The sequence below is a fragment of the Gadus morhua genome, chromosome 12 (genome assembly GCF_902167405.1).
Source record: "Gadus morhua chromosome 12, gadMor3.0, whole genome shotgun sequence".
In the NCBI taxonomy this organism is placed as follows: domain Eukaryota; kingdom Metazoa; phylum Chordata; class Actinopteri; order Gadiformes; family Gadidae; genus Gadus; species Gadus morhua.
Window position 1 is genome coordinate 54,943 of NC_044059.1, and position 69,538 is coordinate 124,480.

A 69,538-nucleotide genomic window follows, 5' to 3' on the forward strand; every position below is an offset into this window, starting at 1 on the left:
CTAGAGTTTTAACAAAGACCAAAAAATTTGAACATATTACACCAATTCTTAAATCGTTACATTGGCTTCCTGTAGGTCAGAGAATTGATTTTAAAATCATGTTGCTAACCTATAAATCCCTACATGGTTTAGGCCCAAAATATTTAACTGATATGCTTCCACTACATAAGCCTTCTAGAACACTAAGATCTTCTGAGACCAATCTGTTAATTATCCCCAGAGTAAACACGAAACATGGGAAAGCAGGATTTAGTTACTATGCAACAAATAGCTGGAATAAACTAAGACTTGCCCCAACTCTGAGCACCTTTAAAACAAGATTGAAGACTTTTATGTTTGCTTTAGCTTTCTGCTAAATCTTAAATACTTTACCTTTATTTTACTAAAATGCCTTTTTCACTTTCCCTTTATTTTCTATTTTTACCAGAAAAATACATGATCTGATACCAGAGAGAAAGGTTGTATAAGGGTTAGAGTCCTGAGTTTGTATTTGTATAAGGGTTAGAGTCCTGAGTTTGTTTGTATAAGGGTTAGAGTCCTGAGTTTTGTTGAATAAGGCCTTTGGTCTGGGCTAGAGTCCTAGAAGCTGGGTTAGAGTCCTAGAATACTGTCCTTTAGGTCGGGTTGTAGTCCCGACTTGGGTTCCAGAGAGACTGTTGATCTGATCTTAAATACATTGCACTTTCAATTTTACTTACTAAAAAGCCTTTGTAACTTTCAATTTAATTTTCTCTTAAATACATTCAATTTTACTTACTAAAAAGCCTTTTTAACTTTCAATTTAATTTTCTATTTTTACCAGAAAGATACATGATCTGATACCAGAGAGAAAGGATAAGGGTTACTAGAATCCGGGTTGGAGTCCCAGAGAAAGTACCAAGTTCCTTTTAGGTCGGTTTGGCGTTCCGACGCGGATACCAGAGAGACTGTTGATCTGATCTTAAATACATTGCACTTTCTATTTTACTCATTTCTTTGCATATGTTTTCTTTTACTTATCTATTATTTTATTTTATTGTATAACAATGTTTATATGTGAAGCACTTTGAGTCTGCCTTGTGTATGAAAAGTGCTATATAAATAAAGTTGCCTTGCCTTGCCTTGCCTATATACAATGATCTCCCTTCAGGCCAGCAGGGGGCGTAAAGGCTCTGCTGGGAAACCAGTCCGGTGTTGTGTCGAGATCGGTTTCCCCGTCGAGATGTGTTTCCCCTAGTCCCCGCCCCCGTCCGAAATTACCCGAAGAGCGAAGGAAGCGCGCGTACACAAAAAACTCGCCCAAGAGCTGCTGTGCTCGTACCACAGAGGCACTTTGGAGAGAGCTAAGGTTCAAAACTGACTTTCTTTAGCGAGTTTTATCTGAAGATGTTGTATTGTAGATTTCTATCAATAAAAAATATTATTTTTGTGAGAGACTTTTCATTTTGATTGTTATGGACTTTTGGAAGGAAGTGTGCTCATTCATAATACTGTCAGATACTGTTCCCCCTCTGTTCCATAGGAAAGGAGGCTCACACATCTTTCAAATTCACACTGCTGACTTCTTTCCCCACAATAGATAAGTGCTGTGATTTTCAGGCTGATATCACTAAATTTGACCATTTAGAACAGGGGGAGCGCATCCTGACAGCTTGGAATATTACTGTCAGGATGCGTTCCCCCTGTTCTAAATGGTCAAATTTAGTGATATCAGCCTGAAAATCACAGCACTTATCTGTTGTGGGGAAAGAAGTCAGCAGTGTGCATTTGAAAGATGTGTGAGCCTCCTTTCCTATGGAACAGAGGGGGAACAGTATCTGACAGTATTATGAATGAGCACACTTCCTTCCAAAAGTCCATAACATTCAAAATGAAAAGTCACTCACAAAAATAATATTTTTTATTGATAGAAATTTACAATACAACATCTTCAGATAAAACTCGCTAAAGAAAGTCAGTTTTGAACCTTAGCTCTCTCCAAAGTGCCTCTGTGGTACGAGCACAGCAGCTCGTGGGCGAGCTTTTTGTGTACGCGCGCTTCCTTCGCTCTTCGGGTAATTTCGGACTCGACACAACACCGGACCAGCAGGGGGCGATAAGGCTCTAGCGTGAAACTAGTCCGGAGAAGAAGAAATAAAAACACTCTCATTCTCTAGCTTACACACATCTGGTCTTATTAGTGAAAATAGATCGATATTAGTAATATTACGATAGTTGCTATACTTTAAAACTCCCCAGCAGCAGAATGGACTCGACAACTCTGGAGGTGGACGGTAGTGTGATGGAGGGAGTGAGTAGATCCGGAGAAATATATATATAAAGTACCCCCGTATATATTTCTGTAACCCATGAAGTACCCCGTGTGTTCTCATTGTACATCATATTGATAAACTAGATATGAACATATCTATAACCCATGAAACATGTGTACGCTGTTTGCTCTCAGTCAATTGTACATCTTAGTAATATAGTAGATATATAATAATGATGTACGCGTTATCGAGCCATTCTCCTGTATAAACTAACGCGTTATCGAGCTCTTCTCCAGTATAAACTAACTCGTTATCGAGCTCTTCGCCAGTATAAACTAACTTGTTATTGACCCCTTCTGCAGTTTAAACTAACTCGTTATCGAGCACTCTCTTGTATAAACTAAGGCGTTAGAATTGGTTTCCAGGGCGGACAGATCCTAAGGGTTTCCGCGGCGCTGAGCTGCATCACTGGAACCGCCATCAAGATCAGCAAGATCCGAGCCGGCCGAACCACTCCAGGACTCAGGTAGTTAAGACTAGTTAACCCTAACCCCAGGACTCCGGTAACCTAGTAAACCCAAGTTAAACCTTAATCCCGTATTGAGGTATCCTAGTTAAGACAGTTAACCTAACTCCAGGAGTCCGTTAACCCTAACTGAAGGACTGAGGTAACCTAGTCAACGGTAGTTAAGACCAGTTAACCCTAGATAAAATCAGTTAATCCTAGTTAAAACCAGTCAACCCTAGCTCTAGGACTAAGGTAACTTGGTTAACCCTAGTTAAGACCAGGTCATCCTAACTATGGCTAAGATAAATTGGTTAACCCTAGTTAAGACCAGTTAACCCTAGTTAAGACCAGGTCATCCTAACTCTATGACTAAGGTAACTTGGTTAACCCAAATTAAGACCAAGGCTAGCTGTAGTAGACGGTGTTAACCGATGGGACCAGAGAGGGTTAGGGCTAGGATGTATTCTGGTGTATGAACACAGACTGAATCAGATTGTAACGAACCGACTGTATCTGTTCCCTCCAGGCCGCAGCACCTTTGTGGCCTGCAGCTGCTTCGAGACATTTGTGCCGGAAGTCTTGATGGAGCAGCCATCGGCTCCACAGAGATAACCCTGAACCCGGGAAAGATCACCTCTGGGGACCACCTCGCAGACCCCCAGACTGCAGGGTTAGTGGAATCATTGCTCGAGTTTACTCTAGTTAACCAGACCGCCGGGTCAGTCCAAACTTTACTCTAGTTAACTCATACATTTCTCTTGTTTACTGTAGTTAACCAGAATGCTGGGTATGTTTAAACATTACTCTAGTTAACCAGACTTTTAGGGCAGTAGAAACATTACTCTAGTTTACTAGCTGGGTAAGTCGCTTTATTCCTGTAGTCCACTAGACTAGTGGGTCAGTAGGTTATCCCAACCAGTCCTAACGAGTGGTCTGTCTTTAGGAGTGTGGGGCTGCTGCTCCAGGCGTCACTCCCCTGTGCCTTGTTCACCGACGCCTCGACACAGCTCTGTCTGAAGGGAGGGACCAACGCAGAGATGGCTCCTCAGATTGACTACACTGTGAAGGTAACGGCTGTCTGTGGACCACGCTGTCTGTGGACCACGCTGTCTGTGGACCAGGCTGTCTGTGGACCAGGCTGTCTGTGGACCAGGCTGTCTGTGGACCAGGCTGTGTGTGGACCACGCTGTGTGTGGACCACGCTGTGTGTGGACCAGGCTGTGTGTGGACCAGGCTGTGTGTGGACCAGGCTGTCTGTAGACTACAATTCATCCATTAATTCATATCTTTTTTTTAGGTCTTCAAGCCAACCCTGGAGAAGTTCGGCGTCCATTTTGATTGTGACGTTAAAATGAGGTAAATCAAGATGGGGTCCACATTATTAAAGGTTCCAAATTGCACTTTATACTGCCTTGCACTTAGCCGTTTGGTATTCCCTTGTCTTCAGGAGCTGTGAGTTTGTATAACTTGTGTTCACTCGTATTCTAAGCCCTGCGTGCTCCCAGATGTTCCAGCTGTGTGTGACCCTAACCCTAACCTCCACAGGGGCTACTACCCTAAAGGCGGAGGAGAGGTGGTGGTGACGGTCAACCCCATCAAACAGCTGAGTCCCGTCACCATGACGGAGAGAGGCACCATCACCAAGATCTATGGGCGGGCCTTCGTGGCTGGGGTGCTACCCTATAAGGTAACGCTAACGCTACAACCTATAAGGTAACGCTAACGCTACAACCTGCAAGGTAACGCTACAACCTGCAAGGTAACGCTAACGCTACAACCTGTAAGGTAACGCTACAACCTGTAAGGTAACACTACAACCTGTAAGGTAACGCTACAACCTGTAAGGTAACGCTACAACCTGCAAGGTAACGCTACAACCTGCAAGGTAACGCTACAACCTGCAAGGTAACGCTACAACCTGCAAGGTAACGCTAACGCTACAACCTGTAAGGTAACGCTACAACCTGTAAGGCAACGCTACAACCTGTAAGGTAACGCTACAACCTGTAAGGTAACGCTACAACCTGTAAGGTAACGCTACAACCTGTAAGGTAACGCTACAACCTGTAAGGTAACGCTACAACCTGTAAGGTAACGCTACAACCTGTAAGGTAACGCTAACCCTAATGCTACAACCTATAAGGTAACGCTAATGATACAACCTGTTAGGTAACGCTAACCCTAATGTTACAACCTATGTTGTGTGTAGCCTGACGCTGGCGGCCATGCTGTTTGTACCCTGAAGCTGGCGGCCATGCTGTGTATACCCTGAGGCTGGCGGCCATGTTGTGTGTACCCTGACGCTGGCGGCCATGTTGTGTGTACCCTGAGGCTGGCGGCCATGTTGTGTGTACCCTGACGCTGGCGGCCATGTTGTGTTGCAGCTGGCTAAGGACATGTCCACCGCAGCAGTGCGGACCATAAGGAGGGAGATCAAAGACCTCTACATCAGCATCCCCTCACTGCAGGAGAAGGACCAGGCCTGTGGGAACGGAAACGGCATCATGTAAACTGGCTCGACTGACCCATCACAATAACGTCACTAGTCACTAGTCTGAACATGTTATCTAGCTCGACTGACCCATCACAATAACGTCACTAGTCACTAGTCTGAACATGTTATCTAGCTCGACTGACCCATCACAATAACGTCACTAGTCACTAGTCTGAACATGTTATCTAGCTTGACTAAACCTTCACCTTTACTTGACTAGTCATTGTCTGAACATGTAAACTAGTAACTCTGATCATGTTAACTAGTAACACTTGAGGAACGGTACTTGGATAACCCCTTAAAGAGCGTTCCCTTAACATTACTGTCGTGGATAACCCCTTAAAGAGCGTTCCCTTAACATTAGTGTCGTGGATAACCCCTTAAAGAGCGTTCCCTTAACATTACTGTCGTGGATAACCCCTTAAAGAGCGTTCCCTTAACATTAGTGTCGTGGATAACCCCTTAAAGAGCGTTCCCTTAACATTACTGTCGTGGATAACCTCTTAAAGAGCGTTCCCTTAACATTACTGTCGTGGATAACCCCTTAAAGAGCGTTCCCTTATCATTACTGTCGTGGATAACCCCTTAAAGAGCGTTCCCTTAACATTACTGTCGTGGATAACCCCTTAAAGAGCGTTCCCTTAACATTACTGTCGTGGATAACCCCTTAAAGAGCGTTCCCTTATCATTACTGACGTGGATAACCCCTTAAAGAGCGTTCCCTTATCATTACTGTCGTGGATAACCCCTTAAAGAGCGTTCCCTTAACATTACTGTCGTGGATAAACCCTTAAAGAGCGTTCCCTTATCATTACTGTCGTGGATAACCCCTTAAAGAGCGTTCCCTTAACATTTCTGTCGTGGATAACCCCTTAAAGAGCGTTCCCTTATCATTACTGTCGTGGATAACCCCTTAAAGAGCGTTCCCTTAACATTTCTGTCGTGGATAACCCCTTAAAGAGCGTTCCCTTATCATTACTGTCGTGGATAACCCCTTAAAGAGCGTTCCCTTATCATTACTGTCGTGGATAACCCCTTAAAGAGCGTTCCCTTAACATTAGTGTCGTGGATAACCCCTTAAAGAGCGTTCCCTTAACATTACTGTCGTGGATAACCCTTTAAAGAGCGTTCCCTTATCATTACTGTCGTGGATAACCCCTTAAAGAGCGTTCCCTTAACATTACTGTCGTGGATAACCTCTTTAAAGAGCGTTTCCTTAACATTACTGTCATGGATAACCCCTTAAAGAGCGTTTCCTTAACATTACTGTCATGGATAACCCCTTAAAGAGCGTTCCCTTATCATTCTGTCCTCCAGAATCATCGCAGAGTCCTCCACCGGCTGTGTGTTCGCAGGTTCATCTCTTGGAAAGAAAGGTGAGACGATTTCACACGGAACTAACCCTTGTACTGTACCCCTAACCCTAGGACTGTACCCCTGTGACTGTACCCCTAACCCTGTGACTGTACCCCTAACCCTGTGACTACCCCTAGGACTGTACCCCTAACCCTAGGACTGTACCCCCTGTACTGTACCCCTACGGGTACCCCTACCCCTAGGACTGTACCCCTAACCCTAGGACTGTACCCCCTGTACTGTACCCCTACCCCTAGGAGTGTACTTGATGACTAACCTGTATGTTTGTACTTCCTGGTCCTTAAAGATAGTACTTGGCATGGTTTAGCGTCTTATCCTAGCTCAGTGCATATAGGCTTAGGGTTAGGAGACGGTCTCGTAGTCCACCTCTGGGTTAGGGGACGGTCTCATAGTCCACCTCTGGGTTAGGAGACGGTCTCATAGTCCACCTCTGGGTTAGGAGACGGTCTCATAGTCCACCTCTAGGTTAGGAGACGGTCTCATAGTCCACCTCTGGGTTAGGCCGGTCTCATAGTCCACCTCTGGGTTAGGCCGGTCTCATAGTCCACCTCTGGGTTAGGCCGGTCTCATAGTCCACCTCTGGGTTAGGCCGGTCTCATAGTCCACCTCTGGGATAGGGGACGGTCTCATAGTCCACCTCTGGGTTAGGAGACGGTCTCATAGTCCACCTCTGGGTTAGAAGACGGTCTCATAGTCCACCTCTGGGTTAGGAGACGGTCTCATAGTCCACCTCTGGGTTAGGCCGGTCTCATAGTCCACCTCTGGGATAGGGGACGGTCTCATAGTCCATCTCTGGGTTAGGAGACGGTCTCATAGTCCACCTCTGGGTTAGAAGACGGTCTCATAGTCCACCTCTGGGTTAGGAGACGGTCTCATAGTCCACCTCTGGGTTAGGAGACGGTCTCATAGTCCACCTCTAGGTTAGGAGACGGTCTCATAGTCCACCTCTGGGTTAGGCCGGTCTCATAGTCCACCTCTGGGTTAGGCCGGTCTCATAGTCCACCTCTGGGTTAGGAGACGGTCTCATAGTCCACCTCTGGGTTAGGAGACGGTCTCATAGTCCACCTCTGGGTTAGGACGGTCTCATAGTCCACCTCTAGGTTAGGACGGTCTCGTAGTCCACCTCTGGGTTAGGGGACGGTCTCATAGTCCACCTCTAGGTTAGGACGGTCTCATAGTCCACCTCTGGGTTAGGGGACGGTCTCATAGTCCACCTCTGGGTTAGGAGACGGTCTCATAGTCCACCTCTGGGTTAGGAGACGGTCTCATAGTCCACCTCTGGGTTAGGAGACGGTCTCATTATCCACCTCTGGGTTAGGGGACGGTCTCATAGTCCAGCTCTGGGTTAGGACGGTCTCATAGTCCACCTCTGGGTTAGGGGACGGTCTCATAGTCCACCTCTGGGTTAGGGGACGGTCTCATAGTCCACCTCTGGGTTAGGACGGTCTCATAGTCCACCTCTGGGTTAGGGGACGGTCTCATAGTCCACCTCTGGGTTAGGAGACGGTCTCATAGTCCACCTCTGGGTTAGGGGACGGTCTCATAGTCCACCTCTGGGTTAGGGGACGGTCTCATAGTCCACCTCTGGGTTAGGAGACGGTCTCATAGTCCACCTCTGGGTTAGGAGACGGTCTCATAGTCCACCTCTGGGTTAGGGGACGGTCTCATAGTCCACCTCTAGGTTAGGCCGGTCTCATAGTCCACCTCTGGGTTAGGGGACGGCCTCATAGTCCACCTCTGGGTTAGGGGACGGTCTCATAGTCCACCTCTGGGTTAGGGGACGGTCTCATAGTCAACCTCTGGGTTAGGACGGTCTCATAGTCCACCTCTGGGTTAGGGGACGGTCTCATAGTCCACCTCTGGGATAGGGGACGGTCTCATAGTCCACCTCTAGGTTAGGACGGTCTCATAGTCCACCTCTGGGTTAGGGGACGGTCTCATAGTCCACCTCTGGGTTAGGGGACGGTCTCATAGTCCACCTCTGGGTTAGGACGGTCTCATAGTCCACCTCTGGGTTAGGGGACGGTCTCATAGTCCACCTCTGGGTTAGGGGACGGTCTCATAGTCCACCTCTAGGTTAGGACGGTCTCATAGTCCACCTCTGGGTTAGGAGACGGTCTCATAGTCCACCTCTGGGTTAGGGGACGGTCTCATAGTCCACCTCTGGGTTAGGGGACGGTCTCATAGTCCACCTCTGGGTTAGGACGGTCTCATAGTCCACCTCTGGGTTAGGGGACGGTCTCATAGTCCACCTCTGGGTTAGGGGACGGTCTCATAGTCCACCTCTGGGTTAGGGGACGGTCTCATAGTCCACCTCTGGGTTAGGGGACGGTCTCATAGTCCACCTCTGGGTTAGGACGGTCTCATAGTCCACCTCTGGGTTAGGGGACGGTCTCATAGTCCACCTCTGTCCCGTGATGCAGGAGTGTACGCAGACAAGGTGGGCATCGAGGCTGCCGAGATGTTGTTGAGGAACCTCCGACATAACGGCTGTGTAGACGAGTTTCTACAAGACCAGGTAACCCTCAAGCTAACCTACTACAATCCTTCCCTGCTTTCCACAAGGTTTTACTCATTGTAACGTTTCCTTCACGCTCAGTTGATCATCTTCATGGCCTTGGCCAGCGGCACCTCCCGGATACGCTGCGGCCCCGTGACCCTGCACACCCAGACCGCCATCCACGTAGCGGAGCAGCTAACTCAGGTACCTCACCACGTAGCGAAGCAGCTAACTCAGGTACCTCACCACGTAGCGGAGCAGCTAACTCAGGTACCTCACCACGTAGCGGAGCAGCTAACTCAGGTACCTCACCGCGTAGCGGAGCAGCTAACTCGGGTACCTCACCACGTAGCGGAGCAGCTAACTCGGGTACCTCACCACGTAGCGGAGCAGCTAACTCGGGTACCTCACCACGTAGCGGAGCAGCTAACTCGGGTACCTCACCACGTAGCGGAGCAGCTAACTCGGGTACCTCACCACGTAGCGCAGCAGCTAACTCGGGTACCTCACCACGTAGCGGAGCAGCTAACTCGGGTACCTCACCACGTAGCGGAGCAGCTAACTCGGGTACCTCACCACGTAGCGGAGCAGCTAACTCGGGTACCTCACCACGTAGCGCAGCAGCTAACTCGGGCACCTCACCATGAAACTGGTAGACTGTGGGCTCTACCTGTAGGTCTAGACAGTGGGCTCTACCTGTAGGTCTAGACAGTGGGCTCTACCTGTAGGTCTAGACTGTGGGCTCTACCTGTAGGTCTAGACTGTGGGCTCTACCTGTAGGTCTAGACTGTGGGCTCTACCTGTAGGTCTAGACTGTGGGCTCTACCTGTAGGTCTAGACTGTGGGCTCTACCTGTAGGTCTAGACTGGGGTTCACCTGTAGGTCTAGACTGGGGGCTCAACCTGTAGGTCTAGACTGGGGGCTCTACCTGTAGGTCTAGACTGGGGGCTCTACCTGTAGGTCTAGACTGGGGGCTCTACCTGTAGGTCTAGACTGGGGGCTCTACCTGTAGGTCTAGACTGGGGGCTCTACCTGTAGGTCTAGACTGGGGGCTCTACCTGTAGGTCTAGACTGTGGGCTCTACCTGTAGGTCTAGACTGTGGGCTCTACCTGTAGGTCTAGACTGTGGGCTCTATCTCTAGGTCTAGACTGGGCTCTACCTGTAGGTCTAGACTGTGGGCTCTACCTGTAGGTCTAGACTGGGGGCTCTACCTGTAGGTCTAGACTGGGGGCTCTACCTGTAGGTCTAGACTGGGGGCTCTACCTGTAGGTCTAGACTGGGGGCTCTACCTGTAGGTCTAGACTGGGCTCTACCTGTAGGTCTAGACTGGGGGCTCTACCTGTAGGTCTAGACTGGGGGCTCTACCTGTAGGTCTAGACTGGGGGCTCTACCTGTAGGTCTAGACTGTGGGCTCTACCTGTAGGTCTAGAATGGGGGCTCTACCTGTAGGTCTAGAATGGGGGCTCTACCTGTAGGTCTAGACTGGGGGCTCTACCTGTAGGTCTAGACTGTGGGCTCTAGACCTGTAGGTCTAGCTCTAGGTGAGGTAAATACAATTGCTGACTGCATTTTTTTTATTTGTATTTTTCAGGCCAAGTTTACAATCTCCCAGTCAGACGACGATCAGACCAACAACCCCACCTTTATCATCGAATGTCAAGGAGCAGGACTCTCCAACCCTCACCTGTAGTACTCTAAACCTGGCACTAACCTGTAGTACTAACCCCTAACCCCAGGACCAACCTGTAGTACTGTACCCCTAACCCTAGTACTGTACCCCTAACCCTAGTACCCTAGTACTAACCTGTAGTACTTTACTCCACACCCTAGGACTATAGGACTAACTTGTAGGACTGTACCCCCTAACCCTAGGACTGTACCCCCTAACCCTAGGACTGTACCTCTAACCCTAGTACACTAGGACTTGCTATTGGCTGCTGTGTGTTTTCTTCAGTCTCAGGGCTTTCCTCAATAATAAAGTGATCCATGATTTATTGTGGTTGTATATCAGTGCTTTCAACTCACACACACACACCCCTGGGTATGGATTGATGTACGACTCACTAACCCCTGGGTATGGATTGATGTACGACTCACTAACCCCTGGGTATGGAGGGGTGTAGGACTCACTAACCCCTGGGTATGGAGGGGTGTAGGACTCACTAACCCCTGGGTATGGAGGGGTGTAGGACTCACTAACCCCTTGGTATGGAGGGCTGTAGGACTCACTCCAACAGGAGCCTTCTAATATACAGGTCATACTCAGAAAATTAGAATATCGTGCAAAAGTTCATTTATTTCAGTAATTCAACTTAAAAGGTCATACTAATACATTATGTAGACTCATTACATGCAAAGTGAGATATTCCAAGCCTTTATTTGTTATAATTTTGAAGATTATGGCTTACAGTTTACGAAAACCCAAAATTCAAAATCTCAGAAAATTTGAATATACATGAAATCAATAAAAGGATTTTAAATAAAGAAATGATGGCCCTATGAAAAGAATAATCATGCATATGTACTCAGTACTTGGTTTGGGCCCCTTTTGCATGAATTACTGCCTTAATGCGGCGTGGCATGGATGCTATCCGCCTGTGGCCCTGCTGAGGTGTTATGGTGACCAGGATGCTTTAATAGCAGCCTTCAGCTCTTTGGCATTGTTTGGTCTCATGTCTTTCATCTTTCTCTTGGCAATGCCCCATAGGGGTTCAGGTCAGGCGAGTTTACTGGCCAATCAAGGACAGTAATCCCATGGTCATTGAACCAGGTTTTTGTAGTTTTGGCAGTGTGGGCAGGTGCCAAGTCCTGCTGGAAAATGAAGTCAGCATCCCCATAAAGATGGTCCGCTGAGGAAAGCATGAAGTGCTCTAAAATGTCCTGGTAGACGGCTGCGTTGACTCTGGTCTTAATAAAACACAGTGGACCAACACCAGCAGATGACATGCCTCCCCAAACCAACAGACTGTGGAGACTTCACACTGGACTTCAAGCATCTTGCATTCTGTGCCTCTCCAATCTTTCTCCAGACACTGGGACCTTGGTTTCCAAATGAGATGCAAAATTTGCTCTCATCCGAAAAGAGGACTTTGGACCAATGAGCAACAGACCAGTAATTCTTTTCAATAGCCCAGGTAAGACGCTTCTGACGTTGTTTTTTTTCAGGAGCGGCTTGACAAGTGGAATACGACTTTTAAAGCCCATTTCACAGATTCGTCTAATACCTAATATATAGGGTTAGCCCTAACCCTAATATATTAGGGTTAGGGTTAGGTTTAACCCTAACCTTGATACCTAATCTATAGGGTTAGGGCTAACCCTAATATGTATATATAGGGTTTGGGCTAACCCTAACCTTGATGCCTAACATATAGGGCCAATTGTAGAATACACTGACGGGGTCAAACACCGGGTCTATAGAAGAACATGCTGCTCATACTGTGACCAAGATGCTTTGTTGTGGGTTCCAATGCACTGGAAGCAGAATTAATGAGCTGAATGTAGGGGACAAGTGTAGGAAACAAGTGAGCTGAATGAAGGGAACAAGTGTAGGAAACAAGTGAGCTGAATGTTGGTTATCAGTGAATGCCGAGCGTAACTCGAGGCAGCTGAAACTCACACCTTTGCTCGGTGGAACAACGTCACGGGGCAGCGATATGAGCAGAAACCTGAGGAGGCCACCTGAGGCGCGGTCTGGCTGCCTCGCGTGGCGGTCCTCACTAGGGCTGCTCCAGACATGGCTGATGCCCCCTGGAAGGACCAGAGCGAGCTGCCACCCCCACAGCGGGTCTGGATCTCTCTGATCGCAGGTGAGGCTCCGCTGGTCCTGGACTAGGGGTAGGATCTAGGGATAGGGTCCTGGACTAGGGGTAGGGTCCTGGTCTAGGGGTAGGAATAGGGTCCTGGACTAGGGATGGGGTCTAGGGGTAGGGTCCTGGACTTGGGGTAGGATCTAGGGATAGGGTCCTGGTCTAGGGATAGGGTCCTGGACTTGGGATAGGGTCTAGGGGTAGGAATAGGGTCCTGGACTAGGGATAGGGTCTAGGGATCCGGTCCTGGACTAGGGGTAGGGTCCTGGACTAGGGATAGGGTCTAGGGATAGGGTCCTGGACTAGGGATAGGGTCTAGGGGTAGGAATTGGGTCCTGGACTAGGGATAGGGTCCTGGACTAGGGATAGGGTCTAGGGGTAGGAATAGAGTCCTGGACTAGGGATAGGGTCCTGGACTAGGGATAGGGTCCTGGACTAGGGATACGGTCCTGGTCTAGGGATAGGGTCCTGGACTAGGGGTAGGGTCCTGGACTAGGGGTAGGGTCCTGGACTAGGGGTATTGTCCTGGACTAGGGATAGGGTCCTAGTCTAGGGATAGGGTCCTGGTCTAGGGGTAGGGTCCTGGACTAGTGGTAGGGTCCTGGACTAGGGGTATGGTCCTGGACTAGGGATTGGGTCCTGGACTAGGGATAGGGTCCTGGACTAGGGATAGGGTCCTGGTCTAGGGGTAGGGTCCTGGAATAGGGGTAGGGTCCTGAACTAGGGGTAGGGTCTAGGGATAGGGTCCTGGACTAGGGATAGGGTCTAGTTGTAGGGTCGTGGTCTAGGGTTAGGGTCCTTGACTAGGGATAGGGTCCTGGTCTAGGGATAGGGTCCTGGACTAGGGGTAGGCTCCTGGACTAGGGGTATGGTCCTGGTCTAGGGGTATGGTCCTGGTCTAGGGTTAGCGTCTTGGACTATCGGTAGGGTCCTGGTCTAGGGGTAGGGTCCTGGTCTAGGGGTAGGGTCCTGGTCTAGGGGTAGGGTCCTGGACTATCGGTAGGGTCCTGGTGTAGGGGTAAGGTCCTGGACTAGGGGTAGGTTCCTGGACTATCGGTAGGGTCCTGGTCTAGGGGTAGGGTCCTGGTCTAGGGATAGGGTCCTGGACTATCGGTAGGGTCCTGGCCTATCGGTAGGGTCCTGGCCTATCGGTAGGGTCCTGGACTATCGGTAGGGTCCTGGAGGACCAGCTACCTGGTTGCCCTGAAGTCCTCACATGATGGTGTGATATGTTTTCGATAAGTGTTACTGCCAGAGATCCCCGGTCCCAAGACCTGAGGAACAGAAATGTCTTGAATATGGAGTTGGGTTAGTAGGGTAAGGGTTAGTCTCCAAAATGAAGTTGGGTTAGGGTTTGGTTTAGAGTCTCAATATGGAGTTGGTTAAGGGTTAGTCTCCAATAGAGTTGGATTTGTCTCCAACATGGAGTTGGGTTACGGTTACTAGGGTCAGGGTTAAAGTCTCAAATATTGTTTAAGTCGCTTGAATACAAAATAATGTCAATGTACAAATCTTGGATATGCTGACGAGTTCACCCGGAAATACTTGGAGGAAAGGTTGTTGGAGTTCTGAGATGCTTAGGAAAGGTACTGGGGGCCGTTAATTTCAACATCAACATAAGTTTAGCCTCTATTTTTTCACATGTGAATTAGGTTTCAAGTGGCCTAAAATATGTCTGTTGGCCAAACCCAACTCAATTTATTCTACACATGGATCGAAAGAGAGCTTTTTGTGATCCCGAAAATTGTAGTTTCAAGCTAGAGACTTATGTCAGCAATACTCTCCATTGTGCAATTATGTCGGTTGAAAAAAGTGAGCAATTAATTTTAAACAGTGTTGTCTTTTTCTATCTTTGAAAATAAGCACCTTTTTATCTCGCCTTGACCCGATGACCGTTTACGCAAAGGTTAAGGAAAGGTGGCATAAAGGTTAGGAGATTTAACTTTCCGAATTGGGCCCGGGACTGACTCATACATGTATAGACTGGTGTAATAGGTAGTTCTCATGGTAATGAGAATTGTTATGATTCAGTGCCATCAGATGTTATTGTGAAGAAGATACCCTTAATAAGATGCTCATTGATACAGGGACCGCATACTACACCTTTAATTCAATGGATTTTAACATTGTCTTTCATGCACAAAAAAGAATAGTTTGCTATTCTTAACATATTATATAGTGGTATATGTCGTATTGTGCTATATAGTAGTGTTAGAAGTTTAAGGGTTTGTAGAGTTAGGGTTAGCACTTTAAGGAGGTTAATAAATCATTAATAAGGTGTTTATCTGGTCATTAATAAGGTGTTATCTGGTTAATAGGTTGTTTATCTAGTTAATAATGTGTTTATTTGGTTGATAGGGTTTTTATCTGGTTAATAGGGTGTGTATCTGGTCATAATAAGGGTGTTGAACCGGTCATAATAAAGTGTCTATCTGGTCATGATAAGGGTGTTAATCTGGTCATAATAAGGGTATTTCTCTGGTCATAATATGGCTGTGTATCTGGTCATAATAAGGGTTTCGGCCCTTTAAGAGAATCTCGGCCAGGAAGAAGGAACTCCTCCCAGTTTGGTTTCTGTTCAGCCAATAGCAGCTCAGTCTTCACTTCCCAGTGAAGTTAAGTTAACTTAAGTGTTCAAAGAAGTCGTGGTGTTTTCTTCACTTTGAGATGAAGCGGTCTATGAACATAAAGTGTAGTGTATAGTGTGTAGTGTAATCGGGATGTTTTGATACTCTGAGCTGACTCGGTACATTAAGGAGATGAAAGGTTACTTTGTTTCAAATGGCAGAAAAAGACTTTGATCTGTTAGGAGCTTCAGGATTCATCAGAGGTACAGAAATACTCTTTATATCCTGAGCCTTAACACTAATTACAATAGTAGTACTATAGTAGTATTATACTACTATATAGTAGACTATATATCTACTATATAGTAGATATAGTAGACACTGTAGTACTAACCCTCTTATTGGTTGTTTACGTCTAAAACAAATAGTCAAACATTATCCTGTGTTTAACTAAATACAATATCACGGTCCTGTTTGCTAATATAATATGTAATAAATGAAATTCATTACAATATATTATAAATTGTTCTTAAATTAGTCCTAATAATCTTTTTCTTCATTACAGATCGCTTGTATTTCGCTACATTACGAAGCAAACCCAAAAGTACCGCAAACACGCACTACTTCTGCACCGACGACGAGTTCGTGTACGAGAAGTGAGTAACTAAGTTAAATGAGAATTAAGTCAAATAATGAGAATTAAGTCAAATAACGATGATTAAGTCAAATAATCAGAATACAATCTTTAAATGAGAATTAAGTCTTTAAATTAGATAAGACCTCTGATGAGGATTAAGTCCTCTCATCAGATTAAAGGTCCGATATGTCTCCGACACCCAGCGGTTTAAACCGATACTGCAGTCCAAGCAGACGATTAAAGGCGTACATACTGGTCATTAATAAAATATGAATAAGATAAATATACAAACAGACACTCAAAGGGGTACATACTGATCATTAATAAGATATTAATAAGTTATAAAGTGATCGTTTTAAAGAGTACATACTGGCTGTAGCATTTAAGTTTTCTTCATCTCTGATATTGTGGTCATTTTATGATTAAGTATAGCTCCACTTTGTATAACACATAAGTTATTTAATATTAACAATGATTGATATATTTGAATTCATCTTGTGACATTGTAATAACATCTAATAAGTGCCCAGAGTTTCAGCTGGATAAGCACTCTTCTGTTCTCTAGTTTCTATGCAGATTTCGGACCGCTGCACTTGGCTGCTCTGTATCGCTACTGCTGCAAACTGAACAAGAAACTCAAGGTAGGTATGTGTGGTATGCAGTATAGTGGATGTAGTAGCAGTTTAGTACATGCATACAATATATATATATATATATATATATATATATATATATATATATATATATACATGCATACATACATTCAGTACATGTATATTTATATACATATGTATATAGCCCCTTCCACACTATCATGTCTTGATTATTATTTAAACTAATAATGTTTAGAGTTGGGCCTGTGGGTCAACGTCTGGGTGAGTAGTGAGTCAGTCACTCAGGGTCTGGGTGGGTTAAGGGTTAAGTTAAGGGTTGGACCGCTCCGACCTGATCTTCCAGCCCGGGGGGTTCCAGTGTTTACTGGTTGCCCTAGTAACGTCATTCCTCTGCAGGGCTGTAGTTTCAGTTCTGTTCTATAAAGCGGTCCTCTGTCTCTTCATTCAACCAGTCATACTATATCAATTTATATATATATATATATATATATATATATATATATATATATATATATATGTATATATATATAAAAACAAATACATATAGATATGGATATAGATATAGATACATAAAGATATACACAGAATCTATCTATAGATATATATATATATATATGGCCAGTGTACCCAAAACCAGTTTTTGGATTTTCTGTTTTTGTTTTAAACATAGTAATTTGTCTAATATGAGCGTCAACATAGAAATCTATGCCATTTTAGGACCATTACTGAAATAAGCCCCCAATTTAGAGAATATAGGATCAAATCCCCAAATCATGACATTAGCCAGTCTGCTGAACGAAGGCAGCCTAATCAGAGGTCGTCTGACGTCACAACCAGGGGCCTGTCGGTGTGTGGGTGGAGCTCTGACTGGTGGGTGGAGCTCTGTCTAGTGGGTGGAGCTCTGTCTGGTGGGTGGAGCTCTGTCTGGGTGGTGTATGTGGAGCTCTGTCTGGGTGGTGGAGCTCGTCTGGTGGGTGGAGCTCTGTCTGGGTGGTGTATGTGGAGCTCTGTCTGGTGGGTGGAGCTCAGTCTGGTGGGTGGAGCTCTGTCTGGTGGGTGGAGCTCTGTCTGGGCGGTGTATGTGGAGCTCTGTCTGGTGGGTGGAGCTCTGTCTGGTGGGTGGAGCTCTGTCTGGTGGGTGGAGCTGGTGGGCGGTGTATGTGATCATGTGGAGCTCGTCAGTTCAGCTGTACAGTGACTGAATGTGGGAATGTCGTTTGATCTTATTTCTATACTATCTCTCAAGTGACTGATTTTGTTTCTTTCCTCCAGTCGTTCACTCTGACCAGGAAGAGGATCGTTCACTACACGACCTTCGACCAGCGGAGAAGGGCCAATGCAGCCGTGCTTATTGGCTGTTACTCCGTACGTACTAGAGAGACAGTAGAGAGTCATTAGAGAGACCGTAGAGAGTCAGTAGAGCGGTAGGGGACAGAGAGAAAGAGGGACAGTAGAGAGACTGGATAGGACAGATAGACAGTAGGGGGACAGAAAGACAGTAGAGAAACAGCAGGGGGACATAGAGACAGTAGAGAGGCAGTAGGGGACAGAGAGACCCTAAAGAGACAGTAGTGGGACAGAGAGACAGTATGGGGAGTAGCTGGTCCCAACAAAGGCGGGTTCGGCTGGAAACTAACATCACGTGATGATTAACTTTAGAATATTTGATGTTGAATATTTGATGTCCTTGAAGACCGATAACAAAGGCGTCATTGTGGCTTCAGTTCTAGGATACTGAAATAAGAGCCTCTATGATGCACCAAGATAAGATGTGGTTCTCTCTCTTTATTCAGGTGATCTACCTGAAGAAGACCCCAGAGGAGGCCTTCAGGTCGCTGACCTCCGGGACCAACGCCTTCTACCTCCCGTTCAGGTAGAGCTGCATGTACACTTTAGAGCTGCATGTAGCGTATAGAGCTGCATTTACACTATAGAGCTGCATTTACACTATGGAGCTGCCTGTACACTATAGTTCTACATGCAAACTATAGAGCTGCCTGTACAGTACACTATAGAGCTGCATGTAGAGATTAGAGCTGCTTGTAGAGTATAGAGCTGCATTTACAATATAGAGCTGCATGTACACTATAAAGCCGGATGTACACTATAGAGCTGGATTTACATTATAGAGCTGCATGTACATTACAGAGCTGCATGTACAATATAGAGCTGCCTGAACACTATGGAGATGCATGTACAGTATTGAGCTGCATGTACACTTGAGATGGGCAAAACTATTCTTTTCCGAGAATCAGTTCTTTCAGTTCTGTTCACTATCAAAATTTGTTCGTTTGATTCGGTCGTTGGATTTGTTTGTTAAATCAGATGGTCTGTAAAGCGATTGCTACCTGCTCTCATTGGCTGAATCGAACCCACTGACACCAAACCAACCTTAGAACACCAACCATATGACCATGACCATATAAAACCAAAGACATTTACATTTAGGACATTTGGCAATTTGTCTAAAGCGACTTACAATAGATACATTTGTCAGAAGAAAGAAAAACAATCTATCGCTGTCGGTACAGTAAGGATGTTCATAGAGCAAGTGCCAAGCGCTTACAGTCGCTAGGTTGTATATGTTTGGTCAAGGTCACACTTGAACTGCCGACCTCACGTTCCTCACACCGTACCCCTGTAACACTTGTTTATGTATCACTAGCTGTATAATAATGTTCTTTTTTTTTTTTTTTTTTGGTCCAGGGACGCTTCTCTGGTCAGTTGTACCTACAACCTCTCGGTTCTGGACTGCCTGCAAGGAGTCTGCAAAGTGAGTTTGTTTCTTCTTGTCTTGAGTGAGTGTTTAAGCAGCTGATAGAAAGACATCCCATAGCTCACAGTACAGTATAGAGCTGACTTATAAAGTATATAGCTGACATGAACAGTATAGAGCTGACTTATACAGTATAGAGCTGACTTATACAGTATAGATGTGACATGTACAGTATAGAGCTGATTTATGCAGTATAGAAGTGGCATGTACAGTTTAGAGCTAACTTATATATTATCCAACTTGCATGTACAGTATAGAGCTGACTTATATATTATAGAACTTACATGTTCAGTATAGAGCCGAATGTACAGTATAGAGCTGAATTGTACAGTATAGACCTGACATTTACAGTATAGAGCTGACTTATACCGTAAAGAGTTGACATGTACAGCATAGAGCTGACATGTACAGTATAAAAATATAGTTTATAGTATAGAGCTGGTATTTACAAAGTTGTTTAGCAGTGAAGAGATGGGGTTTCAAATGGGATTAATTGTTACAAAACAAGATGGATGACTAACCTTAAAACCTGTTTTCTGGATCGTGTTCCAGGCTCTGCAGCACAACTTCTTTGACTTTGAGACATTTGATGTTGATGAATACGAACACTATGAGGTAAAACTATCTCACATCTCACAAGGCTCCTAGAGTACAGAATACTACATTACCTCCATTAACCGATGCTTAGTATGACCCACTACGTTACTGGGAGTACTGGCCCCCATGTGACCCTCACTGTATGTTACTGGGAGTACTGGGAGTACAACAAATCTGAATCCAGAGGGGAGGTCTCAACTCAAGCAATACTGTCGAGATGTTGATAATATTGTTGTGTATCTTTTTTTTGTAACTACTAATATGTCGTGTAACACCATGACTAATAATACTCATATGACATGTAACACCATGACTACTCATACTTATATTACATCTTCTACCACTCGTAACCATTAAAGTGAGTATTTTTGTTTCTTAGCGAGTAGAAAATGGAGACTTTAACTGGATCGTCCCTGGAAAGTTTCTGGCGTTTAGTGGACCTCATTTGAAAACTAAAGTGGAGAATGGTGAGTTGGTATCAGGTCACACTTATTATACATTTACCTTACATAAGCTTTCTGATCAGAAGTAAACATCAGTTTGACATTACATAAACGTAAAAGTAGAATGACTGTAGTAGTATGACAGTAGTATGACTACTGCTAGTACAACAGTCATACTAGTACAGTGTATGTCCTCAGGTTTGTAGTAGTACTGAGGTGTGGTACTCATGTCCTCAGGTCTGTAGTAGTACTGAGGTGTGGTACTAGTGTCCTCAGGTCTGTAGTAGTACTGAGGGTCTGTAGTAGTACTGTGGTGTGGTACTAGTGTCCTCAGGTCTGTAGTAGTACTGAGGTGTGGTACTAGTGTCCTCATGTCTGTAGTAGTACTGAGGTGTGGTACTCATGTCCTCATGTCTGTAGTAGTACTGAGGTGTGGTACTCCTGTCCTTAGGTCTGTAGCAGTACTGAGGTGTGGTACTCCTGTCCTCAGGTCTGTAGTAGTACTGAGGTGTGGTACTCGTGTTCTCAGGTCTGTAGTAGTACTGAGGTGTGGTACTCATGTCCTCAGGTCTGTAGTAGTACTGAGGTGTGGTACTCATGTCCTCATGTCTGTAGTAGTACTGAGGTGTGGTACTCATGTCCTCATGTCTGTAGTAGTACTGAGGTGTGGTACTCCTGTCCTCAGGTCTGTAGTAGTACTGAGGTGTGGTACTAGTGTCCTCAGGTCTGTAGTAGTACTGAGGGTCTGTAGTAGTACTGAGGTGTGGTACTCCTGTCCTCAGGTCTGTAGTAGTACTGAGGTGTGGTACTCATGTCCTCAGGTCTGTAGTAGTACTGAGGTGTGGTACTCCTGTCCTCAGGTCTGTAGTAGTACTGAGGTGTGGTACTCATGTCCTCATGTCTGTAGTAGTACTGAGGTGTGGTACTCATGTCCTCAGGTCTGTAGTAGTACTGAGGTGTGGTACTCCTGTCCTCAGGTCTGTAGTAGTACTGAGGTGTGGTACTCATGTCCTCAGGTCTGTAGTAGTACTGAGGTGTGGTACTCCTGTCCTCAGGTCTGTAGTAGTACTGAGGTGTGGTACTCCTGTCCTCAGGTCTGTAGTAGTACTGAGGTGTGGTACTCATGTCCTCATGTCTGTAGTAGTACTGAGGTGTGGTACTCATGTCCTCATGTCTGTAGTAGTACTGAGGTGTGGTACTCCTGTCCTCAGGTCTGTAGTAGTACTGAGGTGTGGTACTCCTGTCCTCAGGTCTGTAGTAGTACTGAGGTGTGGTACTCCTGTCCTCAGGTCTGTAGTAGTATTGAGGTGTGGTACTCGTGTTCCTAAGAGGGTTCTCTCTCGGTTCTCAGGATACCCTCTTCATGCACCAGAAGCCTACTTCCCGTACTTCAGGAAACACAACGTGACGACCGTAGTCCGCCTGAATAAGAAAGTCTACGATGCAAAGCGCTTCACAGATGCCGGCTTCCAGCATCACGACCTCTTCTTCGTGGATGGCAGCACGCCCAGTGACGCCATCATGCAGCGCTTCCTGCATGTCTGTGAAAGCACCCAAGGAGCTGTCGCCGTCCACTGCAAAGGTCGGACCTAACTCTAACCCTAACCTAACTCTAAACCTAACCTAACCTTAAGCCTTACCCTAACCCTAAGCCTAACCCTACCCTTAAGCCTTTCCCCACCTCTACCCCTAACTGGGCTGACTTAACTCTAACCCTAGAAGTAGTTTGTTGTTACTCTGTAGCTTAACCCCAGGTTTAGGCCGGTGTTGCTCTAGATTCATTGTTGGTTGTGTGTTCCTGTAGCGGGCCTCGGTCGTACGGGCACTCTGATTGGCTGTTACCTGATGAAACACTACCGCTTCACCGCCCCAGAAGCCATCGCCTGGATACGCATCTGCCGCCCGGGCTCCGTGATCGGGCCCCAGCAGCATTTCCTGGAAGAGTGAGTATTACTTTCTGGAACATTTTCTGGAAGAGTGAGCAACACTTCCAAGAAGAGTTAGCATCTCTTCCCAGAATAGTGAGTAACAATTCCCAGAAGTGTGAGCATAACTTCCTGGAATAACCCTTCATTCATAGCGCTCGTCCTGCCGTTCCCGAGGTTCAGTGCACCGAATCGTAGGCTCCTCTAATACTTCAGTATCATACTATAGTAATATCACACTGTCATACTATAGTAATATCACACTATCATACTATAGTATGATACTATACTATCATACAATAGTATGATACTATAGTATTTTACTATAGTATCTTACTATAGTATGATACTATAATATCATACTATAGTATGATATTATAGTATAATACTATAGTATGATACTATAGTATGATAGTATAGTAGGGTTAGGGTTAGGACCCTAACCCTACGGCCCGCATCCTCACTCAGTCAGGCCCGCACATAATTAAAAGAAATAAATAATAAATAAATAAGAATAATTGATCGAGTTACAGAAAACTTGGTCAAGAAAGATGAGAAGAATTCATAGAATTCAAAGGCAAACCCATGCGTCTAGTTTACGATATCTATATATAGAAACGATATCAGTCATTAAAGATATCCACAGTCGCCACTACAACTACTACAAATGCAATGAATATCATGCTTGTTGGGTTTGAGTTCATTGGGTTGTTGTACTTAATGTTTGGCCACGGTTTTTCAGTTTTGTGTCAATGAATGATGATGTATGTGAGCCCTTTGCACTGATAAAAATACTGACCATTCATGTGGCTGTTTGAGCATGGGAAACATGAATTGAATGTATGTTGGTTCAATTAACATACCGTACATAGGTAGTGGCCATCCCCAAAATGCACCAGAATACAGGAAATCGTATCTACCAAATTCAAAATTGTGTAGCTTCTCTCAGCTCACGTTTAGTTGAAGTGTGCAGTCATGTGGCTCTGATGGTTATGATGAAAAATGTGACCCTCTTTATCATGAAAGTTGCCCATCCCTGTACTATAGTATCATACTGTAGTATGATAGTATGATGATACTATAGTATAAGCATCAACTTCAAGGCTACTTCCTGTAGTATCAGTCTAACAGGAAGCAGGGTGTGTGTTTAAATAGTGTACTTCCTGTCTAACAGGAAGCAGGGTGTGTGTTTAATAAGTGTACTTCCTGTCTAACAGGAAGCAGGGTGTGTGTTTAAGAAGTGTTCTCCCGTCTAACAGGAAGCAGGGTGTGTGTTTAAGAAGTGTACTTCTTGTCTAACAGAAAGCAGGATGTGTATTTAAGAAGTGTTCTTCCTGTCTAACAGGAAGCAGGATGTGTGTTTAAGAAGTGTTCTTCCTGTCTAACAGGAAGCAGGATGTGTGTTTAAGAAGTGTTCTTCCTGTCTAACAGGAAGCAGGATGTGTGTTTAAGAATTGTACTTCCTGTCTAACAGGAAACAGGCAGCTCTCTGGACGCTAGGGGAGCAGAGTTCCCAGAAGGCCTTGCAGGACGGGAGAGCAGATCTAGGGGGGAGGGCGGAGTCAAGGCTAATTTCCTGTATGGATGGCCTTACGCTAAGCCCCTCCCACAGCATGACGGACAGGCCAGTTGAGGTAGGCACACACAACACATGATCAAACACACAATACAGAAGTATACATGACCATTCACACAAAACACACAATACGCACAATCCACACAATCCACACAATCCACACAAAATGGTGTCACCTTGCTCAGGAGGTCGAGCGGGTTGACTTGAGTCAACCCGCTCGACCCGTTCGACCCAGAAGGTTGCTAGTTGGATCCCCGGCTCCTCCTAGCTGAGGGTCGAGGTATCCCTGAGCGAGACGCCTCACCCTGACTGCTCGTGACCAGCTGGCTGTCGCCCTGTGGGGTCGACTCCGCCGGTGGGGGGAATGTGTGGACGAACGGTTGTAAGTTGCTTTGGAGAAAAGGTCTGCTAAATGTAAATATAAAAGAGCAATGTCCAATGTCCAATGTGTATTACATATCCAATGTATTTTCTGTGTATTTCCTCTGTATATTTGAATGTTTATTTCTGTGTATTTCCTCTGTATATTTCCTTTGTATTTAAATGTGTATTTTCTGTGTATTTCCTCTGTATATTTCCTGTGTATTTGAATGTGTATTTCCTGTGTATTTGAAAGTGTATTTCCCGTGTATTTGAAAGCATATTTCCTGTGTATTTGAAAGTGTATTTCCTGTGTATTTGAAAGTGTATTTCTTGTGTCTTGCCGAAGGACCTCAGGGAGACGGCGGCCATCGTTACCCAGGGAGACGAACTACGAGCTCTAAAAGGCCGTCGGACACTGCGCCTACCTGGAGCCCTACGGTACGAGCTAGCAGGAAGTTAGCCTCGAGCTAGCTGACTCACAGAGTTAGCCTGGAGCTAGCTGACTCTGAGAGTTATTCTCGGTAGCATCAAGGCTAGGTGGGGTTTCAGCGCTCATGAGGAAGACATCAGCATCAAGCTCACCATGTCTTTGTCTGTCGGGCTCATTTCAGGCCTTTAGAAATGAAGATCCACAACAGACCAGCAGCTCAGCAACACAGGTAAAGACCTCTCTAAACGACAGGTAAAGACCTCTCTAAACGACAGGTAAAGACCTCTCTAAACGACAGGTAAAGACCTCTCTAAACGACAGGTAAAGACCTCTCTAAACTACAGGTAAAGACCTCTCTAAACGACAGGTAAAGACCTCTCTAAACTACAGGTAAAGACCTCTCTAAACTACAGGTAAAGACCTCTCTAAACTACAGGTAAAGACCTCTCTAAGGGTGCACTCACACTAGGCCATCTGGCCGTGGCCGTTGCAACTGTGGCCTAGCCACGGTAGGCTCTTGTACATACGTCGTAATACGTCATCACCAAGCGTCCGCTGCATGGACCATAATAAAGTCTGCCGCCAGTCAGAGTTTTAACAACAATGGAAAACAACACAGAGAACACAGTTCGCACTTTGCTGAGTCTGTTGCTTATTTGGATATATGTTTACCGTTTAATGGGAAAGAAGGCTCGTCGCCATTATTATGTTCGTGGTCGTCGCATGGACTATACGTCATCCAGCTCAGGTTGCGTAGCCGTGCGTGTGCGCGTCGGCTCATTAGCATCTGTACCGTAGCGGCCCGTGCCGTAGCAGCACACCTCTCCCAAGTGGCCAAATTGGCCCGGCCTGGCCAGACTGGCCACACTCACACTGGCAGATTTGAGCACGGTTAGGTGCTAAAACGGCCACGGCCACGGCCAGATGGCCTAGTGTGAGTGCACCCTAAACTACAGGTAAAGACCTCTCTAAACTACAGATATAGACCTCTCTAAACTACAGGTAAAGACCTCTCTAAACTACAGGTATAGACCTCTCTAAACTACAGGTATAGACCTCTCTAAACTACAGGTAAAGACCTCTCTAAATTACAGATATAGACCTCTCTAAACTACAGGTATAGACCTCTCTAAACTACAGGTAAAGATATCTAAACTACAGGTAAAGACCTCTCTAAACTAAAGGTAGAGACCTCTCTAAACTACAGGTAAAGACCTCTCTAAACTACAGGTGAAGACCTCTCTAAACTACAGGTAAAGACCTCTCTAAACTACAGGTAAAGACCTCTCTAGACTACAGGCAAAGACCTCTCTAAACTACACAGCTAAAGTCCTCTCTAAACTACAGGTAAAGACCTCTCTAAACTACAGGTAAAGACCTCTCTAAACTACAGGTAAAGACCTCTCTAAACTACAGGTAAAGACCTCTCTTTAAACTACACAGCTAAAGACCTCTCTAAGCTACACTGGTATAGACCCCTCTTTAAACTACACTGTATGAACTCTTTTTAAACTACACAGGTAGTGTATTAACCTCGTTAAACTACACAGTTTTTAAAGTACACACTTCCACGGTAAAGACCTTGTATACCTACCTTTAAATTACTTGTGTGGTTGTGTGTGTGTGTGTGTGTGTGTTTCTGTGTGTGTGTGTGTGTGTGTGTGTGTGTGTGTGTGTGTGTGTGTGTGTGTGTGTGTGTGTGTGTGTGTGTGTGTGTGTGTGTGTGTGTGTGTGTCAGAGTCCCTATAGGTTCCGGTGTTAAGAGGGTCAGTCGAAGTCCGTCCACCTCAAACCTCAGAAGGTAATCCATCATTTATATTCTCTACACACAGGTGGTTCGGGTCGGTGGTTAGGTTAGGGTTAGAATTACCTAAAAAGGAAGATATTGTAGCATCAAAAGATTTGTTCTGAAATTAAGGTGTTAAAGAATTACTTGTACACATCCCGGAGACAAGTAATAACCACCTCTGCAGTCCATGCATGGCTCTTCTGCTGATGTGGAAGTCCTGCTCCAGCTCCACGTTGAACCACAAACGCAGGATGGGCACCTTTACATTTAACTTGCAGTATGACAGACGTCTAGAAAACGAAATAAAGTCACATAATGTCTGAATTGGAAGGACTTTTACTACTTGAAACTAGTTACATACGCTGCATGTGTACGGTATTCTATCCTATCAGCCCTGAACACGGATCAAAACAAAAATCGAATTCAACTGTTTATTTCCGTGCATCACAAAGGGTTTGCTCCAACAACATTAACATTAGTTATACAACCATGCTGTGTAGCTAGGCTACACAGCATGGTAGCTAGGCTACAAACCATGCTGTGTAGCTAGGCTAACTACACCAAAGCTTTTGCAGTATATTCCAAAAAACTCAAACGGCTCCACCAGCATTCCCCAGGCGTCGAATATGCCGCTGAACCAGTCTTATTTTTTTCCACTTTTCTCAGACCGCAACAATATGGTTAGGGTTAGGGTTAGGTTACCCTAACCCAATATGTTTAGGGTTAGGGTTAGGTTACCCTAACCCAATATGTTTAGGGTTAGGTTACCCTCTCTAAACTAGGGTTAGGTTACCCTAACCCAAACTAACCCAATATGTTTAAAACCTATGCAGGAGAATTCACCACAGCTGAAGCCGGTATTGTGAAACCTGAGGTGAAGGAGTTAACCCTAACCCTAACCTGAGGTGAAGGAGTTAACCCTAACCTGAGGTGAAGGAGTTAACCCTAACCCTAACCTGAGGTGAAGGAGTTAACCCTTACCTGAGGTGAAGGAGTTAACCCTAACCTGAGGTGAAGGAGTTAACCCTAACCCTAACCTGAGGTGAAGGAGTTAACCCTAACCTGAGGTGAAGGAGTTAACCCTAACCTGAGGTGAAGGAGTTAACCCTAACCCTAACCTGAGGTGAAGGAGTCTTAGGAACTCACCCCCAGGTCCTAGTCTAAGTAGAGGACTCAATCCCTGAGTGAACCTTTAGAGCAGCTCCTTTGGTAGCATAGCAGTAGCATAGCGTAGAGGTCGTGGTGCAGAACCTCTGCACTATCTGCTATTCGTAGTTCTGACAGTTTCATTGATCCTCAGCACTGCGGCTAACTCCAGGCTAGGCAACTCCCTGGGCGACCTCTACGGCGGTGAGGTGGAGGAGGCCAGGCAGACCTACAGCCCTCTTCACCCCCCGTCCTCTCCTCGCTCCCCCGCGGCCACCCTCCTCCCCCGGGGCCCCCGAGTGCCGCCCAAGGACCCCGGTCAGTACTTTGGCGCCCCTGGGAGGCCCAGTGGGAAGAAGGCTCCGGGGCCGCAGGCTCCCTACAGCGGGCTGAAGGCAGCCTCCGGGCGATACCTCAGCCGCTCGATTCCTGTAAGTACACACTACACTACCACAACCAGCATAGCAACTACACTACCACAACCAGCATAGCAACTACACTATCACAACCAGCATAGCAACTACACTATCACAACCAGCATAGCAACTACACTATCACAACCAGCATAACAACTACACTACCACAACCAGCATAGCAACTACACTATCACAACCAGCATAGCAACTACACTATCACAACCAGCATAGCAACTACACTATCACAACCAGCATAGCAACTACACTATCACAACCAGCATAGCAACTACACTATCACAACCAGCATAGCAACTACACTATCACAACCAGCATAGCAACTACACTATCACAACCAGCATAGCAACTACACTATCACAACCAGCAGAGCAACTACACTATCACAACCAGCAGAGCAACTACACTATCACAACCAGCATAGCAACTACACTATCACAAGCAGCATAGCAACTACACTATCACAACCAGCAGAGCAACTACACTATCACAACCAGCAGAGCAACTACACTATCACAACCAGCATAGCAACTACACTATCACAACCAGCATAGCAACTACACTATCACAACCAGCATAGCAACTACACTATCACAACCAGCATAGCAACTACACTATCACAACCAGCATAGCAACTACACTATCACAACCAGCATAGCAACTACACTATCACAACCAGCAGAGCAACTACACTATCACAAGCAGCAGAGCAACTACACTATCACAAGCAGCATAGCAACTACACTATCACAAGCAGCATAGCAACTACACTATCACAACCAGCATAGCAACTACACTATCACAACCAGCATAGCAACTACACTATCACAACCAGCATAGCAACTACACTATCACAACCAGCATAGCAACTGCACTATCACAATGCATACATACATACATACATACATACATGCATGCATGCATACATACATACATACATACATACATGCATGCATACATACATACATACATGCATACATACATACATACATACATACATACATACATACATACATACATTCATACATACATACATACATACATACATACATACATACATATATGCATAAGGTGAGATATTTCAGTGGAATAATATTTAATTGGTTAACAACTTCTTTACAGTCGCTTCAGTCGCAGTACGCAGAATACTGAGGAGCAAAGCTGGACCAGAAGTAGGAGGCTGGGCTTTATGGGCCAGCCTCCCTCACCCTACCTCACCCTAACTGACCCTCCCTCCCCCTCCCTCACCCTAACTGACCCTAACTGACCCTCCCTCCAGCTCCCTCACCCTACCTCACCCTAACTGACCCTACCTCACCCTAACTGACCCTCCCTCAGCCTGCCTCACCCTAACTGACCCTACCTCACCCTATCCTTCCCTAGCCTACCATAGCCTATTCTGCTCTTCCCTACCGTAACTGACCCTAGCCTAACCTACCCTACCTAACCCTAGATTAACCTTACCCTACCCTAGCCTACCTTACCCAAGCCTACCTAACCTTACCCTAGCCTAGCTTACCTAACCTTACCCCTAGCCTACCCTACCCAAGCCTACATAACCATACTCTACCCTAGCCTACCTAACCCAAGCCTACCTAACCCAAGCCTACCCTAGCCTAGCTTACCTAACCTTGCCCTACCCTACCCTAGCCTACCTAAGCCTACCCTACCCTACCCCAGCCTACCTTATGGACAGGGCAGCTCCAGGAGAACTGCTGTGCCCTACAATATGAGCACTGGTTGTTTTGTCTATATTATTACAATGCATTGTGGGTACACACTTAAGACATAAAATACTATATATTTCCATTACATTGGTTTTATATTTCTTCACCCCATGAAGACATTTTCATATGTAGAATAAATATTTTTGTTTAAAGATTTTACTTTTGAATTTGTGTGTCCTACCTTTATTTAAGTTGAGCGCTGCTTTATGTTAGCAGCGCTCAATTCTGCTTTTATTATTTCTTTATTTCTTTCGTATACTCTACAAATGTTGGGACCTACTCCAGTCCTGCCACAATCTTTCAGCTAGAGACTCCATTCCAAATGTTCATATTAGCTTTGAATCGCAGGCTACCATTCACATTCACAAGTATTTGGAACTTTTGAAATAGTACAACTTTAAAATGTTATTTTTATGATGGAGGTCAATCGGCCGCCCATTCTCTGACACTTTAAATACTTCAGACTTCTCAATTTTGGTTTGAACGTTCAACAATTCAACACATATGTAATATACCAGATTTTCAATACCATTTATACTTTTTTCAGAATCAACAGCTTTATTTCATACCCGCTTCGTATTATTTTCAGTTGGTCTCATTGACGTTGAGGCTGGAGCGTGCTAATAATTGCGGATGTCGACAATATTTAACCTAGAAACACAATGTTGAGCATAAACGCTTAAGAGTATTTCTTGTTTCACTTTTCACACACACTAGATTAGATTTTTCATTGTCCTTGTTCAACAGAGTCAACAAACAAAATGTTTAGAGCATCACCACCACCACTGGCATACAAGTACCTGATAGCATACATAACACCCTATAAAGATAGAGCTCCCATGTAGTAAGGTATACAAATATATTAATAATAATAACAATAACCCAAAAGTGCAATAGTGCTAGTACAGTTGAAGTGTCAACAGTCCAGTTATAGCTACAATGTGTGAGTCCTGCAATAGATGGAAAATAGTGTACAGTCCAGCAATGCAGTCCAGTTCACAGTTATTGAGTGGGGGGGGGGGGGGTGCGGGGGGCAGGTTGTTCGTTCAGCAGTCTGACAGCCTGTGGATAGAGGCTGTTGGTCAGTGTTGGTCCTGGAGCGGATGGAATGGTACCTTCGTCCAGAGGGCAGTCGCTGGTAGAGATGGTGCGCTGGGTGGAACTGGTCCTGTAGGATGTTGTTCACTCGGCGTAGGCAGCGGGAGGTGAAGACTGTGGAGATCTCTGCGAGGCTCATCCCAATGATCCCCCTGCAGCCTTGACCACTCTGTGGAGGGCCTCCTGGTGCAGCTGGAGAACCACACCAGTAGTCCGTAGGTGAGGACGCTCTCTACTGCGCAGTGGTAGAAGTTGACCATCAGTCCCTGTGTAAGTTTTGCCTTTTAAGTTTCCGCAGGTAGAAGAGGCGTTGTTGTGCCTTACCCATGGCAGAGGTCATGTTGGTCCCCCAGGACAGATCGTCGGCCACAGTCACGCCCAGAAACTTGAAGTTGGACACCCTCTCTACCTCCTCCCCTCCGATTAGGAGTGGGCAGTGGATGAGGTGTCTGGCCCTGCGGAAATCGATGCTCACTTCCTTGGGCTTGGTGGTGTTGAGAACCAGGTTGTGATCACCGCACCACTCTACCAGTCTCTCGGCCTCCCTCCTGTATGAGTTTCCTGTGATGAGGCCAAGTACTGTTGTGTCGTCAGCAGATTTCACCATGAGGGAAGATGGAGAATAGGAGCAGCAGTCGTGAGTGAAAAGAGTGTAGAGAAGTGGGCTGAGCACGCAACCCTGGGGGGCCCCGGTGTTCATGGGCAGGGTGGGGGAGACCTGCCAATACTGACATGTTGTGTGCGGTGGGTTAGAAAGTCCAAAATCCAGTTGCATAATGTGGTGTTCAGGCCGAGTTTGTGTAGTTTGCTGTGTAGCTTGTTTGGCAGGATAGTGTTGAAGGCTGAACTAAAGTCAACAAAAAGGAGTCGCCCATATGTGTTCCTGTGCTCAAGATGTTCTGGTAGAGTGTGTCACACAATGGCAATGGCATCCTCTGTTGACCTGTTATTCTGGTAAGCAAACTGATCATGATCTAATGATGGCGTTATGGAGGCTTTAATGTGTTTCATGACCAGTTTCTCAAAGCATTTTGCGACGATAGGGGTGAGTGCCACAGGCCTGTAGTTGTTGAGACCTGCAACATTTGGTTTCTTCGGAACCGGGTCTATTGTTGCTACCTTGAGACATTATTGGTCGTCATGAAAAAAACCATAAGGGGTAACACTGTCGATATTTATCAATTAGTACATAGGGGGTAACACTGTCGTTTTTATGAAATGAAACATGAGGGGTGACACTGTTGTTTTTTATTGGTCGTCATGAAAAAAAACATAAGGGGTAACACTGTTGTTTTTTATTGGTCGTCAAGAAAAAAAACATAAGGAGTAACACTTGTTTTTTATTGGTCGTCATGAAAAAAAACACAAGGGGTAACACTGTCGTTTTTTATTGGTCGTCATGAAAAAAAATATAAAGGGTAACACTGTTGTTTTTCATCAGTCATCATGGGAAAATAACATAAGGGGTAACACTTTCGTTTTTATCAAATGAAACGTAAAGGGTAACACTGTCGAAATGTATCGAATAAAACATAGGGGGTAACACTCGTTTTCACCAAATGAAACATGAGGGGTGACACTGTCGTTTTTATCAAATGAAACATAAGGGGTAACACTGTTGTTTTTTATTGGTCGTCATGAAAAAAAACATAAGGGGTAACACTGTTGATTTTTATCAATTAAAACATAGGGGGTAACACTGTCGTTTTTATCAAATGAAACATGAGGGGTGACACTGTCGTTTTTCTTTGGTCGTCATGAAAAAAACCATAAGGGGTAACACAGTTGTTTTTTATTGGTCGTCATGAAAAATAACATGAGGGGTAACACAGTTGTTTTTTATTGGTCGTCATATAAAAAAACATAAGGGGTAACACTGTTGTTTTTTATTGGTCGTCATGAATAAAAACATAAGGGGTAACACTGTTGTTTTTTATTGGTTGTCATCAAAAAAAACATAAGGGGTAACACTGTCGTTTTTTATTGGTCGTCATGAAAAAAAACATAAGGGGTAACACTGTTGTTTTTTTATTGGTCGTCATGAATAAAAACATAAGGGGTAACACTGTTGTTTTTTATTGGTTGTCATCAAAAAAAACATAAGGGGTAACACTGTCGTTTTTTATTGCTTGTCATGAAAAAAAACATATTTGAAAAAAAAAAAAAAATGTCCTTGTCAAATAAAATATAAGGGCTAACACTATTGTTTTTCATCAGTCATCATGGGAAAATAACATAAGTGGTAACACTGTCGTTTTTATCAAATGAAACGTAAAGGGTAACACTGTCGTTTTTTATCTGTCGTCATGAAGAACCCATAAGGGGTAACACTGTCGAAATGTATCGAATAAAACATAAGGGGTAACACTGTCGATATTTATCAAATAAAACATAGGGGGTAACACGGTTGTTTTTCTTTGGTCGTCATGAAAAAAAACATACTGTCGTTTTTATCAAATGAAACATGAGGGGTAACATTGTCGTTTTTATCAAATGAAACATAAGGGGTAACACTGTTGTTTTTTATTGGTCTTCATGAAAAGAAACATAAGGGGTAACACTGTCATTTTTTATTGGTCGTCATGAAAAAAACATAAGGGGTAACACTGATGTTTTTTATTGGTCGTCATGAAAAAAAACATAAGGGGTAACACTTGTTTTTTTATTGGTCGTCATGAATAAAAACATAAGGGGTAACACTGTTGTTTTTTATTGGTTGTCATCAAAAAAAACATAAGGGGTAACACTGTCGTTTTTTATTGCTCGTCATGAAAAAAAACATATTTGAAAAAAAAAAGAAAATGTCCTTGTCAAACAACATATAAGGGCTAACACTGTTGTTTTTCATCAGTCATCATGGGAAAATAACATAAGTGGTAACGCTGTCGTTTTTATCAAATGAAACGTAAAGGGTAACACTGTAGTTTTTTATCTGTCGTCATGAAGAACCCATAAGGGGTAACACTGTCGAAATGTATCGAATAAAACATAGGGGGTAACATTGTCGTTTTTATCAAATGAAACACAAGGGGTAACACTGTTGTTTTTTATTGGTCGTCATGAAAAAAAACACAAGGGGTAACACTGCTGTTTTTTATTGGTCGTCATGAAAAAATAAATAAGGGTTAACACTTTCATTTTTATCAAATGAAACGTAAAGGGCAACACTGTCGAAATGTATCGAATAAAACATAGGGGGTAACACTGTCGTTTTCACCAAATGAAACATGAGGGGTGACACTGTCGTTTTTCTTTGGTCGTCATGAAAAAAAACATAAGGGGTAACACTGTCGTTTTTTATTGGCCGTCATGAAAAAATAAATAAGGGGTAACACTGTTTTTATCAAATGAAACACAAGGGGTAACACTGTTGTTTTTTATTGGTCGTCATGAAAAAAAACACAAGGGGTAACACTGTGGTTTTTTATTGGTCGTCATGAAAAACACATAAGGGGTAACACTATTATTTTTTATTGGTCATAAAAAAAAACAAAGGGTAACACTGTTGTCTTTGTCAAATAAAATATAAGGGGTAACAGTGTCGTTTTTTATTGGTCGTCATGAAAAAGAAAAAAGGGAAATAATAGAAATACACACATACATTTTAATGTCATGTATATCCTCTTTATTGATGATTGATTATTGTGTATTGTGTATTGTCATCGCCTCAGTGGTGCAGTGGTGTGCACTCTGCCTAACCCACTGGAGACCGCGGCTCAATTTCTGAGGAAAACACAATATCTTAGGGGGGTAACACAAGGGGTAACACTGTTGTTTTTTATTGGTCGTCATATAAAAACACATAAGGGGTAACACTGTTGTTTATTTACAGAGATGGCACATAGAGATTGCACATAACTAAAACTCTCCACAGGCCCCAACTTATAGTGGTTTTCACCTCTTTCAATGCTTTTATCCTCGCCTTGAAAAAAAGTGGTGAAGTGAGCCCTACCGGAAGGGGCGTGACTTCGCCACTCCATACCCGCCGTCGCGCAATGACGTCGGTTAGGATGTCGAATTCATTTTAAACTGTGCTGTCTTTTCCTATGTTCGAAAGGAAGCACCTTTTCATCTCTCCTTGACCCGATGACGTTTTCCTCAAAGGATAAGGAAAGGAGGCATAAAGGTTAGGAGATTTGACTATTCGTAGAGGCCCCCGTCCCGTGAACGTGCCTTTAAACAAGAAGTGAGACCGGACGTGACGTCTGCTCCGCTGGGCCGGGTCTGTGGGGTTTTATTTTGAAAGGAAGTTCCCCTCACGGAAGTTCCGGTGTATCTTGCGCTGAAGGAGTTAAAGCGCTGACGTGTTCCAGGTTTTAAACTAATAGTAATTATTAGTTTAATGTTAACGTTGTCTAGGTTAGTTCGGGTTAGTTAGGTCTAGTACGGGTTAGTTAGTTTAGTGAGGACATGTTGCCTTTATCCGCTAAAGACGACGAGTACAAACCCGCCAAACTCAACCTGCTGGCCAAGACCTCAGGATGGTTCAGGTAATACTCTATACTACTCTATATAATATTATATTATTATACACATTATATATACATTATCCTATTATACACTTTATATCACTACATACTATATAATGTTACCTTATTAAACCACCTCAGACACTGAGCCTTAAGTCAAACTCAACCTGCTGGCCCAAGACCTCAGGCTGGTTAGGGTAATACTCTTATACTATTATCATACATGTTATATAACATTATATCATATTATATATAGATATAGATATATATATATAGATAACCCTGTAACCTTATTTAACCACCTCACACACCGAGCCTTATGCCAAACCTTCTGGCCAAGACCAAAGGTTAAGTAACATTATACTTTTATTATATTAACATTGTTATGTATCTATAACATTAGATTACCCTTACCTCATCAAAGCACCTTTAGCGAGTCTTGTATCTTCTCTTGTAGAGCGATCCTCTCAGACCAAACCTCCAGGAACCTCTTCTTCTTCCTCCTCCTCAACCTCTCCTTTGCCTTCGTGGAGTTATCCTACGGGATCTGGAGCAACAGGTATATCTATATCTATATCTATATATATAGATCTATATCCTACGGGATCTGGAGCTATATATATATGTGTGTGTGTGTGTATATATGTGTGTATAAATATATATATATATATATGTGTGTGTATATATCTCTGCATCAATAGATCTATACCTATAGAGGGTTAGGGTTAACTCAGAGCGTCTCCAGGACGTGCAATTTCCGTCGAACCTTCAAACCTCACTAGATATACAGGCTGCTAAATATCAAACCTCACCATATATATATATATATATATATGTGTGTGTGTATTAGTATTTTATTACGTTCTAAGTAGTATTTAGTGTCATCAGTTAAGGGTTAATGGCAGTATTTAATGTGTTATTTGTTAGGTTAATTGTAGTATTTGGTCGTTAGTCTAGGGCTGATATCGGACTCGTTCCATATGTTCTTTGACTGCACTGCCCTGCTGGCCGGGCTGGCTGCCTCCGTCATCTCCCGGTGGAGGTGTAATGACTCCTTCTCCTATGGGTAATTATTATCGTCTCATCATTATCATCCTGTCTCATTTCATATGGATTCTAGTCTAGTGGAAGTCACATACTCAACCTTTAATCACCCTCCTGGTGTTTTAGAGGGTTCGCAGTGTTATTACTCATACTCCACCTTTAAGGTACCATGTATTATTACCCTCATACTCCACCTTTAAGGTACCATGTATTATTACTCTCATTCTCCACCTTTAAGGTAAAATGTATTATTACTCTCATAATCCACCTTTAAGGCACCATGTATTATTACTTTCATATTATATTTATGTGTATTTGTGTTTAGTTAAACACAGTGTCGCTCTCTCCAGCTCACATTAACCTCCAACATATCTGAACATTGTAAAGATTAATTTAATATAAATTTATTATTTTCAGATATGTCAGAGCAGAGGTGCTCGCAGGCTTCGTCAATGGCCTCTTCCTCATCTTCACAGCCTTCTTCATCTTCTCGGAGGGAGTGGAGGTGAGACCAGCGTTAATATCACCGTAGCTTTAGGGAGATGAGACTAGCGTTAATATCACCGTAGCTTTAGGGAGCTGAGACCAGCGTTAATATCACCGTAGCTTTAGGGAGATGAGACCAGCGTTAATATCACCGTAGCTTTCGGTTTAAAGTTACGGTCCACACTTCGCCCCCTAGTGGTGGGGTTTTGAATTGTTATATTGTTTTCTTTGTGGTAGTCAGCCTAGCGCCTGCCTCCATTGCAGTTAGCCTAGCGCCTGCTTACTGTCTGCTTCCATGGTAGTTAACCTAGCGCCTGCTTACTTTCCTTTTCTCCCAGAGGGCGCTGGAGCCACCGGACGTCCACCACGACCGCCTACTTCCTGTTTCTGTGGCCGGCCTGCTGGTCAATTTGGTGGGAATCTTCGTCTTCCAACATGGAGGTCACGGGCACTCCCACGGAGATGATGGTTAGGATACTAGTTACTAGTACTACACCCCCCTGGTTAGGTTACTCGTTGCTAGAACTACACTCCCATGTTTAGGTTACTAGTTAGTAGTACTACACCCCCCTGGTTAGGACACTAGTTACTAGTACTAAACTCCCCTGGTTAGGTTACTGGTTACTAGTACTACACTCCCCTGGTTAGGACACTGGTTACTAGTACTACATTCCCCTGGTTAGGACACTAGTTACTAGTACTACACTCCCCTGGTTAGGACACTAGTTACTAGTACTAAACTCCCCTGGTTAGGTTACTAGTACTACACTCCCCTGGTTAGGACACTAGTTACTAGTACTAAACTCCCCTGGTTAGGTTACTGGTTACTAGTACTACACTCCCCTGGTTAGGACACTAGTTACTAGTACTAAACTCCCCTGGTTAGGTTACTGGTTACTAGTACTACACTCCCCTGGTTAGGACACTAGTTACTAGTACTACACTCCCCTGGTTAGGACACTAGTTACTAGTACTAAACTCCCCTGGTTAGGTTACTGGTTACTAGTACTACACTCCCCTGGTTAGGACACTAGTTACTAGTACTACACTCCCCTGGTTAGGACACTAGTTACTTGTACTACAACACTGGTAAGACAGCGTACTGACAGCTCTGTCTCCAGGGGGACACGGGCACAGCCACTCTCTGTTCAATGGAAGTGCAAACCACAAGGACAGCCACACGGACAGCCACGGAGGACATGGACACAGTCACGGAGGACATGGGCACAGTCACGGAGGACATGGGCACAGCCACCAGGACCAGCACAGCCACCAGGACCAGGCCCTCTACAGTCAGGGTAAGGCTGCTTAGCTCCAGGCCGCAGGAACATCTGATAATCCAGTGCTGTGCCATCTGTGCAATTCATGGTTAGTTGTTGTAGTCTGGCTTGTTAACTCTTAATGATGTTTTTGTTCTAGATAAATTCCTGCCAGGAAAAGGTTCCAGTAAACAGATCCTACAAGGTAAACAATACAACAAACAATATATTGTATTGTTGTAAACAATGCAGTGTGTGCGTCTCTCTGACTGGCCTCTTATTGCCTGATGTTGTTGGTATACATCTGACATCTGTGATTGGTTGACAGGAGTGTTCCTGCATATCGTGGCGGACACGCTGGGCAGTGTTGGAGTCATCATCTCCGCTCTGCTGATGCAGAAGTACGATCTAATGATCGCTGATCCCATCTGCTCCATGCTCATCTCCCTCCTCATAGGAGTCAGGTCAGTCTCTCCTCTACTGTAGTCTGTTGCTAAGGGAGTCTCCTCTCTACTGTATTCTGTTGCTAAGGGAGTCTCCTCTCTACTGTAGTCTGTTGCTAAGGGATTCTTTTGTCTACTATAGTGTGGTGCCGTTGCTAAGGGAGTCGATTGGGATCCTGATGCAGAGGACTCCGCCCACTCTTGACCACGCCCTCCCAGAGTGCTATCAGAGGGTGAGTCACCCGGACAACATATAAACAACATGTTTATATTACAAACATTATCTAGCATGAGATGTTAGTGGTCTTCCAGATTCCAAGTGTGTGTGTGTGTGTAGGTGCAGCAGCTCCAGGGTGTGTACAACATCCAGGAGCCCCACTTCTGGACCTTGTGTACTGATGTGTACGTCGGCACACTAAAGCTGCTGGTGGCGCCAGACGCCGACGCCCGCTGGATCCAGACCCAGACGCACAACATCTTCACACAGGTAGCCGGTCTCCATAGCAACGCACAACACCTTCACAGTGAGGTACAGTGATGCTAACCTGACTAGTGGTCTTCAGGACTAGTGACCCAACCTGGCTAATGACCCTTACCTGCCTAGTGACCCTTAACTGACTAGTAACCCTAACCTGACTAGTGACCCTAACCTGCTGTGGTCTCCAGGTCGGCGTTCGGCAGCTCTACGTCCAGATCGACATCGCTGCCATGTAGACGCTCGGTGTCAATCCAAACTTTCAAGGACCAATGACGACGCAGTGTTACTGCAGGGCTCCGCCCCAAGCCCACGGACCAATGACACGACCGCTCTACTTCAGGGCTCTGCCCCCAGCCCATGGACCAATGACGACGCAGTGTTACTGCAGGGCTCCGCCCACGGACCAATGACGACGCAGTGTTACTGCAGGACAGACTATGAAGGACAGCTCAGTTGCGTGGCCCTCGGGGGGAGGGGCTCTGCCCACGGGGGGAGGGGCTCCGCCCTCGGGGGGAGGGGCTCCGTCCGTCCATCCTTAGTGCCTTCCTGTCTCCTTGCTGAGGCTCCCGGTAACATGCGGACTCCATTGTTTTATTTGCCAAATCATGTGAATAGTGAATGTTTTTCAATAATAAATAGTTTTACTGCATTTGTCTGAATGTTTTTATTCAAGTTGAATTTTGACGGGTTGATGGACAGTCAGGAGGTGGAGCTGTCCTCCACCTCCGGCTGCCAGGAGGTGGAGGACAGCTCCACCTCCGGGTGTTAGGAGGTGGAGCTGTCCTCCACCTCCAGGTGTGCGAGTGCGTCTGGTGCAGCAGACAGTCGCAGCATGTCGACCTCCAGTGGATGGAGGCGACCGGTCACGACCAGCGAGTGGAGCGGCGGCCCCAGGTCACATGACCCCAGCTGACGTAGCGTGGCGGTGCGAATCACCTGATCCTCCGCCCCCACCCGGGCCACGCCCACACACAGCGTGTCCTCCGTCAGCCCTGTGGAGACGACGCTGGTTAGAACTTCTAACCCGCCGTCCTCTAACCAGCCTGACGGTTCAACTGGTAAAGCTAATCCTAACCTGGTCAGGGTGACTAACCGGGTAGGCAGTGTGAACTCACCCAGCTCCTCCCCCTCCTCCCTCCTCCTCCGGATGACCTCCAGCAGCTGTCCGGCCGCCTGGGACACGGACATGAACCTGGGAGGCTCGTACACCTTCCTCCCCCTGAGGAAGAGAGCATGAGGACTGGAGGAGACCTCCCCAGAGAGGCTAGACCCACCAGGGGGACCAAGACCACTCCAGGAACCATCAGTGGTCCCGGAGTGTAGACCCAGGGAGACTGCTGTACAGACTAACTTATGACAAGGTCAGTGTTCGTACAGACCAACTTATGACATAGGGTTAGGGTTAAGTGTTTATACAATACAGAGACGGGCGTAACAAATCTTATCATTTGCAAAGAATCGTCACTAATAATTATTTTGAACTCAACAATTAGGGGCCCAAGCTTTTTCATATATATATTAGAGCTGTCAGTTAAACGCGTTATTAACGGCGTTAACGCAAACCAATTTTAACGGCGTTCATTTTTTTAAAGCGCGATGAACGCAAATTATTATTTTTTTACAAATATATATTTTTTTTTTTGGGCTCAAAACCAAGAAGCAGTAGCCTGGCTGCTATGTTCAAGGCATATCTTTGTATGTTCATCGTTTAATTGCATTATAGGCTTTTTTTTTGTACCGTCCTGTTTTGATCAGTATATGCCAATGTTATCAATAAAAAAACATTTGCACAAGGCAAGCCAATACACTTCTCCATGTTGATAAGTAAAATTTAATAAAAATAATAAAAATTTATGGGACAAAGAATTCAAGGGATATTTAGCATAGAAAATCTGATTTGGTTCTAATTAGAAGGCTAATTAGGGAGGTCCCAGAGTCCACCTCACACACAGTGAATCGATAAATATCCCGTTGGTTTCCTGCACTTCATCAAAAGACAGCTAGGGGGCACTGGAGTCACGGCCAGAGTAGCACCAACCAGAGGAAACGGAGTTAGGGGGACCAATCTTACCTCATGAGGTTCTCTATTGACTGCTCCTTCACCTTGATATCTAGGAGACAAAGACATGACACCTTCATATGTAGGAGAAAGAGTTATACACACATACTGTAAATACATACACACATACTGTACATACATATACACACACACACACACACACACAGTAAACACATACTGTACACACATAAGCTATCCATCTGCTGCTTGTGGCGTCTGACCAGAAGGCTTCATCTAGAACCTACTGGTCCATCCACTGGTCCAGCCACGGGTCTCACCTAGCAGACAGAGGCTGTGCAGTCCCATGGAGCGATTCTTCTTGATTTTATCGTAGAAACTTTCTGGTTTCCAGTCGTCATCCCAGAACACGATGGAAACCGTTTCCCCAAAACTGTAGAGCTGAAGAGACAATACTAGCTCATCAGCAAGCTAACCGTAGCTAACAGAACGCACTTGAACTTATAGCACGCTAAAACTAGCTCAGAGTACAAAGATACTGGTTAGTAGTAGGGCTGTCACGGTTGAGGAATTTTCACCGGGGGTGAAAACAGGGGGCGCAATATCGCGGTATGCAATATTATTGCACAATTTTTTAAAATGCTGTCTAAGCGAGATAATGCACATTTAAATTCAAAACACACCCGTAACCGGAGTTTTGTCAGCAAACTTTTCGGACACAACGGAGCTGAAGGTTTGTGTGGAACCAGTTGCCATGGAGAATACGTCACCACTTTGCCAACAGTACGTTTGTTACTAAATTTATATTTATATTACTTTACTTTGTGTAGTGCCGAACAACTCCCCTTACCTGTTCTAAAATCAGCGCAAAGCACGGCCTCTTGGGGCTTACTGCTTAATTTAAAAAAGGTTATTAAAAAATCTCGTTGGAAGCGCGATGTATGCGCAGGCGCCGTTTGGGCATAACAATATGGCGGCTGCCGTTCAATGTAGTTTTCATCACCACCACCGGATTATGTTTCATTTATTTCATTACAGCACGTCCCCTAAACGTTACAACATAATCGACACGAATGAGCACAGCATCAAGCAGTGGAAACGTGGGTTTATTTACTATGAAGTTCGTATCTTTAATTGTTGAAATGAAATCAGCGGTGACGAGCTAGTTGTTTTGGTAGCGGCTAAATTAGCATGTCGCGATACTTTGTACAGGGGATCACGTCTGCGCCGAGTAGATGCGCAGAGGGTTGAAACAGCGCTTGTACGGTCTGCTCACAAGAAGGTTTCTTTGGCCAGTTACTGTGATTAAACACGTGTTGTTTAATGTTCACAATGTATCGTTTTTCATGGGGAAAATGAGATGCGTCCCCGGGACGCATGGATAGTGAGTTTAGTGCGTCCTTTCAGATTTTAATGCGTCAGCGACGCAGGACGCGTACCTAGCAACATCACTGCGTAACTAAATGAATGAACGTTAATGAATGGGTATCATGGCAATGCACGTTTCATTCTAGAATTCCACGGTCAGTTTCATGAACGCGCAACCCGCACCAGGTCATATGCGGTGATCGCGATGGCCCATTATCTACCGCGGTGTGCTCTAAATATCGCGATATTTCATTTTTGCGATTATTGCGACAGCCCTAGTTAGTAGTAGCTAATGGTACGCTATCCCCAGCCAATATTATGCCAACAGCTAATCTAAATACATAGACATCAAGCTTTTATGACAACACTAGATATAGAGGAAGGGTTACAAATTCATAGAGTGTTTGCTGACACTATCTTATTTAAACAGAGGGGTAATCCAACAGGTAATCGAACACTAGTTTATCTAAACGCTAACAGTAGCTAATCTAAACGGTAATCTAACACTAGTTTATCTAAACGGTAATCTAACACTAGCTAATCTAAACGGTAATCTAACACTAGCTAATCTAAACGGTAATCGAACAATAGCTAATCTAAACGTAAATAACACTAGCTAATCTAAAGGGTAATCTAAACGGCAATCTAACACTAGCTAATCTAAACAGTAAACTAACACTAGCTAATCTAAACGGTAATCTAATGCCGCTTTTCCACCGCACATGTAGCTCGACTCGACTCGACACGGTAGCAGCACGGGTCGTTTTCCACCGCAAATAGTACCTCCTGGACGTGGGCGGGGTCGGCTGCGCGAGAGGGCCGTGACGTATTTTTGTACGCGACGCAAACACCTACGCAACCCACACATGGAGAGAACCCACATAACAACAATGGAGGACATCGATAACATTACTATTATTAGCAGGCATGTTGAAGAAGTTGAAGAAGTGGAATATGTTGGCTGCGGCGCTGCTATGGCTGTTACCAGCATGGTTGCCATGTCGCTCTCGTGACTTCGTCACACTCTCTGGCCAATCAATGGCCGGCCGTCTGCCGACGTCACCTTTTAGCATCGGCTCAGCCGCTTGGAACCTAGAGCGAGGCGGTACTAGAAAAAGCAGCCACTTCAGGTACCAGATACCATGTTTTCGCGGTGGAAACGCAAAAAATGTGAGCTGAGTCGAGTCGTGTCGAGCTGGTACCATGCAGTGGAAAAGCGGCATAACACTAGCTAATCTAAACGGTAATCTAACACTAGCTAATCTAAACGGTAATCTAACACTAACTAATCTAAACGGTAATCTAACACTAGCTAATCTAAACGTAATCTAACACTAGCTAATCTAAACGTAATCTAACACTAGCTAATCTAAACGTAATCCAACACTAACTAATCTATACGGTAATCTAACACTCGCTAATCTAAACAGTAATCTAACACTAGCTAATCTAAACGTAATCTAACACTAGCTAATCTAAACGTAATCTAACACTAGCTAATCTAAACGTAATCTAACACTAACTAATCTAAACGGTAATCTAACACTGGCTAATCTAAACGTAATCTAACACTAGCTAATCTAAACGTAATCTAACACTAGCTAATCTAAACGATAATTTAACACTAGCTAATCTAAACGGTAATCTAACACTAGCTAATCTAAACGGTAATCTAACACTAGCTAATCTAAACGTAATCTAACACTAGCTAATCTAAACGGTAATCTAACACTAGCTAATCTAAACGGTAATCTAACACTAGCTAATCTAAACGGTAATCTAACACTAGCTAATCTAAACGTAATCTAACACTAGCTAATCTAAGCGGTAATCTAACACTAGCTAATCTAAACGTAATCTAACACTAGCTAATCTTAACGGGGGGAGGATAAACCATCGCTGGGTCGTCTAAACAGGGGGCGTACCCCCCATCTAAGGCCCTGTTCACACGAAGCCGAAACGGGCGAAACCGTTACGGTTTCGATCTATCCGGTTTCGATCTATCCGGTTTCGAAGTATCTCCGTAAAGACGAAGCCAAGCGAAACCGGGCAGATCTGTAGAAACGCTGTAGTACACATTCCAGGCCCATAAGGGGCGCTGCTTCTGGTACAGAAATCCAGAAGAAATTAAATAAGAAGAGGGTTATCACATGCGAGCATGCGCATAAGGGCAGCCTTTATGCGCATGCTCGCATGTGATTTCTGAGACTCCGCGGGCTTAAGAGCCATTGGCTAGGAGGTCGAGTGGTGGGGCGATGACGTCATGGTTTGCGGTTTCAGTCGGTTTCAGGCGTCCACACGAATCCAAAACGAAACCGGGTAGATTTGAAACCACCTCCGAGGGTGGTTTCAGAAGTTTGCGGTTTCGGTCAGCGGATTCGCCGGCTTCGTGTGTACGGAAGGCCGAACCGTATAAGACCTTTGCGGTTTCGCCAGGAAATCAGCTTCGTGTGAACGGGCCCTAAAGCAGGGGGGGGTTCAGGAGGCAGCTGGGGCCTCCCATCACAATAGAGCGGCTGACAGGCGAACAGCGTGAGGAGGCGGTTCAGATTAACAACAACGTTTACCTGTAGGCCGCAGCAGCCCACGGCGTTCATGATGGAGGCATTGTGCACCACACGGTACGATATCCCAGCATGCACTGCTCTCAGGACCAGGTCACTGTGGGTGGTGGCGCTGCAAGACACACTCGATGATCACTGCAATGGACGACACATACGAACAGAAGACGCCCAACCACAGGACTGCTCCCGACTCAAAGCAGCATTACAAAGTGGAGGTGGGGGAAAGTAGGGTGGTGTTTAGTGGTTAGGGAAGGTGGAGGAAGCATCATTAAGGGGGGACGGAAGGGTATAAACTGTATTACATCGTCTACGTTCAATCCGTTTAACCTGTATTATATACCGTCTATGTTAAGTCGGTCAGAGGTAGAGCAGTTGTCTTGTAACCGAAAGGTTGCTAGTTCGATCCCCAGCTCCTCCTAGCTGAGTGTTGATGTGTCCCTGAGCAAGACACTTAACCCTAACTGCTCCTGACGAGCTGGCTGTCGCCTTGCATGGTTGACTCTGCCGTCGGTGTGTCAATGTGTGTATTAACCGATGTAAGTCGCTTCGGAAAAAGCGTCTGCTAAATGCCCTGATTGTAATTGTAAGTCAGTTTAACCTGTATTACAACCAAAGGGGTCTCCCAGCACCGGGACTAGTACCCACCCAAAGGGGTCTCCCACCACCAGGAAGGCCACGTCGCTGGTGTCTGCCTCCTTCAGGATCTCCTCTGCCTCCAGCTCCACCAGGTCTCGGTCTGCTAGGATCAGCTCCCGGCCGTAGAACTCCTCCTGCAGGGCGTATGTTAGACCCGCTGGTCTCACCCCTTAGAACCATTAGGTTAACTAGCTGACCTGGTTCATATTCTAGCTGACCTGGTTCATATTCTAACTGACCTTGTTCATATAGTCTAACTAATCTTGTTAACTTAATGCAGTCTAACATAGTTAATATTTTATTTAACCTAGTTAAGTCTAATCTAGTAAATACAATCTAACCTGGTAACAGTTTTACTAAACTGGTTAATAAAATAACTTTGAAATAGAGATCGCGAATGTTTACATGAAATATGCAGTTTAATAGCCTAGATCGGAAACTTGAAATCGATACAACAAACATTTATGAATGTAGACATATATAAATACTGCAACTGTACATCCATGTACTTCAGCGACATATGAATATTACGAGGACACCTCAATGTACCACTATATGAAACTATATTGAAGAGGCTCACCAGCGCCTCCTTCCCGACGGTCAGCACAGAGGTGTAGGCCTCCAGGTAGACCCGCGAGCAGCGCCGCACCACCTCCAAGCCCTTCACCGTGATGTCCTTCGCGTCGCCGAGCCCCAGGCCCACCAGGTACAGCATTGTGCCTGACTGGCCCCCTCACTAACTGCCTTCTGTCCCCCCTTCTGGTCGCTGTCTTCTGTCACAGTGGAGCTGAGCGGTTCTTCGGACCATACGGGTCATCAAACCCGATTCAACAGCGACTGGATAAAGTAAACCTTTACTAATTGGACATGTTAACATGGACTAGTTAATTTAAACCTTACCTGGAGACAACACGACCCACGTTTTCGTTGCCGTAAACCCTCCTATTTCACGACACAACCTCGTCTTTCACAACACCACCTTAGTGTTTGCGACAGAAGCGTTGCCGTGAGAACGCGTCTGGTCCGTAGTATGTCCTTTAAAACGATGAACTATAACTCATAACAGTGTTAAACGTGTAGGTTTGATTATGCTTGAGTTGAGGGTTGATAATGCTATAGATAAGTGGTCTAACACTGTATCGTGTCTAACGGAGCCTCCTGTTTGGGGGGTCCATGGGTACCTCCATGGGTACAACTTGGTTTGTCCGCGTTGCGTCGCCGTAGCCCTTTAGGGCGGCGTTGCTAGGCGATGGGGGTTGCTATACGAAAATTTAATAAATCAATAATAATAATACATTTTATTTATAACGCACTGTTCATCAACTAAATAAAATAATAATAATAATAATACATTTAATTTAGAGGCGCCTTTCAAGACACCCAAGGTCACCTTACAGAGCATATAGTCATCATACATTTTTTAAAAAGCAAGACATTGTGGAAAAAATAAATAAATAAATAAATAAATAAATAAACGTAAGCAATAAGAAATAATAAAAAAAAACAATCAAAACAGTGATCAGTTAGACGTTGTGTGCGAGTTTGACCTCGCACATGAGCGAGTTTCCTAAATGACCTCAAAGTGCTACAATGCACATTAAAAAAGATACAACATAAAATACTAACTAGTCAATTATATAGCTTCATATAGTAGTCCTTCCAAAACAATATCTTAATCATGATACATTTATATATTATGTATTGGAAGACACATAATTGATTATTAGGTATTAGATTGTTGTTAAATTGTATCTTTGCATTCATTTACTGTGCTAATCGGTTGTTAAATTAATTTCTCTCTCTCTCTCTCTCTCTCTCTCTCTCTCTCTCTCTCTCTCTCTCTCTCTCTCTCTCTCTCTCTCTCTCTCTCTCTCTCTCTCTCTCTCTCTCTCTCTCTCTCTCTCTTTTGTTGCTGCCTTTCAGTGGCCTAATCCAAGTGGTTTCCATGGCAACGCATCGGGTTAGAGAACAGCTTGTTGTTCAATCAGAGTGTCTGTAAAGTATTACATATAGTATTATATAGTAGCGTATAGAACAATAAAGTAAAGGATTATGTATCAGTATTATTATAGAGAGGTAGAGAGAAAAGAGACAACAGGAGAGAGAGAGAGAGAGAGTAAGAGTGAGAGTGAGAGTGAGAGTGAGAGTGAGAGAGAGAGAGAGAGAGAGAGAGAGAGAGAGAGAGAGAGAGAGAGAGAGAGAGAGAGAGAGAGAGAGAGCTCAATAGAATTGCAGTCCCAAGGCAATTGTAACCCAGAATATGTGTGTGTGTGTGTGTGTGTGTGTGTGTGTGTGTGTGTGTGTGTGTGTGTGTGTGTGTGTGTGTGTGTGTGTGTGTGTGTGTGTGTGTGTGTGTGTGTGTGTGTGTGTGTGTGTAAGCCTCTTTGTTCTGTAATCTGTGATAGTTCGGTGGGCCTCCTCTCCACTCTACACCCACCCCCTAATGCTAACCCCCTCACCCACCCCCTAATGCTAACCCCCTCACTCACCCCCTAATGCTAACCCCCTCACTCACCCCCTAATGCTAACCCCCTCACTCACCCCCTAATGCTAACATCCTCACTCACCCCCTCACTCACCCCCTAATGCTAACATCCTCACTCACCCCCTCACTCACCCCCTAATGCTAACACCCTTACTCACCCCCTAATGCTAACCCCCTCACCCACCCCCTAATGCTAACCCCCTCACTCACCCCCTCACTCACCCCCTAATGCTAACCCCCTCACTCACCCCCTAATGCTAACCCCCTCACTCACCCCCTCACTCACCCCCTAATGCTAACCCCCTCACTCACCCCCTAATGCTAACCCCCTCACTCACCCCCTAATGCTAACATCCTCACTCACCCCCTCACTCACCCCCTAATGCTAACATCCTCACTCACCCCCTCACTCACCCCCTAATGCTAACATCCTCACTCACCCCCTCACTCACCCCCTAATGCTAACCCCCTCACTCACCCCCTAATGCTAACATCCTCACTCACCCCCTCACTCACCCCCTAATGCTAACCCCCTCACTCACCCCCTAATGCTAACATCCTCACTCACCCCCTCACTCACCCCCTAATGCTAACACCCTTACTCACCCCCTAATGCTAACATCCTCACTCACCCCCTCACTCACCCCCTAATGCTAACACCCTTACTCACCCCCTAATGCTAACCCCCTCACCCACCCCCTAATGCTAACCCCCTCACTCACCCCCTAATGCTAACCCCCTCACTCACCCCCTAATGCTAACCCCCTCACTCACCCCCTAATGCTAACCCCCTCACTCACCCCCTAATGCTAACATCCTCACTCACCCCCTCACTCACCCCCTAATGCTAACATCCTCACTCACCCCCTCACTCACCCCCTAATGCTAACATCCTCACTCACCCCCTCACTCACCCCCTAATGCTAACCCCCTCACTCACCCCCTAATGCTAACATCCTCACTCACCCCCTCACTCACCCCCTAATGCTAACCCCCTCACTCACCCCCTAATGCTAACATCCTCACTCACCCCCTCACTCACCCCCTAATGCTAACACCCTTACTCACCCCCTAATGCTAACATCCTCACTCACCCCCTCACTCACCCCCTAATGCTAACACCCTTACTCACCCCCTAATGCTAACCCCCTCACCCACCCCCTAATGCTAACCCCCTCACTCACCCCCTAATGCTAACCCCTCACTCACCCCCTAATGCTAACATCCTCACTCACCCCCTCACTCACCCCCTAATGCTAACCCCCTCACTCACCCCCTAATGCTAACCCCCTCACTCACCCCCTAATGCTAACATCCTCACTCACCCCCTCACTCACCCCCTAATGCTAACCCCCTCACTCGCCCCCTAATGCTAACATCCTCACTCACCCCCTCACTCACCCCCTAATGCTAACCCCCTCACTCACCCCCTAATGCTAACATCCTCACTCACCCCCTCACTCACCCCCTAATGCTAACACCCTTACTCACCCCCTAATGCTAACCCCCTCACCCACCCCCTAATGCTAACCCCCTCACTCACCCCCTAATGCTAACCCCTCACTCACCCCCTTACTCACCCCCTAATGCTAACCCTCTAATGCTAACTACCCTCACCCACCCCCTAATGCTAACCCCCTCACCCACCCCCTCGCGCTAACCAGTTCACTCACCGCCTAATGCTAACCCCTCACTCACCCCCTAATGCTAACCCCTGTCTCACCCCCTCACGCTAACCAGTTCACTCACCGCCTAATGCTAACCCCTCACTCACCCCCTAATGCTAACCCCTGTCTCACCCCCTCACGCTAACCAGTTCACTCACCGCCTAATGCTAACCCCTCACTCACCCCCTAATGCTAACCCCTGTCTCACCCCCTCACGCTAACCAGTTCACTCACCGCCTAATGCTAACCCCCTCACTCTCCTAACCTTACTCTTCCCTAATGCCAACAACAAATCTCACCCCCTAACTCACCCCTAACGCTAAAATCGAACTAATCAAATGCTTACCACCTTACTCATCCCCGTAATGCTCACCCCTTAACTTGCACCTTTATTTTAACCTCCTTAGTCACCCCCTAACCCTAACCCTCTTACCCACCCCCTAACTCAGCCCATAATCCTTTTATGCTAATCCCCTAACTCACCCCTTAATGCTAACCCTTAACTCACCCACTCACCCCCAACTCAGCCTCCAAACCGCTAATGCTAACCCAAACTCCATTATTAGTCCATCTGTACCAAGCTAGCTGTTAGCTTCTGACCACGACTAGCAGTTGTGTTGAATGAGCAGAGGGATGTCTTCCTGTTTCCACTGAAAGAATGAAGAGATGAAGTGAAATAGCGAGGTGTGAAAGGGGGGGGGGGGGGCTTTACAAAAGCTTTCATCCATGCTGTCGACTGCTAACTATGCTACGGCATAGCTCAGCCAGCACCATGGAAACAGGGCTGGGGGCGGAGGTTCAGAGAAAGGAATAGCTTCTCCTCTCTGAATGATGCTGCCCACATGTCCATCATACTCGTAGCTATTTGAGCTAACTTATAGTAGGGGGAGGGATGGGTGAGAGGGGAGTGACGGGGGAGAGAGAGGGGAGGGATGGGGGAGCGAGAGGGGAGAGAGGGGGGGATGGAGGAGAGAGATGGGAGCGATAGGGAAGAGAGAGGGGAGAGAGGGGGGAGGGATGGGGAGAGAGAGGGGGGGATGGGGAGAGAGAGGGGTGGTATTACAGAGAGAGGGGGAGCAATGGGAGAGAGAGAGGGGAGGGATGGGGAGAGAGAGGGGATGGGAGTGAGAGAGGAAGAGAGAGGAGGTATTGGAGAGAGGGGGGGGAGAGAGGGGGAGGATGGGAGAGGGGGGGGGGAGGGGGGGGGATGGGGGTCATTAGTTGGTTAACGGGGCTCGGACCGTGGGACCGGGCGCCGTTCAGTCCCAGAGAGAGAGGGAGAGAGGGGAGGCATGGGCGAGCAACGGATTGAAGAACAAGAAAATATATTTCCATTTCTGTAATTTAAAGGAATCTCTTTCATTTTTTCATCCAGGTAAGCTTTTAACAACCTACTCTGAAGTATATTCTCTTACAGAGAATCATGTAACTTTTTGACCTACAAATTAGGAAAACAGAGTATCTTTAGGATTTATAATAGGAAAGATAATAGGAAAGTGTAAAGACTTTACACTTACACTTTGCACTACACTCTAGACTTTACTACACCTCATTACTTATTACCACTGTCTTGGTTTATATTATTACTTACTTTATTTTGTTTTATTACTTATTATTGTGATCTATGCTGCTACTTATTTTTGTATATTTCATTTTTACTTATCTTTATTTACTTTATCTTGTATTGTTGCTACTATTTGGCTTTTTAGGAACCAAGCCTATTAAATTTTACTCTTGTGTACTTGTACAATAAGATGTAATAAAAGTAATTCTGATCTGATTCTGATTTGTGAAAGATTAGTTAGAAAGTGTTCAAGAATCAGAAAGAGAAATCGTCCTTTCACTATCCTTTAGAAAACATTTTAAATGTAGAGCGTAGATTGTACAGTATTCCTCGTTATTGTCTGTGATTATAATGAATATAAATCATAAAGTTTGTTCTCTGAACAGGGCGATGGGTCCGAGGGTCCCCCGATCTTCTGGCCGTCGGTATCACCGCCTGACGTGAAGAGGAAGCGTTCCCACTGCCTGCTCTCTGCAGCCCGACAGCGCCACCCTGTGGATTCTCCGTGGAGCTGCAGCCATGGCGGATCCTGTTGATCCTGATTATTCTGATTTAATAGCAAGACATTACAATTACACCGGCAAATACCGCAAAGTAGAGCCTGATGCTAGAATAAAGGCAGACTCTGTGGTGTTCATCATCGTCTGCTGTTTCATCGTCATGGAAAACGTCTTGGTTCTGCTCACCATATGGCGGACCAAGAAGTTCCACAAGCCCATGTATTATTTCATTGGGAACCTGGCCCTGTCCGACCTGCTGGCCGGCCTGGTGTACACGGCCAACATCCTGTTGTCGGGGGCCAACACCTACAAGCTGAGCCCCACCCAGTGGTTCTTCAGGGAGGGCAGCATGTTCGTGGCCCTGGCCGCCTCGGTCTTCAGCCTCCTTGCAATCGCCATCGAGCGCCACCTCACCATGCTTCAGATGAAGCTGCACAACCAGGGCAAGGCGCACCGCGTGTTCCTGCTGATCAGCGCCGTGTGGATGGTGGCGGCCCTGCTGGGAGGCCTCCCGGTCATGGGCTGGAACTGCATCAGCAGCATGGAGACCTGCTCCACCGTGCTACCGCTCTACCACAAGACCTACATCCTGTTCTGCACCAGCGTGTTCTCCATCATCCTGCTGGCCATCGTGGTTCTGTACGCACGCATCTACGCCCTGGTCCGAACCCGCAGCCGCAAGCTGGTGTTCCGCAAGGCGCCCAACGGCCGGGGCAGCAGCGGGGCCAACAGCAAGAGCTCGGAGAAGTCCATGGCCCTGCTGAAGACGGTGATCATCGTGCTGAGCTGCTTCATCGCCTGCTGGGCGCCGCTCTTCGTGCTGCTGCTGCTGGACGTGGCCTGCCACACTAAGGGCTGCCTCATCCTGTACCAGGCCGAGTGGTTCCTGGCCCTGGCGGTCCTCAACTCTGCCATGAACCCCCTTATCTACACTCTGACCAGCAAGGAGATGCGCAGAGCCTTCCTGAGCACCCTGCTGTGCTCCACCTCCTGCCTCCGGCCCACGGGCAAGGTGGCTCGGCCAATCATGGGAGCTGAATTCAGCCGGAGCAAGTCGGATAACTCTTCGCACCCCAATAAGGACGACATTGAGGGGCCCCTGAGGGACACGGCCGTGTCCACAGGCACCGACACCACCTCCTAGAACAGGACAGAACCGTGGCTACATGCTACTGCAGGTGGCTGCACACTACATAACAGTGGCTACATGCTACATACCTGTACTTCACGATACCGGTGGCTACATGCTACATACCTGTACTTCACGATACTGGTGGCTACATGCTACATACCTGTACTTCACGATACCGGTGGCTACATGCTACATACCTGTGCTTCACGATACTGGTGGCTACATGCTACATGCCTGTGCTTCACGATACTGGTGGCTACATGCTACATACCTGTACTTCACGATACTGGTGGCTACATGCTACATACCTGTACTTCATGATACCGTTGGCTACATGCTACATGCCTGTAATTCACGATACCAGTGGCTACATGCTACATGCCTGTGCTTCATGATACCGTTGGCTACATGCTACATGCCCGTTCTTCACAGAGCCAGCCAGCATGTTTGTGCACAAGCATTTTGACTAGTTATAATCAGGTCTTACTGGTTATAACAGTGGTTGACTTCTTCTTACTAGATAGTTATGACTAGTTATAACTGGTTGTCATCAGTTATAACCAGTTCTGAACAGTTATTGCTGGTTCTGGCTGGTTAAAATTGAACCTTATAACTGGTTCTGGACAATTTTCTATGGTTCTGACTGGTTATAACTGGTTCTGGCCAGTTTTCTAGGGTTCTGACAGGTTATATCTGTTCCTCACCAGTTCTCAACAAGCCTCAAAGCAGGTCTACCCTTCATGGAAACATGTAAAGCACTCGCTTAACGACAACCTTTACAACAGAAACTTAATCTTCCTAGGCAGAAAAATAGAATAATGTGCGGTGCTCTTTGAGAATGTATTTTGTACTTCGGTTTGTCCGTTGTAGCGCGGATAATGTATAATGTGGATAATGTTTCTGATGTCTGCTGCACTTCAAGGCTTAGATGATCTGTTGTCTTAGCCATATTGCTAGGTAGCTAGGTATTGCTTGCTCTTTAAAGCCACCTTTTCTTATCTTAGCTCTTCCTAAAGTCCATTTGCACATTGTAACTTTTGAATGTGTTTGTCATTTGTTTCACTCTTAATAAACATCAGAATAAAATCAAAACCATGTCTAGTGTATTTTGCTACCTGCTTTTAACTAAATGCATTTGAGACCTAAAGCAAAGACCCTTTTACTCCAACAGTCAATGTTAACCAAAATCATTACTATAAAAGAGTCAATTATATATATATATATATATATATATATATATATATATATATATATATATATATATATATATATATATATAAAAACCTATTTCACTCTATAAAATAATAAACCATCCTATTATTACAGTCTATATATATATATATATATATATATATATATATATATATATATATATATATATATATATATATATATATATATATATATATATATATATATATATATATATATGCATACATACATATGTAGATATAAGATAATAATTATAATAATAATAACACTATAGACTGTAATACAGTAACCAACTAAGACGCCACAATATTCCTTTGGGTTGCATTGTGGGTAAAGTAGTCTTTATGGCCCCTGTCGCCCTCTCTCACAGGGGACCAGAGAGGCCGGCGGACTCCATCTCCCAGCCGGCGGGTCTCTTCCCCTTCGGCCGGGAGGGAAGAGAGAGCAGCGAACCCAGAAACGAGCTAAAGTTCAGAGTTTTTGTTGTTCTTCTTATCTTTTATATTTTAGATTATATATATATAATTTAATATATAGTAATATATAATATAGGATATAATATAGATCGACAGACTTGTCATGGTGGCTTGTGGGGTGAAAGCTATGCGGTAATCTGTGGTTCTCTGGTCGGTTCTCCCCTCGGAGTGAGAGAGGAGCCGCAGAGCCTCCCTTCACCTCCCTCCTGGAGGACGACAGGGTCCGGGTCCGGGTAATAGTACCGGGTGTCCGTCCACACGGTCCTGGTGTCCGTCCAGCAGTGCCCGGCTCATGTCTTCATGATGTTCAGACTCAGAGCATCGTTCCTGAAAGCCTAATAGTGAGTTTAGACCTGTTTGTGTGTGCGTGTGCGTGTGTGTGTGTGTGTGTGTGTGTGAGTGGGTGTGTGTGTGTGTGTGTGTGTGTGTGTGTGTGTGTGTGTGTGTGTGTGTGTGTGTGTGTGTGTGTGTGTGTGTGTGTGTGTGTGTGTGTGTGTGTGTGTGTGTGTAGTGATATGTTACTAGTGATCTGTTAGTAGTGATGTGTAGGTTAGTAGTGATCTGTTAGTAGTGATGTGAGTGTTAGTATTGATGTATTAGTAGTGATGTGTGTGTTAGTAGTGATGTGTTAGCATTGATATGTTAATAGTGATGTGTTAGTAGTGATGTATTAGTAGTGATGTGTGTGTTAGTAGTGATGTGTGTGTTGGTAGTGATGTGTGTGTTGGTAGTGATGTGTTGGTAGTGATGTGTGTGTTGGTAGTGATGTGTGTGTTGGTAGTGATGTGTTGGTAGTGATGCGTTAGTTGTGATGTGTGTGTTAGTAGTGATGTGTTAGTAGTGATGTGCGTGTTAGTAGTGATGTGTTAGTAGTGATGTGCGTGTTAGTAATGATGTGTTAGTGATGTGTTAGTAGTGATGTGTTATTAGTTTGTTAGTATTGATGTGTGTGTTAGTAGTGATGTGTGTGTTAGTAGTGATGTGTTGGTAGTGATGTGTTAGTAGTGATGTGTGTGTTAGTAGTGATGTGTTGGTAGTGATGTGTTGGTAGTGATGCGTTAGTTGTGATGTGTGTGTTAGTAGTGATGTGTTAGTAGTGATGTGCGTGTTAGTAATGATGTGTTAGTGATGTGTTATTAGTTTGTTAGTATTGATGTGTGTGTTAGTAGTGATGTGTGTGTTAGTAGTGATATGTTAGTAGTGTTTCAGGAGTGATGTGTGTGTCAGTAGCGTTGTGTTATTTTTGATGTGTGTGGTAGGAGTGTTGTGTTAGTAGTGTTGTGTCAGTAGCGTTGTGTCAGTAGTGTTGTGTTAGTTTTGATGTGTGTGTCAGTAGTGTTGTGTTAGTTTTGATGTGTGTGGTAGTAGTGTTGTGTTAGTAGTGCGTCAGTAGTGATGTGTTAGTGTGTGTCTGTTCCAGGGATGTCTGACAGTGTGCGTCTGGACGTTCCAGACTTCAGTAACTCGGTGCTGTCTCACCTGAACCGGCTGCGGCTCCAGGGCCGACTCTGTGACATCGTGGTGAGCGTGGAGGGCGAGGGCTTCAGGGCCCATAAGGTGGTTCTGGCCGCCAGCTCGCCCTACTTCAGGGACCACATGGCCCTGGGCCAGATGAGCACCGTGTCGCTGGCGGTCATCAGGAAGCCCCGGGTGTTCGAGCAGCTGCTGGCCTTCTGCTACACGGGCCGCCTCAGCCTGCAGCTCGCCGACATCGTCAGCTACCTCACGGCCGCCAGCTTCCTGCAGATGCAGAGCGTCATCGACCGCTGCACCGCGCTGCTGGAGGGCATCCACCTCAAGATCAACCTGGGGGGGGGGGGCCCGGGTGAGCTCAGGGGCCTGGGGCCAGGGGCCGAGGGCCAGGAACCCCAGCTGAGGATGGACCAGGAGGGCCAGTGGTTCGTAGAGAGTAGTGAGCAGCAGCAGGAGGAGGAGGAGGAGGGGGGGGGGGGGCTGCAGATCAAGACGGAGAGGGTGGAGGAGTGGATGGAGGAGGAGGAGGAGGAAGAGGAGGAGGAACTCCCAGGAGGAGGGGCCGCAGAGGTGGAGGCCACAATGCTGATTGACAGGTCGGACCGGAGCTCTCTGGTGCAGGAAGACGGGCCCTCCAGCAGTCAGACAGACAGGTGAGACCACAGACAGACAGGTGAGACCACAGACAGACATGTGAGACCACAGACAGGTGAGACCACAAATGGACAGGTGAGACCACAGACAGGTGAGACAAAAGACATGTGGGACCACAGACAGACAGGTGAGACCACAGACAGGTGAGACCACAGACAGGTGAGACCACAGATAGACAGGTGAGACCACAGACAGGTGAGACCACAGACAGGTGAGACCACAGACAGGGTCCTTACTGAGGGCGACAAACATGAAAAGACGGGAAAGGGGCGGGGCACCAACAGGTGGGTAGTCAGACAGGCCAGCAGTGGGTGGCACCCTAACCTGCTAGGACCGGTGGGCGGCACCCTAACCTGCTAGGACCAGTGGGCGGCACCCTAACCTGCTAGGACCAGTGGGCGGCACCCTAACCTGCTAGGACCGGTGGGCGGCACCCTAACCTGCTAGGACCGGTGGGCGGCACCCTAACCTGCTAGGACCGGTGGGCGGCACCCTAACCTGCTAGGACCGGTTATTGAGTGTGTTTGGGCGTGGTCGTGATTTATTCCCTACAGCCGTAGGTCCTCTTTGTTCCAGGGTCAGTCCTACAGACAGCGTCCTGATCCTCGCTGGGCACCGGAGAGCAAAGAGTGAATCTCCAGGGGCAGACGAAGCCCAGCAACCCAGCTCCCAGGTGAGAGGCTGAGACAGAGGGTTAGACAGAGGCTGAGACAGAGGGTTAGACAGATGGTTAGATAGAGGGTGAGATAGAGGGTTAGATAGAGAGTTAGATTAGGGATGTCCGATATTGGCTTTTTTGCCGATATCCGATATGCGATATTGTCCAACTCTAAATTTTCAATTCCGATATCAGCCGATACCGATGTCGATATTTGGGTTATTTTTCCTCAAACCTAATTTAGGTAACATTACATATCTCCTGTTGTGGAATTAACACAACATGCTTAATGTTATTGTGATGCCCCACTGGATGCATTCTTGAATGCAACAAGGCTTTCCAAATGTTAACATTGTCTGTGCAAAATAAGAAAAATACTTCAACTTAATTTAAGGGAAAAGTGCCATGTTTATTTTTATTTTTTTAATGGTCTCAGACAACAGTGTGGATTACACTCTCCCTGAGATAATCTTGACAATGCCAACAACAAATAGGGCAAACTTGACTTCACAAATGATAAAACATTGTACCTGAACAACTATGTGCAACATAGCAGTATGTTTCTTTAACTAAAACTCAATAACCTTAATTGAATAAATGCACAAATATGAGTCAATTACAATGTGCACTGTACTGCACAATTTTGAAAACATTTATTTGAAAAAAAATCGGTTTTAAGGCAAAAAAAATCCGATACCGATATTGACAGATATTACATTTTTATGCTAATATCGGGCCGATAATATCGGTGGGCCGATAATATCGGACATCTCTAGGTTAGATAGAGGGTTAGATAGAGGCTAAGATAGAGGGTTAGATAGAGGGTTAGATAGAGGCTGAGATAGAGGCTGAGATAGAGGCTAAGATAGAGGGTTAGATAGAGGCTAAGATAGAGGGTTAGATAGAGAGTTAGATAGAGGGTTAGAAAGAGGCTGAGATAGAGGCTGAGATAGAGGCTAAGATAGAGGGTTAGATAGAGGGTTAGATAGAGGGTTAGATAGAGGGTTAGATAGAGGCTGAGACAGAGGCTGAGATAGAGGGTTAGATAGAGGGTTAGATAGAGGCTAAGATAGAGGGTTAGATAGAGGGTTAGACAGAGGCTGAGATAGAGGCCCTCAGGTACGACAGACCCTCAGGAGCCGCTGGCCTGGTAAGCCGGAGCAGTAAAAGGCGACCATCGTGACTGCGGCTCTCTTCTCTCTGTCTGGTTGCTAGGGGGAGGAGCCTGCGGCCGTGGACTTGGGGGGGTACGAGGAGTACCTGAGAGAGCAGGTGGGCGACCGCTGGTTCCGCTACAACCCGCGGCTCACCTGCATCTACTGCTGCAAGTCCTTCAACCAGAAGGGCAGCCTGGACCGCCACATGCGGCTGCACATGGGCATCACGCCCTTCGTCTGCCGCATCTGTGGGAAGAAGTACACCCGCAAAGACCAGCTGGAGTACCACATCCGGAAGCACACCGGGAACAAGCCCTTCCACTGCCACCTCTGTGGGAAGAGCTTTCCCTTCCAGGCCATTCTGAACCAACACTTCCGGAAGAACCATCCGGGCTGTACGCCCCAGGAAGGAGCTCACAGCGCCTCCCCCGAGACCACAGCCCCCTCCTCCAGAGCGGGCCAGGACCACCACTCCTCCCCCAGAGATGAGCACCCTGATGGGGGAGGGTCTGAAGGGCCCCAGGCCTCAGTATCCACGACAGGGCCAGACTGACCTCCGCCAGGAGGACCACCTCCACCAGGAGGACCTCCACCAGGTGATACCTCCACCAGGAGGACCTCCACCAGATGATACCTCCACCAGGGGGACCTCCACCAGGAGGACCTCCACCAGACTGACCTCCACCAGGAGGACTTCCACCAGGAGGACCTCCACCAGGTGATACCTCCACCAGGAGGACCTCCACCAGGGGGACCTCCACCAGACTGACCTCCACCAGGAGGACCTCCACCAGACTGACCTCAACCAGGAGGACCTCCACCAGACTGACCTCCACCAGGAGGACTTCCACTAGGAGGACCTCCACCAGATGATACCTCCACCAGGAGGACCTCCACCAGATGATACCTCCACCAGGAGGACCTCCACCAGACTGACCTCCACCAGACTGACCTCCACCAGGAGGACCTCCACCAGGAGGACCTCCACCAGACTGACCTCCACCAGGAGGACCTCCACTAGGAGGACCTCCACCAGATGATACCTCCACCAGGAGGACCTCCACCAGACCGACCTCCACCAGGAGGACCTCCACTAGGAGGACCTCCACCAGATGATACCTCCACCAGGAGGACCTCCACCAGGAGGACCTCCACCAGATGAAACCTCCACCAGGAGGACCTCCACCAGATGATACCTCCACCAGGAGGACCTCCACCAGATGATACCTCCACCAGATCATACCTCCACCAGGAGGACCTCCACCCGACTGACCTCCACCAGGAGGACCTCCACCTTACTTTATGAACCTTACTCCCTGAAGGCTGAGTCTCTTTTAAACCCTCATTAAGACACTCGACAGTGAGTTGAACACAGGGTTAGGGTTAAACCAGGGTTAGGGTTAGGGTTAAACCAGGGTTAGGGAGTTAGGGTTAGGGTTAAAACAGGGATAGCGAGGTAGGGTTAGGGTTAGTGAGCGCAGGAATACGATTAGTGAGCGCAGGAATAAGTTTTCTTTAAACCACATCTACCTTCACAATCAGCACTTTTCCATGGACAACCTTAATACTGTGATTATTATGGTCTGTCGGAACAGTGGAGTTATAAACAAAAATGTGTGCTTGTGTGTGAACCCTAACCCTAATATACCGTAGAACTATCAGTACCCTGCTGAGGGAGGTTAGGGTTAGGGTTAACCCTAACCCTAACCCTAATATACCGTAGAACTATCAGTACCCTGCTAAGGGAACTAGCCCTAAACTGTTAGAATTAGGGACTAAAGTAATGCTAACTCTAATATAACTATTAATACCCTGATAAGACTGAGGGGACCAGCCCTGACGAGTTAGTAATAGCAACACAATCCTTACCTCAAGGGATTTTCTTTCTTTACTTACTTTAATAATTCTTATTGATGTCGTTGTAACGAAGTGTCAATCACAAGACGATAGCCTGTGAAATTTTGGACATAGAATAAACTAGACATTATTAGACTTTGGCAGAATAATGTAAAGGAACCTTTTAATTAATGTTTTAAGGTGGCCTTATAGTTTCATTTAAAGCTCAATAGTTAAGATGAAATAGTTAAGATCAAATACGCAGAAAACCTCAGATAAACTACAGCTGATATGCTTCTCCGATCTCCATGAAACAAAACCTCACAACACAGTACACACTGGCTAGCTGGAGGACCAATCACAACAGAGTACACACTGGCTAGCTGGAGAACCAATCATAACATAGTACCCACTGGCTAGCTGGAGAACCAATCACAACACAGTACAACAGGGCTAGCTGGAGACTAGACCCATCAGGGGACATCTTAGACTGGGTACCCCCAGCCCATTCTGCCGGCGATTCAAATTCAAAGGGTCTGGAGAAGAGCAATACATTTCTTTCTCCTTCCGATACGTTTTTGCGGGAGCCAATCACCAAGCTGGCTTTTCCCCCTGGGGCGCCATTGGCTGGTTTAAGAAAATGACGACAGGGAAGCGACGGCAAGCAGTCAATTGCGTACAGAGTCGTTTGAACTATGCCCGTTGATCACACCTCTTGTGCTGCAGAAAATGTCGGCTTAGCTCAGGAGGTAGAGCAGTTGCCTTGTAACCGAAAGGTTGCTAGTTCGATCCCCAGCTCCTCCTAGCTGAGTGTTAATGCGTCCCTGAGCAAGACACTTAACCCTAACTGCTCCTGACGAGCTGGCTGTCGCCTTGCATGGTTGACTCTGCCGTCGGTGTGTCAATGTGTGTATTAACTGATGTAAGTCGCTTTGGATAAAAGCGTCTGCTAAATGCCCTAAAATGTAAAAAAGTCTCCCCAGACCAAGCTCATAGAATGAGCTTGGTCTGGGGAGCTTGGTCTCTATGAGCTTGGTCTGGCACTAGCCAGGCTAGGGACATATATGGAATGGACTATTTGGAGTATTTTCTTTATAGGACTTCTAGCCAAGCTGAAGACCACATGGATGTAGCCATGGCAACCCTCAGCCTCGCCTGTGATCGCTGGGCCCGGCGAGGTGGTATGGTTCGGCTGGGGAGGTTGGATGCACCTGATCACCTCTTCAGACTCAACCCCTAACCCTAACCACTAACTATCAGGTAGAAACCTCAGCTCTCCTTTATGTCATGATAGCTCCTGTCAGCATAATATGCAACCCAGCACAAGGGTTAGGGTTAACCCTAACCCTAACCCTAACAGCTACATTCAGTAGGAGGGGCGGATAACGTACAACCCCAGGAACCTGCTAGCACCCTGCACAACCTACTCACTATCCCCGACCCACTATCCCCCTCATCACTGCTGGACTCTACTCACTATCCTTCTACCCACTATCCCCCTACTCACTATCCCCTACTCACTAACCCCCTAATAACTGCTGGACTCTACTCACTATCCCCTACTCACTATCCCCTACTCACTAACCCCCTCATCATGTGCTCAGTCACTGATATTTGATAAATTTGTCCAACTACCAAAGGAATCAAGAAGACAAAGATAGCTCCTCCAAGCCCTTCAGTAGGTCCAGTAGGTCTCCAGTAGGTCTAGGGTCTCCAGTAGGTCCAGTAGGTCAAGTAGGTCTGTAAAAGTTCAATTGTGCTGTAAAATGTCAAATGATTATTCCGATAATTATTTTAATAGTATTGATTATGCCATCAATTTCCATTTATCCATGATTTGCTAATCAGTCAGTATAGCTTTGATTTTTCTTATACAGTTATGTTTATTTGCATATATATGAATAATTTCTTTTTATAAATACCTTTAACCTTGAACATAAGTATAATTAAATGTTAAATACATATATGAACTTTCTGAAGAATATTTTGGTTATACATAAAGATCAGAGATTTTATGCAAGTGGTACTTAAGACAAGTAGTGCCACCTTAAAGAGCCCATGCCATTAAAATCACATTTTTCCTATTGTTTGTTAAATAACATAGGTCTGAATAAGTTTGTGAGCTGTGGTAAGTTTGAAATCTATGCAGTTTGTCTGCTGAATGCAATAGGCAATGAAAGGAAAAAGGCAGAAGAAATGAGCCGATCTGGATAAGGTGACACTGTGACGTAGCGTTGTCAAATTATTATTCATGGCCCTGCCCACTTGGTTGGTTCGTAACCACCCACAAGAATTCTGAAGGAGTCGTGATTGAGCTAGTGCTAAATGCTAATACGTGTACGGTAGTTGCTTAGTTCGTAGTAACAGGCTAGTTACAGAATTTTGAGTGCAATGGCAGAACGACATCGAACTACATGAACTGCGACATGCTGCCTGCCGCCGGTTGCCGCGAGGCACCACCGCCGCGAAGCACCACCGCCCGGCAGCGGGCAGCCGGGCGGTGGTGCCTCGCGCCGGCAGCAGGCAGCAGGCAGCGCACGGAACTGTCTACTACAGATTGATGTGGAAGTGGAAGAACCAGAGACGTCGGAGAACCCGACGAAGTCCTTTCTGATTCATTATATCGTCTGGACGTGCACACAGCTTTTGGCCGTGATAATATGTATTATTTGATATAGATATCTATGTATTATATGATATCATTTAGATATAGAGCTCCAGCAGTCGGTTGCACCAGCAGAACGTAAAGCCGATCATAAGTTCGGGTGTAAAGTCTGCCTTAACCCTACGCTCGACGTAGCTAGTGCCAAACTAAAGGTGTTCTAAATTTTGGTTGCACCACCATAACTTAAGTTGTAACGTTACTAGTAGTGCATAAAGTGTACCAGTGTCGCTTTTAATGACGTTTAGATAATTTCAAGCCAATCATTGACAGATAACAATGTAAACAGGAAATACCGGCAAGTTTCCACCTTACCCGAGTGAAGACGCGTTAGCACCCAAATGAGAGGGCAAACAAAACAGTTTCAGTCATTTATTCTCTTTGCTCGGACGGTATAGGCGTGAGGTTAAGCTATTTGATGGCGGATTTTATAATAAATAAATAAATAAATATAATATTCCGCCTGGCAAAACCGAAATCGCGCGTATAATTCAACATCATCATAATAAAGAAATGGATCGATACGGTCACGGACAATCCGTTCCCGGGGCAAATCGCATTGAAACTCCTCTTCCCATTGCTCAAAACGAATAGCCATCTTTACCCTGCGTTAGTGTTTAAATCTTTTTACGTTTTTTTCTTTTAACGGTTCTTTATCGTTAGTATGGAACTTACACCAGCTAGAGGGGAGGTGTAAAAGATAAGTTATAACTTAGTGTTACGTTGAAACTATCTGCTTGGTGCAACTGCTATTTTTTTAGTAGAGTTTAAAGTCGAACGTTTGGGTGATTTACGTTCAACGTAGCCTAAGTGGGACCTTACGTTCTGCTGGTGCAACTGGACCCAGGACTGTAACGCAAGTGTTGTACACACGTCGGACTCTCGTCTCTGGTATTTCTCCAACTAGACTCGTAGTGGGGGTTATCTCAGCCATGGTTGAGAATGGATTGGGGGAAAGGAACTTTGGCTTTGACTCCCTGAAGTCATGAACCACGACATGGAGGAGAAAGGGATTGTTGACCGCGGTCGTCTCCCGCCGGAGCCTCGCTGCCGATGGACCACCGCCTCGGCTTCAGGAGGCGGTGATTAGCGCTGACCGCTGCCGAGGCGGCGGGAAGCAGGGCTCAAGCGGGATACATTCGCGGCCAACAATCCCTTTCTCCTCCATGTCGTGGTTCATGTAGCCTACTTCAGGGAGTCAAAGCCTAAGTTCCTTTCCCCCAATTCATTCTCAACCATGGCTGAGATAACCCCCACTACGAGTCTCGTTGTAGAAATACCAGAGACGAGAGTCCGACGTGTTATGCGCCATCACACCAACAGCAGAACGGTTATCCAAATAACAAGGAAGTGTACAACACTTGCGTTACAGTCCTGGAGCTCTATATCTAAATAATATCATATAATACATAGATATCTATATCAAATAATACATATTATCACGGCCAAAAGCTGTGTGCGCGTCCAGACGATATAATGAATCACAAAGGACTTAATCGGGTTCTCCGACATCTATGGTTCTTCCACTTCCACATCAATCTGAAGTAGACGCGGTCGTTTGAGATTGATAATAACCTATCGTCTGGAGGCTCACACAGCTTTTGGCCGTGATAATATATATTATATATTATATGATATAGATATCTATGTATATTAATATGGGTTTCTAAGAGCCATTGCGATACATCCACCGTAAACAGAGCGCATGGTACCGTGGCTACAAGCTGCTCAGGGCCAGGTGATAATATATATTATATATTATATGATATAGATATCCAGGGCCGTCGGACTGCGGGGACAAAGGGGACAGTTGTGGGGGGGCCCAAGGCAGAGGGGGCCCCCCCCACAACTCAATTTTTTTTTAATCTCACCGTTTTTTTTTTCTTTATCTCCCCCCGTCAACAATCGCTTCTCCCCCCCCCCCCCCCGTCAACAATCGCTACGGACCCCCCCCCCCCCCCGTCAACAATCGCTCCGGACCCCCCCCCCCCCCCCCCCGTCAACAATCGCTCCGGAACCCCCCCCCCCCGTCAACAACCTGGCACAGGGGGTCCAGCAGTACCTATAGTATAGGGGCCCAGGATTTGGTGCTACGGCCCTGTAGATATCTATGTATAATATGGGTTTCTACGAGCCATTGCGATACATCCACCGTAAACAGAGCGCATGGTACTGTCAGTGGCTACAAGCTGCTTAGGGCCACACCCCCACCCCCCTCCTTGACCTGCCTTGACACGCCCACCGTATACAGAGCGAATGGTACTGTGGCTACAAGCTGCTCATGGCCACACCCCCACCCCCTCCTTGACCTGCCTTGACACGCCCACCGAAACAGCGCGTTTGGGGGAAGCTCAATGTGCGACTGTTTCGGAGTGACTGTAACTCTGCACCACGGCTGAATTTCGGGGACGTCTTTGAATACTGTGTTTGTGGCCCACTAATACCTATATTAAAGCATCCATAAATAGAATGGCATGGGATCTTTAAAGCTTCTAATGGGGTTAGGGTTAGCCTGGGTAACGTGTTAGCCCAAGGTTTAGGGTTAGCCCCAAGTATAGGGTAAGCCCTAGGGTTAGTTCCAAGTTTAGGGTAAGCCCTAGGGTTAAGGTAAGCCTTTTTGTTGGTTTAGGGTTAGCCTGGCTAGCCCTCTTTGTTGCATCACCAGGATGTAGTTATGAGAGCTGGGAGTCTGTTAATAATTAAAGGTGACCCATTATACAACCAAGTGTGAGTGGGATTAGCCATTACAAGCCGGCTTCAGGCTTACATCACCCCTAGATCAGGCTTACATCACCCCTAGATCAGCCTTACATCACCCCTAGATCTGCCTTACATCACTCCTAGATCAGCCTTACATCACCCCTAGACAGTGTTGTATAGTAGCGAAGTAGAAATACTTCGTTACTGTACTTAAGTAGTTTTTTTGGATATTTGTACTTTACTTTACTACTTATATTTCTCTGTACTTTTACTTTTACTTCGCTACATTTTGCGAAGAAAACGGATACTTTTACTCCGCTACATTCCGCTTGAAACCTTCGTTACTCGTTACAAAATCAGCTCATCTTTAGAAAAAAAAGAAAGAATCATGAGAGATATGAGAATAACGTCGGGGACTGTGGTAGAACACAGACTGCGAGCCTGTTTGGCGAATCAGCTGTCCCAGCGCACGTTCGCAAAGCCCCCTTGCTTAGTTACTGTTGCTACGTCGATCAAAACTCCCACGACTGTCAACACACAAATGCATGGCTAGGACGAGGGCAAGGGCTATCAAAATTCTACTATTTGTATCAGGCTGGTTTGTACATGCAGTATTACAACACTATATTATACACTTCACACTCTACTTGCTGCTGACTGAGCACAGTAGATCAATACGCCGCTTGTATCATTTTCTATCACATACATTTCAAACATGAGGTCCGTTGTAAAAATAAACCAAGGAGTGCATGTTTGATCGATCGTCATTAAAGCTGACTTGATACGAATGTAACAACGTTGTTAAACTAGTGAGATCAGATCCAGCCTTGTGTGGTTGCTATAGAAACGCGTTACCTACAGTTGAGCTAACGTTATTCACCGTAGTTCTAAAGGGAACTACTTTTCGAGGGAGATGAACTTAAACAGAGCATACATTTAATAAGCATGCAATACGAATAAGAAAAATGCTAATTATTAAAGTATTTGAATTGTTTTATTATGTTGGCCGGCGCGAAGTAGAATAAACAGAATAATCACCTCAAGGCAGGGCAATAAACAGTTTGATATGCCCGGCTCGCGGAAGGTTACCGCCCTCGACTTCGTCTCGGGCGGTAAGCCGTCCACGAGCCGGGCATATCAAACTGTTTATTGCCCGGCCTCTCGGTGATTATTCCTTACTTATTCTCAAAATTCTGACCCTTTGCTTTTTTATTAACAGCAGTTACTTGTACTTTTACTTTCAGTACTTAAGTACATTTAATATCAGAAAAGTACTTTTGATACTTAAGTACAGTAAAGATCAGATACTTTAATACTTTTACTTAAGTACTATTCTAAAAGGTGACTTTTACTTTTACTTAAGTAATTTTCCAGTAAGGTATCTGTACTTTTACTTAAGTATGGCTTTTGAGTACTTTATACACCACTGCACCTAGATCAGCCTTACATTACCCCTAGATCAGCCTTTCATCCCCCCTAGATCAGCCTTACATCACCCCTAGATTGGCTGGTGGTGTTGGACAATCTGTTTTTTTAGTTTGTAGATAATGATTCATGGTGTTACACGTCGCCATGCAGGAGGATGTGTGGTGATGGCTGATTGCTCAATATGCAACAGGTGTTCAGCCTAATCACTCTGACCTGGGCCAGGAAAGGCTGCTTCACCAGCCATCATCCACAGACACTCCACAACCCCCTACATCCCTCCAAGTTCACCCCGACATCCCTCCTAGATCACCTCTACGTCCCTCCTAGATCACCCCTACATCCCTCCAAGATCGCCCCTACGTCCCTCCTAGATCACCCCTACGTCCCTCCTAGATCACCCCTACGTCCCTCCTAGATCACACCTACGTTCCTCCTTGATCACCCCTACATCCCTCCTAGATCACCCCTACATCCCTCCTAGATCACCCCTACATCCCTCCTAGATCGCCCCTACATCACCACTCGATCCCCCCTACATCACCACTCAATCCCCCCTACATCACCACTCGATCCCCCCTACATCACCACTCGATCGCCCCTGAAGAAACAATGCGGAGGAAATAAAGCAAACCGTGAACAATAAAACTGCTCAGATGTCAGTTTGTTGAATATTATCTCAACAAATATAACCATCACACACAAGCATCTACATCACCTGACCAGTACTGTAATTACCACCACCTGACCAGTACTGTCATTACCACCACCTGACCAGTCATCATCACCTGACCAGTACTGTCATTACCACCACCTGACAAGAACTATCATTATCACCACCTGACCAACACTGTCATTATCATCACCTGACCAGTACTGTCATTACCACCACCTGACCAACACTGTCATTACCACCACCTGACCAGTACTTGGTTCACTGTCCGTGGTTCACCTGTCCCAGGCTTTTGATACAATGTGAGGTCATGTTGCAATTAATTGCCAACATAACTGTGGAATCAAATGTGCATTTTGATGAAAAACGTCAGATATTTTAACTGTCCAGAAGGGGTTGCCAGAGGACTGTGAGCTAATGACGGATCAATGTCTGTCAGTCGAGGTCAACATCTACTGACAGATTACTGACAGTCTCAGCATGCCTCACCAGCTGGGCAACAGGCCAGCAGAAGCCGTGTTCTCTGTCTGCAGGTCACTGTCCTTCGGTTCTCTGGTTGTCTGCAGGTCACTGTCCTTCGGTTCTCTTGTTGTCTTGGTGAGGACCCGAGGAACTGCTGAGTCGATAGGAAGCAGGGAGGCCATCGCCCTACCAAACAGCCACGTTCTGAACGGCATGTTTTAACATGGTCTATCTAGCGCTAACATGGATTCTAAATGTTTTACCATGGTCTATGTAGCGCTAAAATTGGGTTCTAAATGTTTTACCATGGTCTATGTAGCGCCAGCATGGGTTCTAAATGTTTTAAAAAATCCACAGCGTATGAATCTGGGTCCGGGTTCAGGACAGCCGACATCTCTGGATCCCTTTGAGGGCTGCAAGCTGAACCACTGGTCCATGAACAACAAGCCCTTAGGGTTAGTTATCCCTAACCAACTGGTCCATGAACAACAAACCCTTAGGGTTAGTTAACCCTAACCCACTGGTCCATGAACAACAAGCTCTTAGGGTTAGTTAACCCTAACCAGCTGGTCCATGAACAACAAGCCCTTAGGGTTAGTTAACCCTAACCCAGTGGTCTATGAACAACAAGCCCTCAGGGTTAGTTAACCCTAACCCACTGGTCTATGAAAAACAAGCCCTTAGGGTTAGTTAACCCTAACCCACTGGTACATGAACAACAAGCCCTTAGGGTTAGTTAGCCCTTAGGGTTAGTTAGCCCTAACCAACTGGTCCATGAACAACAAGCCCTTAGGGTTAGTTAACCCTAACCCACTGGTACATGAACAACAAGCCCTTAGGATTAGTTAACCCTAACCCACTGGTCCATGAACAACAAGCCCTTAGGGTTAGTTAGCCCTTAGGGTTAGTTAACCCTAACCAACTGGTCCATGAACAACAAGCCCTTAGGGTTAGTTAACCCTAACCCAGTGGTCTATGAACAACAAGCCCTTAGGGTTA

General features: G+C 45.8%; 6 protein-coding genes across 12 annotated transcripts; 5 read left to right on the forward strand and 1 right to left on the reverse strand.

Annotated features, from left to right (window-relative positions):
- Positions 1–2,036: 2,036 nt before the first annotated feature.
- On the forward strand, positions 2,037–11,106 carry rtca (RNA 3'-terminal phosphate cyclase). Its single transcript, XM_030372634.1, has 11 exons — positions 2,037–2,269; positions 2,657–2,757; positions 3,266–3,409; positions 3,683–3,806; positions 4,037–4,095; positions 4,285–4,426; positions 5,124–5,245; positions 6,551–6,609; positions 9,034–9,128; positions 9,210–9,314; positions 10,703–11,106. Exons 1-11 carry the CDS (start codon positions 2,225–2,227, stop codon positions 10,799–10,801), a joined length of 1,095 nt encoding a protein of 364 aa, XP_030228494.1. The 5' UTR covers positions 2,037–2,224; the 3' UTR covers positions 10,802–11,106.
- An 822-nt stretch (positions 11,107–11,928) lies between these two features.
- On the forward strand, positions 11,929–30,100 carry cdc14ab (cell division cycle 14Ab). 4 transcript variants are annotated; one of them, XM_030372632.1, is made up of 16 exons: positions 11,929–12,245; positions 16,053–16,143; positions 16,690–16,765; positions 18,011–18,103; positions 18,532–18,611; positions 19,445–19,511; positions 20,067–20,129; positions 20,491–20,578; positions 21,906–22,136; positions 22,359–22,497; positions 23,954–24,113; positions 24,765–24,856; positions 25,030–25,077; positions 26,587–26,649; positions 27,938–28,214; positions 29,337–30,100. In XM_030372632.1, the coding sequence occupies exons 1-16, from the start codon at positions 12,209–12,211 to the stop codon at positions 29,364–29,366; spliced, it is 1,635 nt and encodes a 544-aa protein (XP_030228492.1). In that variant the 5' UTR covers positions 11,929–12,208; the 3' UTR covers positions 29,367–30,100. The 4 variants fall into 4 exon arrangements, with proteins under 4 accessions (XP_030228492.1, XP_030228493.1, XP_030228490.1 ...); XM_030372630.1 differs by lacking the exon at positions 11,929–12,245 and adding an exon at positions 12,793–12,920; XM_030372631.1 differs by lacking the exon at positions 11,929–12,245 and adding an exon at positions 15,510–15,750.
- Positions 30,101–35,143: 5,043 nt separating this feature from the next.
- slc30a7 (solute carrier family 30 member 7) lies at positions 35,144–39,867 on the forward strand. Its single transcript, XM_030372850.1, has 11 exons — positions 35,144–35,529; positions 35,966–36,067; positions 36,461–36,574; positions 36,970–37,057; positions 37,377–37,506; positions 38,160–38,336; positions 38,458–38,502; positions 38,626–38,761; positions 38,883–38,973; positions 39,078–39,227; positions 39,407–39,867. Exons 1-11 carry the CDS (start codon positions 35,450–35,452, stop codon positions 39,452–39,454), a joined length of 1,161 nt encoding a protein of 386 aa, XP_030228710.1. The 5' UTR covers positions 35,144–35,449; the 3' UTR covers positions 39,455–39,867.
- Positions 39,865–46,987, reverse strand: dph5 (diphthamide biosynthesis 5). Its single transcript, XM_030372851.1, has 7 exons — positions 46,384–46,987; positions 45,813–45,937; positions 45,171–45,279; positions 41,556–41,676; positions 41,290–41,329; positions 40,334–40,437; positions 39,865–40,210 (listed from the first exon to the last, which is right to left on the reverse strand). The coding sequence occupies exons 1-7, from the start codon at positions 46,516–46,518 to the stop codon at positions 39,984–39,986; spliced, it is 861 nt and encodes a 286-aa protein (XP_030228711.1). The 5' UTR covers positions 46,519–46,987; the 3' UTR covers positions 39,865–39,983.
- Positions 46,988–51,172: 4,185 nt separating this feature from the next.
- On the forward strand, positions 51,173–54,243 carry s1pr1 (sphingosine-1-phosphate receptor 1). 2 transcript variants are annotated; one of them, XM_030373516.1, is made up of 2 exons: positions 51,173–51,330; positions 51,890–54,243. In XM_030373516.1, the coding sequence occupies exon 2, from the start codon at positions 52,039–52,041 to the stop codon at positions 53,161–53,163; it is 1,125 nt and encodes a 374-aa protein (XP_030229376.1). In that variant the 5' UTR covers positions 51,173–51,330; positions 51,890–52,038; the 3' UTR covers positions 53,164–54,243. The 2 variants fall into 2 exon arrangements, with proteins under 2 accessions (XP_030229376.1, XP_030229375.1); XM_030373515.1 differs by having other exon boundaries at positions 51,906–54,243.
- A 468-nt stretch (positions 54,244–54,711) lies between these two features.
- Positions 54,712–62,701, forward strand: zbtb37 (zinc finger and BTB domain containing 37). Of its 3 annotated transcripts, none has more exons than XM_030372945.1 (4): positions 54,712–55,180; positions 56,244–56,965; positions 57,543–57,639; positions 58,840–62,701. In XM_030372945.1, exons 2-4 carry the CDS (start codon positions 56,262–56,264, stop codon positions 59,332–59,334), a joined length of 1,296 nt encoding a protein of 431 aa, XP_030228805.1. In that variant the 5' UTR covers positions 54,712–55,180; positions 56,244–56,261; the 3' UTR covers positions 59,335–62,701. The 3 variants fall into 3 exon arrangements, with proteins under 3 accessions (XP_030228805.1, XP_030228806.1, XP_030228804.1); XM_030372946.1 differs by having other exon boundaries at positions 54,714–55,180; positions 56,293–56,965; XM_030372944.1 differs by having other exon boundaries at positions 54,718–55,180; positions 56,260–56,965.
- The last annotated feature ends 6,837 nt before the right edge of the window (positions 62,702–69,538 follow it).

Bases quoted from the DNA above. Each gene is read 5' to 3' on its own strand.
- rtca (XM_030372634.1), top strand. From the start codon at position 2,225: ATGGACTCGACAACTCTGGAGGTGGACGGTAGTGTGATGGAGGGA. The intron at 4,427-5,123 runs GTAACGCTAACG...GTTGTGTTGCAG, and splicing joins CTGGGGTGCTACCCTATAAG to CTGGCTAAGGACATGTCCAC. The intron at 5,246-6,550 runs GTAAACTGGCTC...TCTGTCCTCCAG, and splicing joins GGGAACGGAAACGGCATCAT to AATCATCGCAGAGTCCTCCA.
- cdc14ab (XM_030372630.1), top strand. From the start codon at position 12,848: ATGGCTGATGCCCCCTGGAAGGACCAGAGCGAGCTGCCACCCCCACAG. The intron at 12,921-16,052 runs GTGAGGCTCCGC...TCTTCATTACAG, and splicing joins CTGGATCTCTCTGATCGCAG to ATCGCTTGTATTTCGCTACA. The intron at 18,104-18,531 runs GTACGTACTAGA...CTCTTTATTCAG, and splicing joins TGCTTATTGGCTGTTACTCC to GTGATCTACCTGAAGAAGAC.
- slc30a7 (XM_030372850.1), top strand. From the start codon at position 35,450: ATGTTGCCTTTATCCGCTAAAGACGACGAGTACAAACCCGCCAAACTC. The intron at 35,530-35,965 runs GTAATACTCTAT...CTTCTCTTGTAG, and splicing joins AAGACCTCAGGATGGTTCAG to AGCGATCCTCTCAGACCAAA. The intron at 39,228-39,406 runs GTAGCCGGTCTC...TGTGGTCTCCAG, and splicing joins CGCACAACATCTTCACACAG to GTCGGCGTTCGGCAGCTCTA.
- dph5 (XM_030372851.1), bottom strand. From the start codon at position 46,518: ATGCTGTACCTGGTGGGCCTGGGGCTCGGCGACGCGAAGGACATCACG. The intron at 45,938-46,383 runs GTGAGCCTCTTC...TACGCCCTGCAG, and splicing joins CCGTCGGGAAGGAGGCGCTG to GAGGAGTTCTACGGCCGGGA. The intron at 40,438-41,289 runs GTAAGATTGGTC...TCTCTTCCTCAG, and splicing joins TCAATAGAGAACCTCATGAG to GGGGAGGAAGGTGTACGAGC.
- s1pr1 (XM_030373516.1), top strand. From the start codon at position 52,039: ATGGCGGATCCTGTTGATCCTGATTATTCTGATTTAATAGCAAGACAT.
- zbtb37 (XM_030372945.1), top strand. From the start codon at position 56,262: ATGTCTGACAGTGTGCGTCTGGACGTTCCAGACTTCAGTAACTCGGTG. The intron at 56,966-57,542 runs GTGAGACCACAG...TCTTTGTTCCAG, and splicing joins TCCAGCAGTCAGACAGACAG to GGTCAGTCCTACAGACAGCG. The intron at 57,640-58,839 runs GTGAGAGGCTGA...TCTGGTTGCTAG, and splicing joins CCCAGCAACCCAGCTCCCAG to GGGGAGGAGCCTGCGGCCGT.